General features: G+C 40.6%; 4 protein-coding genes and 1 non-coding gene across 5 annotated transcripts; 3 read left to right on the top strand and 2 right to left on the bottom strand.

Moving 5' to 3' along the window:
• Positions 1 to 14296: 14296 nt before the first annotated feature.
• Positions 14297 to 14402, top strand: LOC145626021 (small nucleolar RNA R71). The gene has a single exon (XR_014110905.1). It is a non-coding gene; the product is annotated as a small nucleolar RNA R71 (small nucleolar RNA).
• Positions 14403 to 47580: 33178 nt separating this feature from the next.
• Positions 47581 to 50025, bottom strand: LOC145625113 (uncharacterized). Its single transcript, XM_081678194.1, has 3 exons — positions 49225 to 50025; positions 48725 to 49146; positions 47581 to 48154 (listed from the first exon to the last, which is right to left on the bottom strand). Exons 1-3 carry the CDS (start codon positions 50023 to 50025, stop codon positions 47581 to 47583), a joined length of 1797 nt encoding a protein of 598 aa, XP_081534320.1.
• Positions 50026 to 50887: 862 nt separating this feature from the next.
• On the bottom strand, positions 50888 to 51367 carry LOC145625112 (uncharacterized). The gene has a single exon (XM_081678193.1). The coding sequence runs from the start codon at positions 51365 to 51367 to the stop codon at positions 50888 to 50890; it is 480 nt and encodes a 159-aa protein (XP_081534319.1).
• Positions 51368 to 53808: 2441 nt separating this feature from the next.
• Positions 53809 to 59454, top strand: LOC145623981 (protein transport protein SEC23 A-like). The gene is made up of 6 exons (XM_081676897.1): positions 53809 to 54208; positions 54287 to 54766; positions 55215 to 57035; positions 58111 to 58227; positions 58343 to 58414; positions 59043 to 59454. The coding sequence occupies exons 2-6, from the start codon at positions 54377 to 54379 to the stop codon at positions 59178 to 59180; spliced, it is 2538 nt and encodes an 845-aa protein (XP_081533023.1). The 5' UTR covers positions 53809 to 54208; positions 54287 to 54376; the 3' UTR covers positions 59181 to 59454.
• A 2998-nt stretch (positions 59455 to 62452) lies between these two features.
• On the top strand, positions 62453 to 64618 carry LOC145625111 (uncharacterized). Its single transcript, XM_081678192.1, has 3 exons — positions 62453 to 63521; positions 63899 to 63930; positions 64043 to 64618. Exons 1-3 carry the CDS (start codon positions 62453 to 62455, stop codon positions 64616 to 64618), a joined length of 1677 nt encoding a protein of 558 aa, XP_081534318.1.
• Positions 64619 to 71721: the final 7103 nt, after the last annotated feature.

The following is a 71721-nucleotide window of genomic DNA, read 5'->3' as shown; positions in this document are numbered from 1 at the left end:
CACTCAGCCGGTCTACCGGAACAGCTGAGTCTAGAACAAGGGGTGCCTTTCCTAGACTGTCGGAACTGCTGTGCTCATCCCCAAATTCCTCCCTCTTTGTATCAATGCAGGACACAATGGCTAGAGTCAAACAGACGGCCAGAAAGTCTAAGAGCCGACGCACTATGGAAGTGCCCGCCGACGAGGTTGTTCAGGATGGGGAACATGAGGGTTTGGAGGATAGCAGCAATTCTGATGAAGAGGCTCCCCCTTCATCCAGGAGCTCTAGCGTACGAGAGGTAGACGGTGAAGAGGCTGCCTTCTCTAATGGATCCGGGAAAGGATCAGGTGGCACTAAGGCCGCTGAAAGATCGGGTGCCGAGGCTTCTGGCTCCGATCAAGATAATTTCGCGGCTGACTATCAGCAAGCCGGTGAAAGTTGCTAACAACCTTGACCCTAAGAAAATTAGGATGCTTCAGGGTGACATAGCCCTGTTGAAGAGTGGCTTCAGGGATTTCAAGGTAAAGCACCCCTTTGGAAAGGGGTGGGATATTATCGTTCCTCCTGGGGTCGCAGTGATGGCTTGGGACGAAAAAATTGAAAATGCAAACAACTTTTTTGTCTGTTACGAGGTGGTAATGGAAGTCGGCCTCCGGTTCCCCCTCCACACTATGATTAGGAAAATCCTAAAGGGGTATGATCTAGGAGTCTTGCAGCTCACCCCAAACTCGTGTGTGAACATTTTAAGCTATATTGCCGCCTGCGAGCTCTAGAACTTTGCTCCCAGCTTCTCTGCCTTCGCTCATATGCACTACTTGAGCAAGGCCCCAGGCGGTCATAGGGCATGGGACACTCTTACCACCTTGCCCCAGTATTTGATGACCTTGGACAAGGTGTCCAAGTGGTCCGGGTGGAAGGACAAGTTTTATTTAATCTCCTCACCAACCCTGAGACACAACCGGACTCTACGCCGGTATAATCAGGAACCGGTTCTCCTTGGCAGGAAATGCCCTCTCCCGGGGCTCTCTACTAGAGCCCGGGAGCAAACAATGGAGCCAGGTTTCTTCGAGACCACTACTGAGCCCTTGGGGGATGGGACTCATATCATTGTTCCAAAAAACAGGATCCCCCACCCGGACTATTGATAGAGGAATAAACTAGTCGTTAATTGCCTATCCCAAAATCAAACACTATTTATAAAATTCTAAACCAACCTAAAACAAGTATAGGTAAGTATAGGGTCGAACCCAAAGGAGTTAGTTGGTGTTATTTTTAGCCTAAATCAAGCTATTTCGGAGATTGAAGTGAGAAAATGGTCAGTGTTTTGATAGCAAAATTAGACTAATCAAGTAATTCAATAAGCTAATTAATGCTAGGGATATAGGTTCCACATGCTAATTCAATAATCGTGCCAATCGACAATTTCTTCGTTTGATTCAAGCATTGCAAAGGACAAACAATAGTTGCAATCAAGAGAGTTCAAGAGCTATCTCCTAGAGACCAAACTAGGGGTCACTATGAATGGCTAATCAAGGAAATTCACAATCAAACTCAATCAATTAAAGCAATTCTCAAATTGATGGGTCATGTCATTAAGAAATGCAATGCAATCTAGATTAATATTATAGGTTTATCATTCCTAATCTAATTAATCACATGCAAAACTATGTCAACCAATTTAATTGCAACAATTCAATCAATCAAAGATCATCAACTAGCACAAATTATCAATCAAGCATGCTTCCCCTTCTCCCTAGCAACTAATCTACTCACTAATCATGGTGTAACTCAAGAACAAATCACTAGAATTAGCAATGATCATCATTCTAAATCAAAATCAAGCGAAAGCAATATCAACTAAAATATCCTATTCAAATCCAAGCAATACAAACAATCAAAGATGAAACTAAATCAATCAAGTAAGAGATGAACTAGAAGAAGAAAATCTTACTAACATTAATGATTGAAAATGAAGAAATCCAAGCACAATTGATCCAATGTTGAAATACAAATCCAATACCAAGAACTTCTCTCTAACTTCTCTCTCTAAAATTAAGCTAATGAGAATTATCTAAAAGTTATCTTCAAAAAAGGAATTACAAGTGTATTATTAGGCAAAGAAGAAAAACGGGATTCCCGCGCCCTCTCCAATAAACCCCGCGCCCGCGGAGAAATGGGTACGGAACCCATTAAAAATTCCGCGGGCTCCCTGGGCAACACCCGCGCTCGCGGGTTTTCTAGCCCGCACTCGCAGCCTTAAGCACCCGCGCCCGCGGCAGACTGGCAGGGCTTGATGCCCTCTCCATGCCCTCTCTAAGCCCTCTCCAAGCCGATTATTTCCTCCTTGCTTAGTCAATATAGCCCATCTTGATTCCCTTGCAAAGACAAATCCTAGGTACCTACAAAAACAAACAACGAAAAGGAATAAAAGGGAAAAAGAACCAAATAAAATGAAAACACAAAGAAAACACGAAAAACACAAGGAAAGAAAGAAAGGTTGATTGAAACATAAATATGATAAGCATAGGAACTAGTTGTCACACTCCATTTTCATCCCAAACGATCTTACCGCGTTCCCCCTACTAATCTCATATCTCCCCTTAGTGAGCGTCTCATAGATTCCACGAAGGAACCGGAAAAAGATCGAATTTTTGGCTTACTCGACATCGTGACTTCGCATCCTCTTTCCTTAGGCTATAACCTATGATTCCCTCCACCGATGAATGACTAAACCCCTAGGTCAAAAGGTCTTCCCAAAGGTTGTAACGTAAGGAAAAAAGGGTTAAGGTAGGCTAAATTTAAAATTTGGTGGTTAACCTAAATTGTGAAGCAAAGATTGCGCATTTCTTTACACCATAACCAAGTAATCACCAAACAAAAATACCAACACCCCCAAGCTTATTCAAAGCTAAGATCACAAACATATACACAAAAAGCGTGAGAACGCTTCCCCCCCCCCCCCAAGCTTAAATGGAGCATTGTCCTCAATGCTCAAAAAGGAAGAATACTCACAAAATAATATTTTTGCAATTTTCACTTTTTTTATTTTTTTTCTTTTTTTTCATATTTCATTATTAGTGCTTTATCCTCGCCTCTTTTAACTTTGGACGACTTTTTCAAATTTGCACTTGCTTTGTCCTTGCCTTTTTCACTTTGGACGGCCTTTTCATTTATTCACTTGCCATTATTCACAAAATATACACAACACAAACTTGCTTTCAAGAGAACCAAATATCCAAACTCCTCCACCACAAACTCCAACAATAATGAACAATTGCTTCACAATAACCAAGAATGGAAACGAAAATGAAACAAAAAGGCTCAAGATCTATAGATGTGGCTTGAAAAGAAGGGAAAAAGGCTCAAAGGGTTAGCAAGTAGGCAAATGTATCCCTAAACCCAAAAGTAAAAATAAGGAAACTATCCTAGAAAAAGGAAAAATACCTCCCCGAAAAGATGCCTTTGTCCTCCCTAGGTGGTTCGGTCTCAGTCTTAGGAATCATACGTTAAGATTCAAGATTAAGTTTGCAAAAGTCAAGGATCCATGTCGCTCATGCAAGAATATGATGAATGCTTGAAAAAGTATGAATCTCACATGGTTGTAGCAAAAACTCACTAAGGTTGTCAAATCGAAGATAGGGAGCAACTACTAACATGCCACAAACAAGTAGAATCCGGTTTCATGATCCCCCTAGTTCTGGACAAACGTATTCTCAAACCGTGCATACCATGACCACCTAGTAAGGTTATTATCCAAAAGAAAGAGTCCATTTGTAGGGAATAATTTCAAGCGTTAACCCCTAGCTTGAACCCCACTGTGATCATACACTAAAGTACGGTGGCGTTCAAAAGGGAAGAAGATAGAGCAAAAGAGTCGCCAACAAGTTTTAGGAACTTGTAAACCATTCACAGGGTGAAGGTTACACCCTTTAACGATCCAAGAGATCGTCAACTCCATAAGGTCTAGAACCAAATAAGGGTTCGGGGATGAAGGTACAAATCAAACCAAAAAGAGATTGAACCTGCCCTAATAATAGGCCTCTATTTTATTCTGATCGTATTCATGTGCGCTTTCTAATTAACATACAAGCAATAGGATTACCCTAAACCTGTTTATCTATGTTGGTTGAATTTAAATGCACAAACAAATCTATTATTGACGATCACTTGAAATTATAATCACATTAACCCTAAACAAGATTATTAATTATCTTATTATTAAGCGTGATTACAAGTACAAATTCCCTTTAAACATGAATAAAAGGGTGATCAAGCAATAACAATAAATAAGCAAGCAAGCAACATAATAATAATCAAAATAAAAAAAAATCATAATCAAAATAATAATAATCATAAATAAAATAATCATCATCAAAATAATAATAATAATAATAATAATATTCATAATCATCATAAATTATAACAATTATAATCATAATCGTGTTCATGTTAATATTAAAGCATAATAATAATAGCAAGATCCTAGGCATGATACTAACAAGATTAATAACAAATCCTAGCATGTCACTAAGCAATAAAAATCAAATATTTAACCCTAACATAATACTAACCATCATAAATATTAGGAAGAAAATAGGAAGCATCGTAACAATCATAATAAGCATATTTGATATTAAAGTTACCCTAGACATGATACTAGGAATATCATAATAACAATATAAACATGATTTCTACATCATAATATCAATTAAAAATCATTAAAGTACTTACTTTGATGCCTCGTACCTCTTTCTAATAACAAAATACACACGTTAGTAACTTCAAGGAAAATAATAAACCAACAATTAAATTAAATAATTGAAAGAGAGATTTGGGACCAAACCCTCAGAAATTAAACCTTTCACGTCTAGGGCGAAGGCAACTTCGAATATGGCTAGGTGTTTCTAGATCTTGTGAATGCGGAATTTTGTATAAAAAAATCAAGTTTAGAAAGAGAAAGATGGTGAATGACTAAAAGAGAATTCTTGATGAGAATTAGCGAATGATTAAAGAGAATGAGAGAATTAATGAAAACTGGTTGTAGGTGAATGAAAACGGAGTTTTTACGTCGTTATTTATAGAGAAAATCAACCAAAAAAATAAATTAACAAAACAGAGTCCTGGCGCAACTGAAACAGAGCTGGCGCCAACCCTGGCTAACTGGCGCCAGGCCTAGTTCCAGGCGCCAATGCCTGGAGTCAGGCGCCAGGCCTGTTTTTGACGCGTTTTTGAAAATCAGATAAATTTACCGTACAGGAGGATAAAATCGTATCTTTTCCTCGAAAATGCTTTTTGATTTTAATTAAAACTCTGAAAAGTCAACAAAAGTCAATTTATCAATGCTAATTGAATTAGGAATGAAAAGAACCTTCTAGATGAATCTAGAAGACTAAAACCATTCCTAATTGCATTAGGAATGATAAATCATATTAGGCCCTCCCCTAGATCATTGGGCTGTAAATAAGGCTTAAACCGGGCCTAGTTTAGTAAATTGGCCATAACTTCCTCAATATTCATCGGAAATGGGCTTATAATATATCGTTGGAAAGGTCTTGTCAAGCCCCATCCAACTACACTACTATTGGACCCATATCATGGACCAACCAAACTGGATTGGCTGTTTTCTTAAAATAACACGTATTTCCCAATCGACAAACAAGCGGTCAAATGGCCACGTCGCCAAAGACCCCAAACACACTAGGTGTTATAATCATACATCCTCAAACCGTTCAACTCTCCTAAAACTAATCCTAATCTAAGCAACCAAGAAAAGTAAAAGAAGAAAAGTAAAGTGATAAAACAAGAAAGGCCTCACCAAGCGTCCAAGCTATGCTGCAATAATAAAGGAGCAAGAACGACCTCCTCTAAGAAGCTTCGAAGACCAAAGCAGTGGCTATAAGCAAGGTGAGAAAAAGAAAAGAAAAGGACTATATACAAAATGAAATTGTTAGTAACTTCCAAACAAAAGCAAACAAAAGTAAATTTACGCGAAAACTATGTACAAAGAACCAGAGAAACCATCATCATCATCATCAATAAAAGGGACCACAAAACATCATCATCAAAAACTAAAACAACAAGATAGACAACATACCAACGAGACTACCAAGAGCAAAGCAAAAGAAATCCATCAAAGCCCTTTCAAACACATCCCCAAAAGTCCAAGGTACCTCCCCAAAAACCTACCCTAAAACATCCTATTTGATTCCCCCCGTACAAAATAAGGGCATCGACCGCGATGCATAAAAACATGCAAAGCTAAAAGGGAGGAAACAAAAAGGGAATCAAATAACCAATGGGGAAACTATTGGCCACTAGGGCCGGCACTACCGTCATCCACATTCCAACCTCCGGTATAACCGGGAGGGAACCCATAGCGACCCTTAAAAAGGTCAAGTTGAGATGTGGATAATTGGTAAAAAGGCTCCGGTTGCATACAGAGCTCGGGGTGAGTGGGGTGAACATAGAAGTAGTCGGGGTCACCCCGATAATCACTCCCCCCCCGAGACCCGGTAGTCATAATGACCGGACTCATCTGGGAAGTCACGCCTTGGCTCATCGGGGTTCGCAACACCGGGCCAATATGGGTACGTGGGGAGGTTGTTACCACCCCAAGATGGCACCTGCCCTTGTTGGGGCGTCACATAAGGATAGTTCACCGGAGGAGTGACCTCCCCCCTATGCACACTAGCGTCATATAGGGCGCTAGTTTGAAAAGACAAAGGTTGATGGTTCGAATACATACCTTGCATGCTCGATTGCATGCGCTCCATATGCTCACGCATAGCCTCCATCTCACGGACATATGCATCTCCTTGGTTGTCTTGTTGGTGATGTTGTTGTCTTCTTCTTCCTCTTTGTTGCGGTTGTTGTTGTTGTTGCTCTTCTTCATCTTCACCACCTTCTCCTTCTCCATCCTCACCATCATGTTCATCATCATCATCGTCGTCGTCATCACCATCATCCTCCTCCATAACATTCTCAACCCTCCCGTCATCCTCGGGAATCCTCCAAACAATCCTAGCCTCTCGAGTGATTGAGGTGGAAGCTGGGTTTGGGAGCATACAATGGTGCACATTTCGCACTAGCCAGGAGTACCCACCGTTTCCTTTAGACTTAGAAACGAAGCGCAAGGTGTTAAGTTGCTTCATATCCAAATACATGTCTTCACTCTTTCCTATCGGAATGAAAGACCTAAGGAAACACTCTTGCTTGAAATAATACACTAATCTAGTAATCATACCACCACAATGAATCTCACCCGTCTTCTTCCCAGTGGCGATCAACTTACAACAATTCATGAAAAGATACCCAAAATTCAACCTTGGCCCCAAATCTGGCCTTGTAGCCATCCAAAGCAGCAAGATCTCCATTCTCGAAAGCTTCCCAAGATCTTGCTTACTAAACACTGTATACCCAAGAATCCGGTGGAGAATACGAAGAGCCGGGTGAATGATCTCGTTAGCAAGCGATTCCTTAGAGTCAAACGACTTCTTCCTAGATATGGCTCTCCACCAAGCAACCTCGTTGTATTTGGTCCTGTGAAGGGCAACCAAGGGCTCAAAGATGTCGGTATTTGGGTCTAAACCAAGGGCTTTGTTGAATTCCGCAAGGTTCATTGTATGCTTGGAATTGAAAAGTTGAAAAGAGATGATGTAGTCGGTATCCCCCGTCATATTAAACTCAAAGGTGGAGAATTCAAGCATGGTTCCAAATAAGTTCGGGGGGATGACTTTACAAACTCAACCAAACCAAGATTACAGAGAAAAATGTGAAGGTCGGCATCAACACCCAATTTTTCCATATCCTCGGGAAAATAGTTGCGGGACGGTCTAAATTTTCCGTGATTTCATTTTATTATAGATAGGGGTGTGTTTAGCCCGGTTATGAAATTTGAGAGCGGGTAAAGGAGGAGGTGGGGCATTATCTTGAGTAGCTTGGGTTTGAGGGGGTTCGGTGTTTGAAGGTTGGTCACGAGAGGATTGGCCGGGGGATTGGTTTGAACTTCTCTTGCTACTCTTAACTCTCCTCCACAAATCCATATTTTCAAGCTCAACCAACACAATGAATCACAAAAAACACCCAAATTCAACACTACCACCAACGTGAACAAACCTCCATTCACAAGACCACCCAAAACCACTACAAACTACAAAGTACCTGTTACAAGCAACAAACAACAAAAAATCCAACAACAACCAACAATATTAACAATCTATCACAAAAAAGAAGCACAAAAACATCCAAAATAATTCCCAAACCACCATACAAACAACCAAAAACATCATACTCAAGCTTAATCAAGGCCACTCACAACCAATGCATAAAAATCAATTGAACTTGACAAAAATAAAACAAAGGTGAGAAGTATACCAAGATTGAAGACTCAAAGCAAGCACAAAACCGAGTAGACTCGAAATTCCCGAAGAAAACCACGAGAAAAAAGAGCAAACTTGAAGAAAAAGTAGTATGAAGGAAGTTTGGATGGAAATTTAAGAGAAAATAAGAGTGAATTTGAGTAAAATTGAGGGAAAGAGATGATTTGGGGGTTAGTGTTTGAGAGGAGGAAGAGAGAGAATGGAGAAAATTAAGAGTGAAAGGGAAAATAAGAGAGGAGAGAGAAAGAGAGAGGAACCGGGTTAATTAAAGCCTAGATCCCCGCGCTCTCTCTCGACAAAGCCGCGCCCGCTCCAAAACTTCCGCGCCCGCGGAGAGTTTCTTGAAAATCCGAAGAATTCATACCTGACCAAGGGTCGCGCCCTCTCTAATTTTCCTGCGCCCGCTCCAATACTGCCGCGCCCGCGGAGAGACTGTGGAGAGTTCCTGATCCAAATTTTAGAAAATGAGTCGCGCCCTCTTTAAATTTACCCCGCGCCCTCTCTATTGCACCCACGCCCGCGGAGAGCCCGCGGGGCAACCGCGGAGACCTACTGATCCGATTTCCACTATTGAAAGCAAGGGCACCCGAGGCCTCTCCAAGCCCGCGGGGTGCGCTCTCCCCTGCACTCTAAAACCTCTTATCACCCTCAACAAACACATTTAGTCCATATATAATGAATGAAGGCACCCTACAAAACAAACCAAAAACAAAAGGAAGGGTAAGAGCAAAAATCAACAAAAAACCAAAAATAAAAGAAAGAAAGGAAAAAAGAGTAAAGGTGAGAATCCGGGTTGCCTCCCGTAAGCGCTTTTGTTTAACGTCGTTAGCTCGACGTTTACCACCCCACTCAAGGTGGTTTGAAAAGAATCATTTTATGAATAAGACCAACAAACACTCCATCAAAATATTTCTTAAGCCGATGACCGTTAACCTTGAAAGAAGATGAGGAATCCAAAGGAGAAATCTCCACGGTGCCATTAGCAAAAACATCTTTCACCAAGAATGGACCACTCCATTTTGACATGAGCTTTCCGAGAAATAACTTCATTCTCGAGTGGTAGAGGAGGACTTTATCACCCACACAAAACTCCTTCTTCTCAATAACCTTATCATGAGCTTCTTTGGAACGAGCTTTGTAGGTTCTAGCACAGTCATAAGCATCAAGTCTAAGCTCCTCTAGCTCATGAAGATCAAACCACCTTTTCTCCCCCGCACTTTCTAAATCAAAGTTTATCTTTTTGATTGCCCATAAAGCACGGTGTTCAAGCTCCACCGGGAGATGGAAAGACTTGTCATAGACAAGGCGATATGGAGTGGTACCAATAGGCGTCTTGAAAGCCGTCCTATAAGCCAAAAGAGCATCATCTAACTTGTCCGACCAATCCTTTCTATTCCTTGCAACCGTCTTCTCAAGAATGAGCTTTATTTGACGATTGGAGACCTCGACTTGGCCACTCGATTGAGGATGATATGGGAGGCTGAACCGTTGATGCACTCCATGTTTCCTCAACATCTTTTGGAAGGCGTTGTGAACAAAATGAGATATGTTATCGCTTATCACAGCCTTAGGCACGCCAAACCTTGGGAAGATGATTTTGTTGAACAACTTCAACACTACTTTGTGGTCATTAGTAGGGGAGGCAATGGCCTCAACCCATTTAGAAACATAGTCCACAGCCACAAGTATGAATTGATTACCATACGAAGATGGGAATGGTCCCATGAAGTCAATCCCCCAAACATCGAACACCTCTAACTCAAGAATGAGCTATTGAGGCGTCTCATTCCTCTTGGAGATATTCCCAACCCTTTGACATCGGTCGCATGACTTTACAAAGCCCCATGAATCTTTGAAGAGATGCGGCCACCACAAACCACATTGAAGAACCTTAGTGGCCGTTTTTGAAACGCCCATATGACCGCCACTTGGATCCGAATGGCACATCTTTAGAACACTTGGAACCTCTTCATTCGGGACACAACGCCGAAGCAAGCCATCCACCCCGCGTTTATACAAGATTGGTTCATCCCACAAGTAATGTCTTGCCTCCCTCTTAAGCTTCTTCTTTTGGTTCTTGGAGAAAGAAGGTGGAAACTCCCCACATGCTAGAAAGTTCACCAAGTCGGTATACCATGGGAGATCCTTAACCTTAATGGCACACAAGACATCATCAAGCATTCTATCTTCAATTAGTAGACCATCATCATGAATTTGATCACCCTCAAGGCGAGAAAGATGGTCCGCCACAACTTTTTCCGCACCCTTCTTATCCCTAATCTATATTTCAAAAGTTTGTAATTCAAGAACCCAACGAATCAACCTTGGCTTGGACTCTTTCTTGGCAAAGAGATATTTGAGATCCGCATGATCCGTGAAGACAATGGTCTTGGAACCCAACAAATAACACCGGAATTTCTCGAAAGAGTGAACAATGGCCAAGAATTATTTTTCCGTTGTTGTGTAATTCTTTTGAGCCCCATTTAGTGTCTTGGACATATAGTAAATGACATAAAGCTTCTTGTCCACACATTGTCCTAAAACACCTCCAATTGCCCAATCACTAGCATCACACATCAATTCAAAGGGTAGATCCCATCATGGGGCTTGAACAATGGGGGTAGAGATTGGGGCCTTCTTCAATCTATCAAATGCTTCCAAGCATTTATCATCAAAAACGAACTCAACATCTTTTTGAAGAAGATCATTAAGGGGCTTGGCAATGAGTGAGAAATCCTTGATGAATCTTCTATAGAAACCCGCATGACCCAAAAATGATCTCACTCCCTTGACATTCACCGGAGGTGGAAGTTTCTCAATAACCTCAATTTTGGCCTTATCCACCTCTATTCCTTTATGAGAGATCTTATGCCCAAGCACTATCCCTTCCTCCACCATGAAATGGCATTTCTCCCAATTCAAGAAAAGATTAACCTTTACACACCGAGCCAAACATTTCTCAAGATTAGCTAGGCACTCTTCAAATGAAACCCCACCTACGGAGAAATCATCCATAAACACCTCCATTTCTTCCTCCAACATGTCTCCAAAAATGCTCATCATGCATCTTTGGAAAGTTGCGGGGGCATTACAAAGGCCAAGGGGCATTCTCCTATAGGCAAAGGTCCCATAGGGGCATGTAAATGTTGTCTTCTCTTGATCCTCGGGATGGATTGGAATTTGGAAAAATCCCGAATAGCCATCAAGGAAGCAATAGAACTTGTGCCTTGTTGGTCTCTTTAAAATTTGATCAATGAATGGAAGGGGAAAGTGATCCTTTTTGGTGGATGTATTTAGACGTCTATATTCTATACACATCCTCCAACCGGTGATCATCCTAGTTGGAATGAGCTCACCACTCTCATTCTTCACTACGGTCATACCCCCCTTCTTAGGAACGACATGAACAGGAGAAACCCACCTAGAAATTGAGATGGGGAATATGATTCCCGCATCCAAGAGCTTGGTGATCTCTTTTTTAACCACCTCTCCCATTTGAGGGTGTATCTTTCTTTGTCGTTCAATAGAAGGAAGGGTGCCTTCCTCAAGCGTTATGTGGTGCGTACACAAAGCGGGGCCTATACCTTTAAGATCATCGATAGTAAAGCCCAAAGCACCTTGGTGCTTTCTCAAGACATAACATAACGCTTGAGCTTGGCTCTCGCTCAATGATGCACTAACAATTACGGGGTAAGTGGAATTTGGGCCTAGGAATTCATACCTAAGGTGTGATGGTAGAGGTTTGAGCTCTACCATAGGCACACCTTTACCTTCTTTTGTTGCGGCCGCTTGCAAAGCTTCATGGCTTGAGATCTTCAAGCACAATTGTTCATCCACTTCCTCCATGCTTCCATTAAGCAATTCCTCATACAATGCTACCTCCTTGCATGGTACACCTAGCTTGTCTTTGTTCAACAAAACATTCTCAAGAGCGTCGTTAGAGGTGAGCAAGTGCTCATGCATGGAAGACACAACATGATCAAGAGAGTCAATCATCATGCAATTTTCAAGAGAAGAACTTGGATATTTCATGCTTTCATTCAAATCGAATTCTATTACCTCATCTCCTACCTTAAGAGAAATCTTTGCACACTTTACATCTATCATAGCACACGAGGTAGCAAGAAAGGGTCTACCTAGAATAATTGGAATGGTAGCATCTTCATCCACTTCTAATACAACAAAATCCACCGGGAACACAAACTTCCCAACCCTCAATGGAACATCTTCCACTTTACCTTTTGGAAACTTGATGGACCTATCGGCTAGTTGCAAGGTAATGTTAGAAGGTAAGAGTTCCCCTAGATCGAGTATTTGATAAACCGAATATGGAATTAAGCTTACACTAGCTCCTAAGTCACATAAGGCATTATCAAATTGCATCTTGTTAATAGCACAAGGGATGGAAAAGTTTCCGGGGTCTTTCAACTTAGGTGGCATTTTGTTCATGATGATCGCACTACAATTTTCAGTCAAATTGATTGTCTCCACAACATCACAAGTCCTCTTTCCGCTCAAAATGTCTTTGAGGAATTTGGCATAATTAGGCATTTGGTTGATCACATCGGTGAAAGGTAGAGAAAGGTGAAGTTGTTTGAGCATATCAATGAATCTCCCAAATTGCTCATCCAATTTGTGTCTCATGAATTTTTGGGGATAAGGGAGCTTGGGTTTCACAATCTCTTTCTCTACTCTCACCTCTCTTGGTGTCTCAACCACAACCTCATCTAAAGATGCTCTACTTCCCTCATTCTCAACCAAAACTTCCTTGGGGACCTCCTTGTTATCACTCCTCCTAGGCAATCTCTCCTCAAGAACCTTACCACTCCTTGTAACAATAGCATTCACGGGTTTCTTGGGATCTAGGCCTTGGGAAGGTAAAGAAGAAGGGCTTGCTTGGTCTTTCAAAGCACTAGCAAGTTGAGAAATTTAGTTTTCGAGCATTTTGTTGTGGGTCATCATTTCATTGAACTTCTTGTCACTAACGGCCATATATGTGTTCAACAACTTGGTTTGTTTTTCAATTATTTCCTCCAAATTGGTCCTAGAAGAAGAATATTGTGAATAGGAATTTTCACCTTGAGTCTTTGGAACAAATCCGGGTGGGGGACCTCTTTGAGAATTATTTTGAAAATTGCCCCTACCTTGATTGTTCCAATTACCCCTATTTTGATTTTGACCATAACCTTGATTATGGTTTCCACTACCTTGGTTATGATTTCCATAACTTTGGTTTTGATTACCATAATTTTGGTTTTGATTTTGACTACTATAACCTTGATTGTTATAGTTGCCACGAGAACTTTGGTTCCCTTGGTTCCTATAACCACCACGTTGGTTATAGTTGTCAAAATTACCGTGGTTTTGGTAATTCCTATTCCATTGACCTCTTTGATTATCAAACCTTTGCGCATTATTATTTGACACATAATTCACATGCTCACTCTCACTATTATCAAAATCATCACCACATTCCGGAGAAGCATGAGGGCAATTACAAGAGTCATGATCATAAGATCCACATGCATCACAAAACAAGCAACCACTAGGCATATTATTTGAAGAGGGAGGGGGTTGAGAGTTAGAAAAGGTACCTCTCCCCTTAAATTGGGAGGGAGAATTCGAAGCTTGAGAAGAAAAGGAACCTTCCAACTTGGCCTTGATTACGGTCATTTCTTTCCTCAAGTTTGTCATTTGTGAGGATAAGTTGTTGATCGCATTTAGATGGTCTATAGAGGACACCAAAGAACCACTCTTGGTAGTTGAATCCCTCTCACCATCTTGCCAATCTCTATAGTACTTAACCACGTCCTCTATAATGTCCACCACTTCCTCTTCCGTCCGATTCATTATGGGACCTCCGGCACCCCCATCGAGGCATGATTTTCCTTGAGGACTTAGGCCACCATAGAAAATTTGAATGACTTGATAAGTTGGAATTCTGTGGTGGGGACATTCCCTTTGATACTCTTTATACCTCTCCCATGCTTCGTAGAGGCTTTCATTAGGTCTTTTCTTGAACCCTTGAATCAAAGCTCTAGCCTCCGTCGTTTTCTTTTGTGGGTAGAATCGGGACAAGAATTCCTTGGTGACTTCGTCCCATGTTCGAAGGGAATTTGGCTTTACCTCCTTATCCAACCACTCCAAGGCTCGGCCTATGAGAGAAAATGGAAACAACTTTAGCCGGATGAATTCTTTAGAAACTCCATTCACTTTGATAGTGTTGCAATACTTTTCGAACTCCTTGAGATGGTTCAACGGACTCTCATTCTTAGCTCCGCTATATTGTCTCCTTTCGATCAAAGCGATCATAGCCGGTGTAATTTCGAAGTCATTCGTCGGTGTTGTAGGTGGAGCAATTCCACTCTCAAACTTGTACGCACCGGGAATTCCCAATTCTTTCAAAGCGACTCTTTGTTGATCTCCCATGCCTAGTTCCTCTTCAAATCCTTCTTCGCTTGAAGAACTAAATTCAAAGGATCGACTAGCAATTCTTCTCCTTGAAAGAGTCCTTTCGATTTCCGGGTCAAAAGGCACAATGGATCGATCACGAGCTCTATGCATGCAAAACTTCAATGAAAATATTAGTATCACGGCTACAAATGTAGCCTGAAGAAATAAAATCTTTTTGTATTTTTTTTTCAATTAAAATGAAATAGACTCAACAACTAAAGCTAAGCACCAATTTCACTCCCCGGCAACGGCGCCATTTTGATAGAGGAATAAACTAGTCGTTAATTGCCTATCCCAAAATCAAACACTATTTATAAAATCCTAAACCAACCTAAAACAAGTATAGGTAAGTATAGGGTCGAACCCAAAGGAGTTAGTTGGTGTTATCTTTAGCCTAAATCAAGCTATTTCGGAGATTGAAGTGAGAAAATGGTCGGTGTTATGATAGCAAAATTAGACTAATCAAGTAATTCGATAAGCTAAATGCTAGGGGTATTGGTTCCACATGCTAATTCAATAATCGTGCCAATCGACAATTTCTTCGTTTGATTCAAGCATTGCAAAGGACAAACAATAGTAGCAATCAAGATAGTTCAAGAGCTATCTCCTAGAGACCAAACTAGGGGTCACTATGAATGGCTAATCAAGGAAATTCACAATCAAACTCAATCAATTAAAGCAATTCTCAAATTGATGGGTCATGTCATTAAGAAATGCAATGCAATCTAGATTAATCTTATAGGTTGATCATTCCTAATCTAATTAATCACATGCAAAACTATGTCAACCAATTTAATTGCAACAATTCAATCAATCAAAGATCATCAACTAGCACAAATTATCAATCAAGCATGCTTCCCCTTCTCCCTAGCAACTAATCTACTCACTAATCATGGTGTAACTCAAGAACAAATCACTAGAATTAGCATTGATCATCATTCTAAATAAAAATCAAGAGAAAGCAATATCAACTACAATATCCAATTCAAATCCAAGCAATACAAACAATCAAAGATGAAACTAAATCAATCAAGTAAGAGATGAACTAGAAGAAGAAAATCTTACTAACATTAATGATTGAAAATGAAGAAATCCAAGCACAATTGATCCAATATTGAAATACAAATCCAATACCAAGAACTTCTCTCTAACTTCACTCTAACTTCTCTCTCTAAAATTAAGCTAATGAGAATTATCTAAAAGTTATCTTCAAAAAAGTTCTTCCTAAGAAAGGATTTGCAGTCCTCCAGAAAGAATTTGAAGATCCTTTTGCAAAATTGCAAGTTCTTCCTAAGAAAGGATTTCGAGTCCTCCAGAAAGAATTTGAAGATCCTTTTGCAAAATTGCTCCCATTTCGAGTCTAGAGAAAAAATTGCAAGTTCTTCCTAAGAAAGGATTTGCAGTCCTCCAGAAAGAATTTACAGTTCTTTCTCTAGAAAGAATTTTGAGTCCTTTTTTCTTTCGAGAAGGGGGCATTAGGGAAATCCTCTTGATTGAAGTTTTCTCCAGACCTCTGGGAAAGCATGAAAAAAGGCTCTAATGGTACGATCCTTCCGTCACCCCAGAATGAATGAAAGGGGTGATCTCGTAGTTCTTGGTCTGTGAAGATGCGTTGTTAGATGCTCCATTTCCATTGAGTCCAAACCTAACCCTGTGCTCGAGAGATAGCTGTCCATACACTGATAAGGGATGTATGGATTCTCGGAATTACAAGTGTATTTATAGGCAAAGAAGAAGAACGGGATTCCCGCGCCCTCTCCAATAAACCCCGCGCCCGCGGAAAAATGGGTGCGGAACCCATTAAAAATTCCGCGGGCTTCCTGGGCAACACCTGCGCCCGCGGGTCTTTTAGCCCGCGCCCGCGGGTCTTCTAGCCCGCGCCCGCGGGTCTTCTAGCCCGCGCCCGCGGCCTTAAGCACCCGCGCCCGCGGCAGACTGGCAGGGCTTGATGCCCTCTCCATGCCCTCTCTGAGCACTCTCTAAGCCGATTATTTCCTCCTTGCTTAGTCAATATAGACCATCTTGATTCCCTTGCAAAGACAAATCCTAGGTTCCTACAAAAACAAACAACGAAAAAGAATAAAAGGGAAAAAGAACCAAATAAAAGGAAAACAGGAGGAAAACACGAAAAACACAAGGAAAGAAAGAAAGAAAGGGATTAAAGGAAAAAGGACCAAAAATAAGATAAGAAAGCATAAAAAGGAAGATGAAATCATCCTAGAAGACTACCCTATGAGTGCCATAAATGACACTCATCAACTATTTCAAAGATGAATGCTTTCCGTCCGCCTGTGGGTTAAGCCCTATGTTTCCCAAGGGTAGATCCACTTGCATCCGGCTTTTCTGTAGTTTTTATTTTGTACTTTCATCTTTTTATGATTTCCTTTAACTTTTTGTTTTCTCCTTGCAGCCGAAGCCTTCAAAATGGTTGACTCGGCTAAGTCAGCAGCGCAATTGCGCGAGGAAAGTGTGCTCTCTAGGAGAGCAGCTGTTGAGGCCAAGGAGGCCAAGAAAGGCGGGGTAAGACCGCCTGACTTTAGTTTTATCTTTAAATTTCTTGCAATGGTTTTTGCCGGCTAATTACATTTGGTCCTTGATTTGCAGGATGCCACTAAACGTGTTCCACCCTTCATCTCCAAGCTTTTCAAAAGGCAAGGGGAGGAGCTGGACAAAAATCCGACTGCCAAGACCGCCAGGAAGAACCCTTCCCAGTCAATTTCTACTGCCAACCCGGATCGTCCCAAGACCGGAGGCAAATCTCCTTCCGCCATGAAAATTCTGAGTGAAAGCTCAAAACGATCGGGGAAGAAATTGTCGGATGCCTCTACGGCATCAAAGGGTGGCGAGCCACCTAATGTTGCAGCTAGTGCAGCAGTAACTGGGAGGAGAATACTCCCAAGCCCCATCCGGAAACCCAAGGTAAGAACAAGATTGAACTACCTTGGCCAATTGACTTTATGAGAGTCAAGACTAAGGTTGACCCTTTAGGGGGTTCAGTCAGCAGCCGGCAACGAATGAATGCCAACTATGCTGCATCCCTCTCACAAAGTACTTCTTTTGGTGTAGATCTTACATCTGACGAGCCAGATCTTCCTAGGTTTGCCAAACGATGGTGAGGACCCTCACCCGGTCTGAGAAGAATTCCATACATGATCTGCAAGTGGTGGACTTTGACTGGATAATGGGCCAACTGACTAAGGTAAAAGAATCATCAACTTAATTCTGATATTTTTCTTCATTCATTTTTACCAAGGATTTCATAATTCGGTTGCCCTTTTCTCAGGTAATGCTGAGGGTGGATGGGCTTCGGGGCCCCTTCAGGCGGAAACATGAAGAGGTAAATGGCGCCAAACGGAGGGCCCTTGAAAACCTCAACTCTGCTGAATATGCTAATTATATGTGTGATTTAGAGATTAAAGCAGTAGAGCTGAAACAGGAGGAGTTGATCCGGAGCTTGACGGCTGCGAACGATGAAGCTACCAGCCAGGCTAATGACCTTGATCAAAAATTGAAGGATGATAAGGCTGAAGTCAAGGCATTAGAAGACGCTGACAAGGAGAACACGAAGCTCCGGGCAGACGTCACCCGGTTGGTGCTGGAAATTATCAACTTGCGGAATCAGCATGTAGATGAAATTTCCAAGGAGCAGAAGCGACTGATGGAAGAGAATGAGCGGGACAATGCAGCCCGCCTGAAGATCACTTGGGATCTCCTCTATCCGGATATAGACTTTGAAGTCTATAAACTTAGGTATGATTACGCCACTGCGGCGTATGATGCCCAAGTGTTGGGAGAGGCAGCTCCGCCTCGCTTTAAGGAATGGGCTGCAGAGCTGGGATATGAAGTCTCAGATAATGAGGAGGAGCTGGTAGAGGATGAGAAGAATGAAGGTAGCCAGCCTGATAACCAATCAGAAAACCCTCCCAACTGGTCAGAACTAGCCGGATCAGTAGCCTCCACCTCAGCCTTAGGCCAGCCTCCCCAAATTCAGCGGTAGTATGCCAAGTTTCTTTCCTTTCCGACTTGTAAGCCGAGTATGTTGTATTTTTACCAACTGTGGAGTTGGGTTAACAATCATTTCTTTTCATCTTCACCAGATGTGATTCTGGTTAACAATTATTATGGCCTTAGTGCCATTTTTAATATTTATATGAAGTATTCCAACTCAGTCTGTTTTTATACATATTCGTGTTTGAATTTTTTTTCAATTTTAATTTTGCGTATATACTGCAATTCTTTAATATTTTGCCTAACTTAGAAAAGCATGCAGCAATTTGCAATCCGGTTGCTCTTGCCCCTGGACGGCTGTGTGGTTGGTTTCATTTCAAATTGATTGATTTGCTTGAAAACACTTGATACTTGGAGAAGTATGAGGTGTTTTAAGGCCAATCAGTCACTAATGGTGATTGCCCCAAACCAAGTGCACAGCCGGCCATCTAAACGGGTGCTTCGAGCCTCGCACCCAGGCGGTAATATTCCGTCTAGGATTATTACATAGCTATTGCACAAAACTCTTTTGCCCCAATTGGGAGAGAGTGTGCAATTTTGGAATAAATAATCTAAGTTAAAACTTCTGCCAGAAACCGAGTGATGCCTTAAGGCATCCGGTATTTGGAAACTTAATCCTTCTTGTAGACTATTCTGGTCAAACGGCTATGAGTTGACCAATTTGGTCGTTCAATCTTTGTCGTCTGCATAAGTACGTAGAGTTGACAAAGAGTCTGTTCTCTGCGACGATTGCACCCGGAGGGGTGTCGCCGCACGCCGTTATCTATGTCGGGACAGGCGGCTTTATAAAATTAGCAACCATCCGGCCATTGGCCTTTGGTCTTGTTTAAGACCGGTTGTATTGCTACTAAGCGTTTTTGTGCCTAGTTTTTTTTTTTATCTGGCCATTGGCCGCGTGTTATATTAAGATTGAATTTACAATAAGTATCGAACTTAGTTGATTAAGTAAATAGTCCGTTTGAGTATTACCCAGGCGAAAAAGTAATTATAAAGATAACAAAACAATTTTGAAAACAAAGCCTGATTTCTAATTAATAGAATCTTTGTTTACAAAAATTTACAATTCTCAGAAGTAGTGCTTTTTGAAATTAACTACATTCCAAGTTCTAGATAGGCATTTGCCGTCTGGGGTTTCCAGACAACAGGTTCCATCCTTGACCTCTTCATAGATCCGGTAGGGGCCTTCCCAATTGGGGGTTAGCTTTCTAAACTCATTGGCCCTACCGGTTGCCTCCATATTTCGTAACACAAAGTCGCCAGCTTTCAAAGGGAGCTTGTGTACTTTCTTGTTGTAGGCTCTCGTCATTCTCAGACGGTATATCTCATGACGCAAGGCAGCATTGCCCCTACGTTCCGGGAGGGATTCCAATGCAAGCCGCATGGCCCCCCCAATTTGCCTCTTCATCATAAAGCATGACTCTAAGAGTCGGATCATAATGCTCAATGGAAAAGACGGCTTTAGCACCGTACACCATGAGAAATAGGGTTTCACCGGTTGCCCATTTGGCAGTTGTCCGGATGGCCCATAGGACATGAATCAGCTCTTTTGCCCATAAACCACCAGCTCTTTCAATTTTCTTTTTACTGCCTCTAAGATAAGCTTGTTGAAGACTTCAACTTGGCAGTTTGCTTGGGGTCGGCCGACTGATGCAAAAAAATGTGAGATTCCCTGATCTCCCAACCAAGTCTTAAGGTGAGGCATTTCAAACCGAGGGCCATTATCGAACACCATAGACATAGGTACCCCAAACCGAGTGATGATGTTCTTCCAAATGAAAGAGATGACATCCTTTGTCTTGATGTTCTTGACCGGCTCAGCCTCTACCCATTTGGTGAAGTAACCCACAGCCACCAAAATATAACGTTTTCTGCCTGGGGCAAGTGTATAAGGACCCACGATATCCATGCCCCACTTAGCAAACAGGACTGGGATGTGGATCGCCGTCAAATCAGTAGCTGGGCGGTGTATAAGCTTGCCAAACCTCTGGCATTTGTCAAACCTCTTCACCAACTCTTTAGCATCTGCTTCAAGAGTAGGCCAAAAATAATGCCTCCTGGCTCTGACGGCTAGGGACCTGCCGTCTATATGAGAGGCGAAGTATCCCGCATGCAATTCTTCGAGAACTTCTTTACCCTTTTCTGGGGTTACACACTTCAATAGAGGTTCAAGGAAACCCGCCTTGAAGAGCTCTCCATTTTTCATCTCGAATTTGCTGCTTGTTTCTTCATGACGGCTACCTACTGTGGTGAATCAGGGAGCGTGTCGTCTGTTAATTATGCCCGGATGCCATCCATCCAGGTAGAGCTTCGGTCCAGGATTCCAATGGGTTCTTCATATATACTTCTTTTTTCCAAAACTTCCCAAAAGACTGACCAAGGCGTATCACAACAGGCGGAAGATGCCAGTTTGGATAATGCATCCGCCTGGTTGATATCTGACCTGGGCACTTGACTCAGACGGAATTCTTCAAGTGCCCCGGCCTCTTTTTTGACTGCTTGAAGATACTCGATCATAGCCGGATGAGTTTCCTCAAATTTTCCCTCATATTGGCTTACGACCAATTGTGAATCAGAGTAGGCGTCAATTTTTGTTGCTCCTGCTGCCTTACACATGCGGATTCCGGCTAGCAGGGCTTCATATTCCGCCTCGTTATTCGAGGCCTGGAACTTAAACCGCAGTGCATACTCAAATTTGTCCCCCTTAGGGGACTCATATATAATTCTTGCACCGCAGCCGTTCTTCGTCGAGCTCCCGTCTACATAAACTTTCCAAACCTGATCAATGTTAATCGGTCTTGCCGGTCATGTCATTTCAACAATGAACTCGGGAAACGCCTGACCCTTCACTACCTTTCTGGGTTCAAAAGTGATTTCAAGACTTTGCATTTCAATAGCCCATTTTAACAATTTGTCGGATGACTCCAAGGTAGACATTGGCCGCTTGAGGGGCTGATCGGTGTAAATTACAACCGGATGTGCCAGAAAGTACGGTTTCAATTTCTTGAATTCCATATATAGAGCAAGGCCAAATTTTTCAACCATGCGGTATCGGAGTTCAGCATTGTTTAGCACATGGCTAATGAAATAGACCGGGAGCTGGATGTCGTCTCTCTCAGCAAGGAGAACCGCACTGAGGGCATTGTCTGAGACGGCTAGGTACATGTATAACATCTCTTTGGGCAGAAGGATAACAAGCCTTGGCAAAGAGTGCAAGTGTTCTTTAAGCTTTTGAATGGTCGCCTCACCATCATCCCCCCATTCAAATCTGGTCTTCTTCCGGATTGCTTGGAAGAAGTAAAGGCATTTGTCACCTGACCGGCTGAGGAACCTCCCCAGTGCCGGCAGGCAACTGGTTAGTCTCTGTACTTCCTTAACAGTGCGGGGTGACTTCATGTCAATTACCAACTGTATCTTCTCAAGGTTACCCTCTATCCCCCTTAGATCAATCAGGAATCTAAGAAACTTCCCACACTCAACACCAAAGACGCATTTCTTAGGATTTAACATGACCTTATGCCGCCTGAATTTGGTGAAGGTTTCTCGGAGATCAGCAAGGTGATCCTCCTGCTGCTTGGATTTGACTATCATGTCATCAATGTACGCCTCCACATTCCTCCCGATTTGATTAATGAAGACCGTATTAATCATCCGTTAGAATGTAGCCAGCACATTTTTCAAGCCAAACGACATCCCCATGTAACAGAATAACCCCTGATTAGTGACGAAGGTCGTCTTCTCTTAATCTTTTTGTCCACAAGGGTATCTGATGGAACTCGGAGTAGGCATCCATAAAACTCATCAAGGCATGCCCGGCTGTAGAATCGACCAGACTGTCGATCCTTGGAAGCGGATAACTGTCCTTTGGACATACCTTGTTGAGGTCTGTGTAATCAACACACATACGCTAGGTACTATTCGGCTTCTTTACAAGCACAACATTCGCCACCCAATCTGGAAAATTACATGGCCGAATGAACCCATCATCCAGCAACTTTTTTACTTTGGCAGCTGCAGCCTGACTTCTTCCCTCGCCGTGATTTCTTTTCTTTTGCCAGATGGGATTCTTTTTAGGATCCATGGCAAGCTAGTGGACATCAAGATCCGGGCTGACGCCTGGCATCTCTTCCACTTCAACGGCAAAAATGTCTTTGAATTTTTTCAGCAATAGCTGCAGGTCTGCACCCAGCTTAGCATAAGCAGTTGTCCCAACCTTAACAGTACGCTCTGGACGGCTGTCGTTTAGAGGTATATTAATGTGTTCTCGAGCCGGTTGGGGGCGGAGCTCATCTGACCGTTCCCCGGTCAATGATTGCTATTTTTTCTCTTTCTTCACCTCCACCAGCTGAGGAGCCTTTCTTTTCTTCCCGGCTGCTGGTGGGGCTAGGGCGGCGTTCTTGACATTGTCAAGGTCTATTGGTTCCTGCCCTTGGCCATCTGGGGCCACAGTATCCTTGACGGCTAAGAGGTAGCACTCCCGGGCCGTCTTTTGATCCCCATTCAAGGAACCAAAAGAGCCATCATCCCTCTCAAACTTAATGAGCATGAGAGAAGGGATGATTACAGCCTTGGCTTTGTTGAGGGTTGGACGGCCTAGGATAATGTTATAGGCAGAAAGTTCCTCAACGACCAAGAATTTGACGACCAGGTGTCGTCTGAAAGGAATGGTGTCCTTCGAACAAGTGTACTATTCCGTTAGTAGGTTCAGAATTATTAGAAAGCTAATATATTCAGTGAGGTCAAGTGATCGGAATGCCTGGGTGGAGGCCGCTTCCGATCAGTAATATTAATGAATAATTAATATTTCAGCTTAATCTTGACTGAACCCTTCGGGTCACACCCAAGCATTCAACAAACCGAACCGACGAATTAATTCAGAAGAAATTAATGAGTCGACCGAGTAATATTTATTTAGACGTCGGAAATTCGAGCTTAGAACGTCGAAACCGAGCGTCGGAAGTCGAGTCGAAAAATAGTGAAAGACGAGACGAGAAATAGTAATAAATCAACAAAAGACCAAAATACCCCTATCATCGGAATGCCCAAGCAAACCGAGTGCTAAGGGCGTATGGCCTAGCATGGTGGCTAGCATGCGCACCAAGCCGAGTCTAGGCTCGCTGGTGCGTGCTAGCGCACCCATGCTAGCATCGCAAGGCTAGGCGCTGCCTAGTGCGTGCTAGCATGCTAGGCACAGCCTTGTGCGCGCAATGGCTAGCAAGCCATGCCGCAACAAGCTGCAGCAGCTAGCACGCTAGGCGCGCCAGCTCGCCACAGCTACCAGCAGCATGGCTAGGCCATTGCTTGCTGCCTAGCAGCGCTGGCCAAGGCCAGCAGCAGCCCACACAAGCATGCTGGGCTTGCTGGCCAGCAGCGCCTGGCAGCCCGCATGCGAGTGCTGGGCCTGCTGGGCTTGCTGGGCGTGGCTGCCACGGACAGCAGCACATGGCAGCCCACCTTGGCTGCCTTGGTGCCCAAGGGTGGGTGCCATGTGGCTAGTGGTCCTTGAGTGTGTGTGGAGTGAGGTGGCCGGTTATGGGAGAGGGAGTGGGGAGCAAGTTTGGTCCCCCCCCTTCTCCAAGTGGTCCTCACTTAACCACTCACATGAGCTTGCCACTTGTTGATTTATTACTAGCTTGATTATTAATTTTATTTTAGCTTTAAAATAAAATGGAAAAATCATACTATCCCACATTGATTGGAGAGTAAATGATACTCCCATCATTTCCTATAAATACCCAAGTATGGGCATTGGGAATGATGCTTGAGTAAGAGTTGGAAAAGGCATCACAATTAGTGAAAACCTTTGAACTCAATATAATTACTCGGGTTTTATTGGTCGGGTCTTGCTAACCCCAAGACATTGGACCTAGTCGGTTTTGTTGGTGCGGGTAGACTTCGTTGGAGGTCTCCGTGTGAGCGGGACTTGAAGCTTTCAAGTAAGAGCTCATTTTGGAGCGAAGCACGCGTCAAAGGTAATTAGCTTATCTTAATCTTGTGATTAATATAATTATGTTTATGGTTTTATTTATTGCGAGTGCGGTCTTGTTTTTGGGTTTGTTTCCGCGGTGAGTTGGACTCACCAAACCCCAACATCGTCCTTTTCCTTTTTCACCCATCCGGATAGGTAAATCAATCCTACCGACTAGGTAAACCATCCCACCCCCAAAACAAACCAAGGGGTGAGTAACTGGATCCATGCTGATGAGGTTGTATTTCAGCTTTTGCAGGCACCGGACACTGATAATGTCCGATGAGTTGCCAGTGTCAATAAGGATTCGACCAACCAACTGGTTGGCGACCATCCATTCAATGACGACCGGATTGTCATGCGGACGACGGACAGTGCCCCTGTCCTTCTCAATGATCAGAACGTCTTGGAAGGAGGAGCTAGCTGTCGCCTCCTCCTCATCAACATCATTATCCATCTTTGAAGATGGCTCTTGGTGCCACGGATGGTAGGGCCACCGCATGAGAACAAGCCTGCTATGGTGTAGACCGGCTCCTTATCGGTGTCCGAACTACTAGTAGGCTGGGGTGTCTTAGATGACTGCCTCGGTTTCTTCTTATTAATCCTTTTGGACTTAGAAATGTAGGACTTTAATATCCCCTTGTCAGCCAGAGAGTCCAACATCCGTTGAAGGCTGAAGCAGTCGTTGGTGTCATGGCCAACTTCCTCATGGTATTGGCAGAATTTATTTTTGTTCCTTGATTGAATGGAACTTTTCATTGGATTCGACTTCTCTAGAGACAGCCGGTCCTTGATCTCCATGAGGATGGAGTTGCAATCCTTGTTAAACTTGTACTTGGGGACGTACGGTTTAAATTCTTTCTTTTTCTTCTGGGACGGCTGGTCAGAATCACTCACCGCCCAGACTTCTTTTCTCTTTTTTCTCTCATCTTTTTTCTTGGCCGGCTGAGAAAGTCGGCTATCTTTTTGCCTGTCAGACTTCTTGGAATCCGACTGGCTACCAAGCGAGCAGAGGTCGGTTGCTTGAATATAGCTTTCCGCCTCCCTCAGGGCCGCCTGCAAAGTAAAAGCCCCTTTTTCTGACAAGGTCGAACTTAAAGGTCGACCCGTCTCTCAGACCCTTAAAGAAGTCTTTAAAAGCTACCTCGTCAGACAGTCCTTGAATCTGAATTCTGATCAGATTGAACCGCCTAACGTACGAGTGCAATCCTTCTCTCTCTCTCTGGTTAATGGTGCTCAAGTCAAGACTTGATTTCTTCGAAGGGATGTTCATTGAGAAGTTTGAAGCAAACAAGAAGGCAAGCTTCTTGAAACTATCGATGGAGCCGGCTGGCAAGTTGCCAAACGGTTGTTGGGCAATGCCCTTTAATGTAGCCGGAAAGCATCGACACCAAGTGGCATCATTCAACCCCTGTAAATACATGAGGTTGGTGTCAACCATGAGGTGATCTTCCGAGTTAGAGGTACCGTCATAGGTACCCACCAACACATTTTTAACCTTGGCCAGCTGTGCCGCCTCGGTTATTTCTCGGGTGAACGCAGATTGTTGTTTACCCAGGCGGAGCAGACGAAGCTGCCAGTCCAATGGCTGGACATTGCTGGATGCCGCCTGACCTCCGAAGAGGGCCGGCTGCATGAAATGAGGAGAATACGGACCGTACACCCGAGGTGGTACATACGGTGCATTCCCAATCATTTGAGCGCCTGAATAGACGGTATTACCGTCTGTATGGCTCTCATGCAAGGATTGCACATATCCTCCAAATGTATTCTTAAAGTTGTTTGGAAAGCTTGATGTAGAAGCTAACTCAGACAACTTTTGATTCCTCTTGCGGGTGATGATCTCCCGGGCATCAAGAGTTAATTTTTTGTTTCCCACCGGTTGTTCACTCCAACGGGTATTGTTGGTGTTCCTCTTAGGCAGAAGAATCTTGGACCAATCAATGGTCCCGGCTGCCTTCTCCTTTGGATGATGAGATGGCTGCCTATCTCTGAGTGATTCCTTGGAAGAAGTAAAGGCATTTGTCACCTGACCGGCTGAGAAACCTCCCTAGTGCCGCCAGGAAACCGGTTAGTCTCTGTACTTCCTTAACAGTGCGGGGTGACTTCATGTCCATTACCAACAGTATCTTCTCAAGGTTAGCCTCTATCCCCCTTTGATCAATCAGGAATCCGAGAAACTTCCCACAATCAATACTAAAGACGCATTTCTTAGGATTTAACATGACCTTATGTCGCCTGAGTGTGGTGAAGGTTTCTTGAAGATCAGCAACGTGATCCGCCTGCTGCTTAGATTTAACTATCATGTCATCAATGTACGCCTCCACATTCCTCCCAATTTGATTAATGAAAACCGTATTAATCATCCGTTGGAATGTAGCCGGCACATTTTTCAAGCCAAACGACATCCTCGTGTAACAGAATAACCCCTGATCAGTGACGAAGGCCGTCTTCTCTTGATCTTTTTGTCCATAGGGGTATCTGATGGAACTCGGAGTAGGCATTCATAAAACTCATCAAGGCATTCCCGGCTGTAGAATCGCCAGACTGTCGATCTTTGGAAGCGGATAACTGTCCTTTGGACATATCTTGTTGAGGTCTGTGTAATCAACACACATACGCTAGGTACCATTCGGCTTCTTTACAAGCACAACATTCGCCACCCAGTCTGGGAAATTACATGGCCGAATGAACCCATCATCCAGCAACTTTTTTACTTTGGCATCTGCAACCTGACTTTTTCCCTCGCCGTGATTTCTTTTCTTTTTCCAGATGGGATTCTTTTTGAGATCCACAGCAAGCTTGTGGAAAGCAAGATCCGGGCTGACGCCTGGCATCTCTTCCACTTCAAAGGCAAATATGTTTTTGAATTTTTTCATCAATAGCTGCACGTTTGCACCCAGCTTAGCATAAGCAGCTGTCCCAACCTTAACAGTACGCTCTGGACGGCTATCGTTTAGAGGTATATAAATGTGTTCTTCAGCCGGTTGGGGGCGGAGCTCATTTGACCGTTCCCCGGTCAATTATTGCTATTTTTTCTCTTTCTTCACCTCCACCAGCTGAGGAGCCTTTCTTTTCTTCCCGGCTGCTGGTAGGGCTGGGGCGGCGTCCTTGACATTGTCAAGGTCTATTGGTTCCTGCCCTTGGCCGTTTGGGGCCACAGTATCCTTGACGGCTAAGAGGTAACACTCCCGGGCCGTCTTTTGATCCCTATTCAAGGAACCAACAGAGCCGTCATCCCTCTCATACTTAATGAGCATGAGAGAAGGGATGATTACAGCCTTGGCTTCGTTGAGGGTTGGACGGCCAAGGATAATGTTATAGGCAGAAAGTTCCTCAACGACCAGGAATTTGACGACCAGGTGTCGTCCTTTTCCTTTTTCACCCAGCCGAATAGGTAAGTCAATTCTACCGACTAGGTAAACCATCCCACCCCCAAAACAAACCAAGGGCTGAGTAACCGGATCCATGCTGCTGAAGTTGTATTTCAGCTTTTGCAGGCACCGGAGACTGATAATGTCCGATTAGCTGTCGGTGTCAATAAGGATTCGACCAACCAGCTGGTTGGCGACCATACATTCAATGACGACCGGATTGCCATGCGGACGACGGACAGTGCCCCTGTCCTTCTCAATGATCAGAACGTCTGGGAAGGAGGAGCTAGCTGCCGCCTTCTCATCATCATCATCATCATTTTCCATCTTTGAAGATGGCTCTTGGTGCCCCGGATGGTAGGGCCACCGCATGAGAACCCGCCTGCTATGGTGTAGACCGGCTCCTTATCGGTGTTCGAACTACTAGTAGGCTGGGGTTTCTTAGATGACTTCTTCAGGTTCTTCTTATTAGTCCTTTTGGACTTAGAAATGTAGGACTATAATATTCCCTTGTCAGCCAGACAGTCCTACATCCGTTGAAGGCAGAAGCATTCGTTGGTGTCACGGCCAACTTCCTCATGGTATTGGCAGAATTTATTTTTGTTCCTTGATTGAATGGAACTTTTCATTGGATTCGACTTCTCTAGAGACAACCGGTCCTTGATCTCCATGAGGATGGAGTTACAGTCCTTGTTAAACTCGTACCTGGGGACGTACGGTTTCAATTCTTTCTTTTTCTTCTGGGATGGCTGGTCAGAATCACTCACCGCCCAGACTTCTTTTCTCTTTTTGCTCTCATCTTTTTTCTTGGCCGGCTGAGCAAGCCGACTGTATTTTTGCCTGTCAGACTTCTTGGAATCCGACTGGCTACCAGGCGAGCAGAGGTCGGTTGCTTGAATTTAGCTTTCCGCCACCCTCAAGGCCGCCTGCAAAGTAAAAGCCCCTTTTCTGACAATGTCGAACTTAAAGGTCGACCCGTCTCTCAGACCCTTAAAGAAGTCTATAAAAGCTACCTCGTTGGACAGTCCTTGAATCTAAATTTTGATCAGATTGAACCGCCTAACGTAGGAGTGCAATCCTTCTCTCTCTCCCTGGTTAATAGTGCTCAAGTCAAGACTTGTTTTCTTCGAAGGGATGTTCATTGAGAAGTTTGAAGCAAACAAGAAGGCAAGCTTCTTGAAACTATTGATGGAGCCGGCTGGCAAGTTGCCAAACCATTGTTGGGTAATGCCCTTCAATGTAGCCGGAAAGCATCGACACCAAGTGGCATCATCCAACCCCTGTAAATACATGAGGTTGGTGTAAGTCATGAGGTGATCTTCCGAGATAGAGGTACCGTCATAGGTACCCACCAACACATTTTTAACCTTGGCCGGCTGTGCCACCTCGGTTATTTCACGGGTGAACGCAGAAGGTTGTTCTCCCAAGCGAAGCAGACGAAGCTACCAGTCCAGTGGTTGGACATTTCTATATGCCGCCTGACCTCTGAAGAGGGCCGGCTGCATGAAATAAGGAGAATACAGACCGTACACCAGAGGTGGTACATACGGTGCATTTTTAATCATTTGAGGGCCAGAATTGACGGTATTACCGCCTGTATGGCTCTCATGCAAGGATTGCACATATCCTACAGATGTATTCTTAAAGTTGTCTGGAAAGCTTGATGTAGAAGCTGACTCAGACAACTGTTGATTCCTCTTGCGGGTGATGATCTCCCGGGCATCAAGAGTTGATTTTTTGTTTCCCACTAACTGTTCACTCCGGCGGGTATTGTTGGTGTTCCTCTTAGGCAAAAGAATCTTGGACCAATCAATGGTCCCGGCTGCCTTTTCCTTTGGATGCGGAGATGGCTGCCTATCTCTGAGTGATTCCTTGGAAGAAGTAAAGTCATTTGTCACCTGACCAGATGAGGAACCTCCCCAGTGCCGCCAGGCAACCAGTTAGTCTCTGTACTTCTTTAATTGTGCGGGGTGACTTCATGTCAACTACCAACATTATCTTCTCAGGGTTAGCCTCTATTCCCCTTTGATCAATCAGGAATCCGAGAAACTTCCCACACTCAACACCAAAGACGCATTTCTTAGGATTTAACATGACCTTATGCCGCCTGAGTGTGGTGAAGGTTTCTCGGAGATCAGCAAGGTGATCCGCCTGCTGCTTGGATTTGACTATCATGTCATCAATGTATGCCTCCACATTCCTCCTAATTTGATTGATGAAGACTGTATTAATCATCCGTTGGAATGTAGTCGGCACATTTTTCAAGCTAAACGACATCACCCTGTAACAGAATAACCCCTGATCAGTGACAAAAGCCGTCTTCTCTTGATCCTGATGGAAGCCGGAGTAGGCATCCGTAAAACTCATCAAGGCATGCCCGGCTGTAGAATCGACCAGACTGTCGATCTTTGGAAGCGGATAACTGTCCTTTGAACATACCTTGTTGAGGTCTTTGTAATCAACACACATACTCCAGGTACCATTCGGCTTCTTTACAAGCACAACATTCGCCACCTAGTCTGGGAAATTACATGGCCGAATGAACCCATCATCCAGCAACTTTTTTACTTTGGCAGCTCAACCTGACTTCTTCCCTCGCCGTGATTTCTTTTCTTTTTCCAGATGGGCTTCTTTTTAGGATCCACGACAAGCTTGTGGACAGTTAGATCCGGGCTGACGCCTGGCATCTCTTCCACTTCAAAGGCAAAAATGTCTTTGAATTCTTTCAGCAATAGCTAAAGGTCTGCACCCAGCTTAGCATAAGCAGTTGTCCCAACCTTAACAGTATGCTCTGGACGGCTATCGTTTAGAGGTATATAAATGTGTTCTCCATCCGTTTGGGGGCAGAGCTTATCTGACCGTTCCCCGGTCAATGATTGTTATTTTTTCTCTTTCTTCACCTCCACCAGCTGAGGAGCCATTCTTTGATTCCCGGCTGCTGGTGGGGCTGGGGCGGCGTCCTTGACATTGTCAAGGTCTATTGGTTCCTGCCCTTGGCCGGCTAGGGCCACAGTATCCTTGAAGGCTAAGAGGTAGCACTCCCAGGCCGTCTTTTTATCCCCATTCAAGGAACCAACAGAGCCATCATCCCTCTCATACAGAGGTGCCTAGCTGATTCTGACGTTCTTCAAAAGAAGTGGTCACCTTGACCACCGAGCACGCACTACTATCAATAGTAGTGGTCGTACTTATGTTTTTGTTTGAGGTTGTGGTCTACATGTCCGTGCTATTTGGATCATAGGAGTCCAAGGGTTAGACTAAGCTATCATTTGGATTTTTTACAGCAAGAAGGTCGTGCATTTGCCTCGTACGCGCCATGTTCGGCTGCACGGACATAGAAGAATAGGTGGGGGTGAGTTGGTATGCACTAGAAATGGCTGGACCCACTCCATAAAGACGAGGACTCGTCCCCGTCTACTCTAGACTCCTAAGTCCCTGGAGAACAGACGGCCTCATGAGGAGAAACGGACGAGGCTGAGTGTTAATCCAGGATGTTCGAAAAAATTAAGCAAAATATAAAAATGAAAATTAAATATGAAGGGAAGAGCATTCGGTTACCTTCGTTCGAGTAGAAGGTTGAAAATTTTAGATGTTCTTGGATGAAATGTTGACTAGAAAACTCAACTACTTGCCAAAAAACTCAACTGCTTTGTTGGAAAACTTGAAGTGCACGGTGGAGCTCTTGAAGATTCAAAGAAAAGATAACTTTCTCTCTCTAGAAGCTCTAACTTCTCTCTAGAAAGTTAGAAATGCAAAGTAAAAATATGAGGTCAAACCATTGCTATTTATAGGCAAAACTTAGGGGGGGGAAATGGTAAAAATGTTATTCCCGCCTAAAAAATGTAAAACGATTAACATTCAAAGAATCTTAACCTAGAAGTCAAATGGTTAAAAATCACCTTTGACGGAATCCGTGTAAATGCCAAATTAGTTATGGCGGAATTTGAACGGGCGTCATAATTACCCGTCAAACTCAGTATCTGCCTCAAAAGTTGAATCGTTCCCCTTAGAAAGTGGAGAACAGATGGATGCCAAATTCTGGTCATTCGGCGCATTCCGTCCGATTGATGATCAGGCTAGCTCCTTAAAGACATCAGAAGGATCGGACATGGCGTTCAGCACAATCATACGGACGGACAGCTAAGGCTGACCCCTTCAAAAAAAATAAAATATAAAAAAAACCCTTGCAAATGATCAGCCGCCTAATGAACTCGTACGAGTGAAGTCGTAGGAGGCGGCCTATTGGGACGAGCCACCCCCTCTAAGGGTCAAATGTTTAGGGTAAAATTACCCCCAAAATACGTGGTCCGATCCCACGATGACACGTGGCCCTATTAAAGGGAAAAACGTGTCATCATAGGAGGATGACACGTATCAAGAGTAAGAAAGAGAACCTGAAAATAGAGGGAATAAAGGCCTCCTTACATCAGAGGCCCAACTGCTTTTGAAAGCCGCAAAAATGACACCCTAAAGGGACATGTGCCCTATACTGATTGCGCAACCAATTAGAGTGCACATTCCTAGGTCATTTACCCTATGGGGCACAGATTCCTACCCCTATAAATACCTCAATCATTGATGATGGGAGGGGTGGATTATGACATAAAATTAAATAGAGCACTAAATAGCTCTAACTTCTCTCTACTTTCTCTCTCTAGATTTACTTTGTTTTCCGATCACTAACTTGATCGTTGGAGGTGGACCTCCGATCACCGGAGTTTCGTAGTTTAGCAGGTGTCCGAGTCTCTTTTCCAGCGAAGCATGACCACTATCCTAAGGGATTTCAAAATACCCTGAAATAATAATATTTTGGGATTTTTTAGATTTGTCTTGATTTTTAGAATTCAAATATCAAAATTTTAACAATTTTTTGGGATCGTACTTTGAAATATCGTCATTACAATAACATTGAAAATTGTGCTACATTATAAATAAGAAAACACATGGGAATGAAAAGGAAGAAGTATATTCATTAAAGTTATTGTTTAAATTTTTATAATAAAAAAAATTCATTTTATGTCATGTTAGACATTTTTCCACTATTCATACACATTTATATTCATATGTGACGTTAAGAAAATCATAGTCATGTTAATTTTGTGAAACCACCTCAATCCTTAGTTTCAAAATATCAATTAGCGTTTTATGATATGTAAATATGGTTGTTTTTTTTTATTTTACAATTATAAATAAAGTTCTAGTGACAAGCGAGCGTGAAGCATCTAATATTGCAATTAAATGATGACGGTAGGAGTATAAGGTTGCAAAAACTGTCTACTCTCTCCGTGTTTTGTTAATTAATAAATGGTTATACTTATCTAATGCGGTCATGTTTGTTTTAAGTGTTAGATTTCCTTTTATGACAAAAGCTTCATTTTAATATAATACCCGGCCCCTCTCCTCTCATGGTCCCCACCCACACAAACTATCACTTTTTTATTATAATTTCGTTCTTCTCACATTCATTATATACTTTTCAATAAACTATTAAGTCCACATTTTTCAATTTTTTAATATTCCAAGTACCCCACTTACCTTTAAATTTATTTAAGTCAATAAATTACCTAAAACTATGTGTCGTTTAGAGTGTGACACTTACAAAACACAAACAGAGAGAGTAATTAAAAAAATTAACAAAACATATATGCTAGGATTTAGTATGAAAAACAGAGAGAATTCAAGCTAATCAAAGAGAAGAGAATAGCAAACCCAGATATTTGTATTGCAATCAGATTAATCACAATATAATGGCCTTCTTTCAAGAGGAAGGTTCTCTCCCAAGCAACTTAGCAATAATTTTCTAGATACCTTCCCCCTATCCCCTTAACAGTATCTATAATCTTAATTATCCATAACAAACCCAATTATTACAACTAAACAAAATAACAAACTTATTTCCAAAATGACACTCCTGCCCTCAAGCATAACAAACTGTTTCCAGCTCATCCTCAAGCATCAACAACCTGCTTTGCCTTGGGCCTTCTCCTTGCATAAGTAAAACGGACCTCGGGCCTAGGGTAATCTCTTGCAATGCCTCCCACCCAAAGTTTCACCTTGTCCTCAAGGTGGAAGCAAGGGAACCTCAAGTTTACTTCATCAAAGAATTCCCAGGTGGCCTCAAACTCTTGCAGCCCCTTCCAGTGGATAAGCACTTCCACGGCAGACTGGGCATGCCTCACACCCAAGACAGCCTCAGGCTCCACCTCCAGAATCAAATCAGCAAACAAGTGTGTAGGCAGCTGTGTAGGTGTGTGATGAGCTCCTAGAGATTTCTTCAGCTGAGATATGTGGAACACAGGATGAATCTTGTTATGAGGAGGTAACTGCAGCTTGTAAGCGACACTCCCAATGCGTTGAACCACATGATAAGGCCCATAAAATCTTGGTGACAGCTTGTCATTTGTCCTACGCACCAAAGACTTTTTCCTGTAAGGCTTCAACTTCAAGTAAACCAAGTCCCCGACACTGAAAGAGCCCTCCCTCCTTCCCTTATTCTCATGAGTTCTCATATAGACCTGAGCTTGTACCAAATGGTACTTAAGATCATCGAGCAGAGCATCCCTCTCCTGCAACCGTTCTTCCACTGAAGACACTGAGGTACTCCCACCAGTGAATCGAACCAAATGGGGAGGGTCGCGCCTATAAAGGGCCTTGAAGGGGGTGCAGATTGTGGCAGAACGGAATGAGGTATTGTACCAATGCTCTTCCAACGGTAGCCATTTAGCCCAGCTATGCGGCTTGCCATTCACAAAACACCTCAAATACGCCTCAACCCCCTTGTTCACCACCTCCGTTTGACCATCCGTTTGAGGGTGGTAAATCGTACTACGCAAAAGCTAAGTTCCATGGATCTGGACCAATTCTTTCCAAAAGATGCTCAAGAAAACCTTGTCCCTATCCGAAACAATAGAACTAGGGATGCTATGAAGTTTGACCACCTCATTGACAAAGGTTTGAGCCGTCCCTTGAGTGTTGTACGGGTGTTTAAGAGGAAAAAAGTGGCCATACTTAGTCAACTTGTCGACCACGACTAGTATAGTATCCCACCCCAAAGATTTGGGAAGTCCTTCCACAAAATCCATAAAAATGTCCTCCCAAACCCGGTCTAGAATCGGCAAGGGCTGAAGGAGACCCAAAGGAGTAAGCGTGGATGTCTTGTTTTGCTGACAAACCGAACAATGTTGCACATAAACCCGAACATCCTTCCTCATACCAAACTAGAACCATTCACCAGCCAGCCTTTGATATGTCTTCAGCTCACCCGCATGCCCACCAATGGAAGAATCATGGTACTCCCTGAGAAGTTTGGTGGTTAATTCACAAATCTTTGGAATTACTATACAACCTTTATACTTCAAAACCCCATTATCCAGGGCAAACCATTTTGGAACAGAGTCACCTGACTGAATTTGAGAAATTAATCGCTGAAGGACCAAATCTTTTTTGACAAAGAACTAAGCATACTCCCACCTTAGGCCATATGAAGTCACCATGTTTACACACTCAATTTCAGAAGAAAATTGACGAGACAAAGCGTCCGCTACCTTATTTGTAGGTCCAGGCTTCTAATGAACTTCAAAAGAATATCCCATAATTTTGCTCACCCACTTATGGTAAGCTTGGCCGACCTCTCTTTGTTCAAGGAGGAATTTCAGACTCCGTTGATCAGTTCGTACCACAAAGTGGCGGCCTAGCAAGTAGTGCCTCCATTTTTCAATGGCAAGAACTATAGCCATCAGCTCCTTTTCGTAAATGGGCTTATTCCTGCTTCTAACACCCAAATCTTGCTAAAATAGGCCACCGGATGGTCTGCCAGAAGGAGCACCGCCCCCAACCTAAGCCTAGAGGCATTCATTTCCAACACAAATGGAAGAAAGAAATTAGGGGCAGCAAGTATAGGAGCATTTACCATAGCAGTCTTGAGAGTTTCGAAGGCGACAGTAGCTTCCCTTGTCCAACAAAAGTTATCTTTACCAAGATGATCAGTGAGAGGCCTAGCTATGAGAGCATAGCCCTTGATGAATTTGCGGTAATATCCCGTGAGACCAAGAAAACCTCTCAACTCCCTCAAATTCAAAGGAGGAGGCTAATCTACCATGGCTTGTATTTTTGTGGCATCCACCTTAACCCCAGCTGCAGAAATCACATGCCCGAGATATGCCACTCGAGTTTTGCTTATCTCACACTTCTTGTAATTAGCATACAATTCGTGTGTAGCTAGAGTTTCTGTCGGAGATGATGCAAAAGGGACTCCTTAGAAGTGTTGTACACGAGAATGTCATCAAAAAATACCAGGACGAATTTTCGGAGAAATGGTCAGAAGACCTCATTCATCAAGGACTGGAAAGTGGTTGGCGCGTTGGTTAGCCCAAAGGGCATAACCAAGAATTTATAGTCACCCTCGAGGGTCCTAAAGGCAATCTTTTGCATATCCTCAGCCTTCACCCTAATCTGGTGATATCCCGATTTTAGGTCGAGTTTTGTAAAGATGGACGTGCCTCTCAACTCATCCAATAGCTCTTTGATGATGGGAATAGAAAATTTATCCGAGATTGTCTCTTTATTCAAAGCCTTGTAATCCACACAGAAATGCCATGAGCCATCTTTTTTCTTAACTAAAAGTACCGGAATCGAATAGGCGCTTATAGAGGATCGTATGATGCCAGCACTTAACATATCTGTCACCAACTTTTCAATCTCATCTTTCTGAGACTGAGGGTACCTGTAGGGCCTGACGCTGATCGGGTCAGCACCACTACGAAGTACAATAGCATGTTCTATTTGTCGTTGCGGTGGCAACCCCTGAGGCATATCAAAAACCCGATGAAATTCCTGCACCAAAGGCTGGAAAGCTACTAGAACCAAGGGTGCTTCAACTTTCTCCACTTGCTCCATTCAATTGAATTCAAGCAAGTACCCATGTCCCTCTTTCTGCAAATTCTTTAACATAGCTTTAAGCGAGATTCCCGTCCTTCCCAACTGTGGGTCCCCTTTTAAGGTCACGGTTTCACCTCCCACTTGGAACTTAAGCGTCTGAGTTTTCCAATTAGTGGTTGTATTACCCAATTTTTCTAACCACTGAATGCTAAGGATGATGTCTGAGTTGCCTAGGAGTAATATGAGGAAATCCTCAACAATTGTCACCCCTTGGAGGTCCAGCACTACCCCCTTACACTCCCCCTCTCCTTGAACAATTTCTCCCGTACCAAAAGTAACTCCAAAATTCTTAGGGTAGATCGGTGTTACCTGCAATTTTTACGCGGCGGTGGAAGAAATGAAGTTATGAGTCGCTCCTGGGTCAACCATCGCCACCACAGAGCTTCCATTAATTACTCCAGCCAAACGCATGGTCGTCGGGCTGGTGAGACCCATTACTGAGCTCAGTGAGACCTGGGTATCCATAAGGGGCGGCGAATCCGTGAGGGTAGACGGGGTGATAGGTGGTTCCAGGGTGGTTATAGCCACGGAAAGCTCAGCTCGCCAATGTCTTCTCCATCCTCATCATCCACCGTCAGCAACACACTCAAGCCGCGGTGCTGACAGCGGTGGTTCAGTTCCCGTTCCCCGTCGCAACAGAAATAGAGACCCTACTCTCGTTTCTGTTGCGGCTCCTTTTCGGTCAACCGGCGCAATTCTCCGGTGGGTCTTGGGTTAGGAAAGCGGTTGGTGTAAGGCTTGGTTGGGTTGATTTGGCTATGATGTTGCCTTGTGGTTTGGGAAGCGTTTGGGTTCAAGGTTAGGGAGGTATTGGGGTTGGATCATGTATTTTGGTACTAGGTTCTCCAACTGGGAAAGGGTGTAATATGGGCTTTGGGCTTTGGTCTTAGTTTAATCTTCTCCTCGATCCGCTTAGAGAGGTCCATGGCCAGATCCGGCGTGGGCAGGTTTTGGATTCGGACCTTGACCCGAATATCCTCCTTCAGGATATTTATATATTGCCCCTTCGAGATTTCTTCTGGAACTCCATCAATGTGGGCCAAAAGTTCGATAAACCGGCGACAATACTCAGCCACCTTGCCGGTTTGCTGATGAGCGAGCCACTACTCATGGACCGACCCCGTCGCGGTGGATCTGAATTGGCGGAGAAGGAGCTTCTTCAAGGTTTCCCAACTTGCCACGGTATGTATCCTATTCTCCCACTGATACCAAAGCAGAGCATCTTCGTCAAGAGTGACAATCGCCGCCTCCAGATGGTCTTCCTCCGACAACCAATAGAAATGGAAGAACCGTTTAGCTCTAAGAATCCATCCATCAAGGTTCACTCTATCAAAACTTGGCAAGTCAAGCATTCTTAACTTCCAATTAGACTGACCCGCCTGGAATCCACCATCACCATGATCCAAGTGAGGTTGCGAAGAAAATGGGTTATCCCATTGGTAACCGCCGGGTTCCACCGATTGCGGCCTAGTTGCCAGAGTGGAGCGCGCCTCCGATCGGATTTTCTCCTATCCAGCAATTATCTGGTCGGATAAATCCCTTTTGAAGGCTGCCATGGCTGTGGAAATTTCTCGAGTAACGCGCGAGGGCAGCCCAACAATTTCCTGTTCCAGCAAATCCAGCCTCTGTCCATGGTTCGGGCGAGCCATTGTCTTCTCCGGCAAGAATCGTCACTGCTCTGATACCAAATTTGCTAGGATTTAGTATGAAAACAGAGAGAATTCAAGCTAATCAAAGATAAGAGAATAGCAAACCCAAGTATTTGTATTGCAATCAGATCAATCACAATACAATGGCCTTCTTTCGAGAGGAAGGTTCTCTCCCAAGCAACTCAGCAATAATTTCCTAGATACCTTCCCCTTATCCCCTTAACAGTATATATAATCGTAATTATCCATAACAAACCCAATTATTACAGCTAAACAAAATAACAAACTTATTTCCAAAATGACACTCCTGCCCTCAAGCATACAAAACTTTGTCCAACTCATCCTCAAGCATCAACAACCTGCTTTGCCTTGGGCCTTCTCCTTGCATAAATAAAATGGACCTCAGGCCTAGGGTAATCTCTTGCAATATATTAGACTAAATTCAAAAAAAAATTTACTACATAATTTATATCATAATACAAATATATTTAGTTACTCTATTATACCGATCTATTCCTCCAATTTTACTTGTAACATTAAGGTTTTGACATTATACATACTCTTTCTTATGACATTATATAGTACTTTATACGGAAAGAAAAAAAATAGGTTTATATGTAGGATTTGTTAAATTCGTCTAAATTTGTACTCCCTCCGTTTTGTATTAATCGTAACACTTTTTTAATATGTTCGTTTCATAATAATTGCAATAATTCTTTTTTTTTTTTTGTAAGAACTCAATACTGTAATATTAATTCTGTCTCCGACCAACTCTAATTATACTACTTTTTTTTATTATTTAATATCTCATGCTAACAATTACATATATCTACATTAACTACTTTATATTACTTAGTACTTCGTAGTACATAATATTCTCCGTTAATTAGGCTCCCACCCTATAAATTTTCCTAAAATTTGTGCAACACTATTATGTACAAAATGGATTTGTTTTACATTTTATTTATCTATTTATTTTTAATAATCTAATTGGTATTATAATTTTGAGAGTGATTGGGATATGCATAATGGAAATCAACTTAATTTATGTAACTAAGAGTCAAAGTGATTAAAAACATGGATGAGGAAACAATTATAACATTTAATTCCAACCATTGATTTTCTTTTTGTACTTTAGTGTAGAATTCTAGGCAAACCTCACATGAGTATATATTTTTTATAACGTGTGTATAAAATACAAATTACAGTCAAAGGAATGTGTATAAATAATTCGGAATATAAAATCTCAAAAATTTGTTTTAAAAAATATTCTCAAACGTTGTAATTTAAAAAGAACGAAGGATATAGTATGTTTATATATCCGATTAAAAACCAAAAAAAGCCAACGCATTGAGTTTCCAGTTTATGCTATACCTATAGCTATCTGTAAACAGGCACTCTTTGTTATTTTTCACATACTTGACCTAGTTTAACTTTTGCACTATTCACATATTTACATTTGATGATCTTCTAAAATTCATACTTAACAAAAAACATAATTATATGAGATCTTGTTTGAACCGTCTCAATAAGTTCTATTATAAAATTAATTATTTTATGATTTTTACTTATTACGAATTTATAATTTAGGTGATTGAATTGATGTATTGTGTTGACAAACGTAATAAATTTACCATGTTAAATGGACATGAACAAAGAAAGTGATACTTATCTACAAATCAAATGAAAATACTTCCACATATACTACCAAAAAAAATAATAATAAAGGACTCAAATGGAATTAAGTGAAAAGATGTTATTATAGAACTACAAACCAAACCATGAATTTTCATTTTAGAATTTTATAGATATATTACAAACATGATCATCTTTAGGAAAAATTGTAAATAATAATACAACCATTGGCCGGTTCTTTTTTAATAGTACAACATTTGGATTATACCTTAATAATTAATATTACAACCTTTGGAGGTGTCCACTTTTAACAAGCATAAAAACTTATAACTTGTTAAACAAGTTACCCATGACACGCGTTGTCATGTAATTGGTCTTAATATTTTTGATTTTATATTGTCAAAGTTATTTAATTTTAATTAAATTCTAATTAAGTTTTAAATTATCTTATATTAAACAAATAAATTATTTTTTTTTCAATAATCAACCATCGACAACTCCCCTTCCCCACCCTGGCGGTCAGCCGCCAGTGATCAAACTTCCCTATCGTCGGCTGACCCTATAAATAACACCCATTCTCGCACCTCATAAACTTGTTTAACCTAGAAAAGTCGATTAACCCAGAGCCCATTTTCTAAGGTTTTGGGATTTCTGGTTAAAACGGATTTTGGTGGTTTTGGGTAGGGAATAGGGTTTATGGGGGTTGAAAAATTGGGGAGGGGTTCGTTTCTAGGTTATGGTGGTCTGGGAAGGCAAAGGTTGCTTGCGGTTTCGTTTGGATGAGGAGAGGGGAGAGGGGGGCTGCGGTGGTTGGAAAGAGGTGGATCGTGGCTGCGGTGGTCGGCCGATCGGTTTTTGGGCTGGGGGAGAGGGAATTTATGTAGGGGGGGGGGAACGGTAGCAGGATCATGGATGCTGGGGAAGATGGTGATAGGGGTGGTGGTTTTTTTGTTTAATTTTTATTATTTTTATATTGATTATAATAATAAAAGTAATTTTTTATTATTTTTATATTTTAAAAATGAACAAAATTAAATAAATTCAAAAAAATCAAATCTATAACTATACTAAAACATAGGGCACTCAAGTTACACCTTGTCATGTGTCACTCTATGCTTAAAAATTTTCCCGCTCATTTTTCCACCTCTAAATATATCAAGTAAAATTGTGATATCGCAATATACTATAAATATGTATATTCATATAACTAAAAAAAATAATTCTTGAAGGAAAAATATAGTGTAATATATTCATTATATTTACATAATAACTTTACAAAATAATCTAATATAATATATTCATATAGAAAAATATGTAAAAATAGATATTAGACTATTTTATAAAATATATACTTACGAAATCAGTTCCTCGAATATAACCCAGCTTGTAGTCATAATTATAGTTCGTTCTTTACTATATTTATTTATAACTATATTTGTTAGATTATGACTACATAATTATAGTCCGAATACAATATATAGTCATAATTATAAATAAGATAATACTCTTTATATTTCAATTTGTTAGTCCCATATACAAAATACACACGTTAGTAAGTTCAAGGAAAATATAAAATTAAACAATTAAATTAAATAATTGAAATAGGGATTTGGGACCAAACCCTCAGAAATACCAAACCTTTCACGTCTAGGGCGAAGGCAACTTCGAATTATGCTAGGTGTGTGATCTTGTGAATGCGGAATTTTGTTTGTAAAAAGGTTTAGAAAAAGAGAGAGAGAAAATCAAGAAATTCTTGATGAGAGTTGGTGATTAAAAATGGATGTCTAAGGACGCTATTTATAATGAAAATAGTCCGGATTAGAAAAAAAAGAATCGGAGTTTGAAAAGGAATAAAACACGTCGCTGTCGGCGCGACAGGGTCTGTCGCTAGGCGACAGCCTTGCGTTCGGCGTTGTAGGAGATTTTCCCACAAGTTTTCTATTTTTTAACAAAATTAAATCGCAAAAGTCCGTACGAGGGATAAAATCATATTTTCATTTAAAACACTTCTTTTATTCCAAATAAAACTCATAAAATTTAATTATCAATCTTAATCACATTAGGATTCAAAAGAACCTTCTAGAAGATTATAATCAATCCTAATTGCATTAGGAATGATAATTCATATAGGCCCTCCTCTAGATCATTGGGCCGTATATAAAGACCAAATCGGGCCCAACTTAGTAATTTGGCCATAACTTCCTCATTATTCATCGGAATTGGGCTTATAATATATCGTTGGAAAACACTTTTCGATCCCTATCCAACTACACTATTATTGGACCCTTGTCATGTACCAAAATAAACTGGATTGGCTATTTTCATAAAATAGAATAGATTTTCGAAAACAGAAATAAGAGAATTTTAATAAAAATTAATCGCAACACTAGACTTTCCACACTTTCACTTTATTCGTTATGATTCGACGCGAAAGGTATTCATCACCGGGTTTGGTTTTGGAGAGACACATTTGGGTGTCTACAACCCCTAACCGAGTAACTCAAGTAATCCCTGCCGCATGGTACATCAGACCGCATACAAAAATTTGTGATGTATAGTTTGGACGTTTGTATTTTGGATTTTTTAAAAAAAATATGACAACTTGATGGGACAAAGAGAGTATGTTTTACTAGTTTGATTTAAATATATATACACATAATGGGTAATACATAGGGATGGCAACGGGTCGAATCTGGACCGGGTCCAGATGGACCCGATCTAAATCCGTTTTTGGAACAAGGATCCAGATCCGACTCGGATCCGTCGGGTCTTGAAAATGGAGACCCGGATCCATATCCGACGGGTCCAATGGATCCGGGTCTGGATTCAGGTCCAAAACGATTCCAATATATCTTGCCTAGTTTTTGCAATAAATGTAATGTTTGGGTAAAAAAATACATTTCAAACTTTTGTCGGGTTATTAAGTTCAACCTAAATTAAAGTTATACAACTAATCTATAAACACAAAATAAATAACCAACTTATATACTTATATTTTAAAATTAAAATTAAAATTTTAAACAACAAAAAAGTACGATGTTACAAATGAGCAAGTGAAAAAACAACAATGATGTATCCGATATGAGCATCTAAAATTTGTTTTTTAAAAGGGCCGATTTTTATCACTACTAACATCATCAACATTTTTAATAAAGAAACAAAAAGTTTTAGAGATTTTTTAATAGGAAAATTAAAAAAACGGGTAAACGGTTTTGGGTCTAGGTCTAGGGGTCCGACAGGTCCAGATCCTTTTTTAAGCAGGTCTTGGATTCGACACGGATCCGACGGGTCCAAAAGTTTGAAATCGGATCTGGATCCACGGATCCAGGTCGGATCCAGATCCACTGCCATCCCTAGTAATATATTATGAGACATGTAAATAAACATATATAAATCATTCTGATTAAAAGGTATAATATAACCTAAATATATAAAGCCCATAAACCATTCATATCTTTAGTATGTCTTTATTTTTGTAAAACATTAAATTGAAAATATCAAGTAATTATTGTGATTAATGGTTGCATTTATTGCGATCTATAATGCTGTATAAGTTTTCAATATTGTGAATTAATTTAACTACTATTTAAATTTTATAAAATTTAGTATTTCAACTTTTAAAATAGTGCAATTGCATGGGTTTCATACAATTTAAATGGACTAAATCAATAAAACACGACACATGACATGGTAAAAATAGAGTACCAACCGATTTTTGCCTGTTAAAAGTGGACACCCCTGTTTAGGCAAATCTCAATAAGGACATACGAGAATCTGCTAGGTTTGAGGGGTAATAACAATCATACTACCAAAATCATATAAATTAACTAAGAACAATTAATAAAGCAATAAATAAGCAACAAGTGAGCAATAAATATTCAATGATATAAAGAAGGTGAGTTCAGAGACACAATATTGAGTAAGGACAAGCCTCCTTCTTCAGTAGGGATGTCGCTCCGTAGATAAAAGTAGAATAATTTGATTATATTTAAGTGTATGCGTGTGTACATGATTGTTCAAATGTCTAATTCTTCTTATTTATATCTAGGGATCTCCAGGGTTTACAAATATATTCAGAATATCTTTGAAATGCCTAAGATCCTCTTAATTTATCTTGTTTCCTGCTCTGTAGGTGTATCTTTGGCAAGTATTTCCTCGATTGATATGCTTGATGCTGTTTTTCTTGTTTATTTCAATCAAGCCGCTTTGCATATTCTTGCTGACTTATTGGCCTTGGATTAATGCCCTAGATGTAATGGGTCGTGTGATAATATGGGCCCAACAATTGCCCCTAATTTTTATTTTCAAGTATTTGGAAGTGAAAATTATTTAAAAAGCCGTTGGAAGGATTTTGAATTTTTCAGAAGTTATTTCAACGGTTGGCAAAATAGGAAATGTGATGGCAGCTTTAAGGCAACTTCCTCGATAACCGTTTGTGGCGGTTTATTTCTTTTTTGGTATTTATTGAGTGTGCAGGCTCTTGTCTAATCATTTCATTGCTTTGCCCCAATTTCGGTTTTCACCAGGTATTCTCTCTTTCTTCTCTGTTTCCTCTATTTCTTTTCTTCGTTGTTTTTTTTCTTTTATCTTGCGATGGGTGGTCATGTAAAAGTGGTGTTTGCTGGGGTGGATGAGGGTGTAACAAAGTCGTCCTTAGTGGCGTAGAATGTATTCCCTGCTAAGGATGTTTACCCTTCCACCATAACGAAAGAAGAGGTTCAGGGCATCGCTGCTGTTGCGCGATTTCCTGATGGGGTTGTGGTGAAAATTCCATCTTCTAGGGAGAGGGCTGACTGGACTGCTCCTGGTTGGGTGTGTTTCTTTGAGTATCCCTTTGTAATTGGGCATGTCTTCCCTTTTTCTCCTCTTGTTCGTCAATTTCTCTCTAGGGTTAGGGTTTCACCTTGTCAGTTATTGCCCCAAACTTGGAGGGTTTTGAGAATTTTGGATTTGCTGAGTGCGAAATTGGGTTTAGAACTTGATGTGAGGGATTTGTGTTATCCTTATACTATTAGGACCAGTGGTAAGGGTCGGGTTGGTCTTCGTTTGAAGGATGGTGTTGGTCCTTTGGTGACCGATTTGGAGAAGGCTTTTGACAAAAAGTGGTATCACAAATTCTTCTTTGTGAGGATTGACTCGTTGGGTGGTGATTGTGACTTTTTGATTGACACTGTTGAGGCTGAAGGTATTTTGTTTTCTCATTTTCTTGTGTTTTGCTCTCCTTCTTTGTTGATTTGGGCTTATTTGCTTGATGGTTGCAGTGAGTAAATTGAAGCAGCGTTCTCAGTCTCCGTCCCTGATAGACAAGTTGTACGAGTTGAGTGTGGACGAGAGATCTTTCATCAAGTTGACGCAATCAGAGGCGGTTGTCCAGATCAAGTCTTTGGACGATTCTGATTCTGAGCAGAAGGTTGCCCCAACTATGTCTCAGGGTATGTTCTTCTTTTTACTAATATGTTTGTGATTTTTGTTGTGTTGTTCCTTGTGGATGTGTCCTGTTGTGAATTTGTTCTGCTTTTGTTAAAGATTTACTTAGCTCTTAATTTGTTTATCCTTTCTGAGGCGGTTATGTGTTTTGCTGAGTATATTTGTCGTGTTCCTTGTTGCATGCGTTTGTCATGCTCGTTGCTGTATTCCCTTTTGAATTCTGCCATGTTCCTTGCAGATACTTCCAGGTCACTAAGGTCTCGTGATCTTCTTAGCTCATCTTCCCTTTTGGGACGCCTTAAGCATCGCTCTTCTCCTCAAACCACTGAAGTTGTTCCTCTCAACACGGTGGCTCCAAAGAGTGGTGCTCCTCCGCCTCCACCTCGTACTGGCCTAAAGAGGAAGCTGGGGGCACCTATTGATGTTGATGTTGCTGATTTCTCTTTTGATTCTTTGGCTCCGCATGTGGACACCTTACTGTTTCCGTCCTTCAAGGATCGCCAGTCCTCGCAAACTTTCGCTGACCTTTCTCAAGAGGCTGCTGTGCAGTCTTTCCAAGTATGGTATACTCCGAAAAAAAATAAAAATTTTATAAACATGGTTAAAACCGGATTGCGCATTCTTTACTTGATTCCGTGTTCTGCAGAGCCTGCAGTCTTGCTTGGGCGTACTGGGCAAAGTGTCTGAGTTTACTCGAGTGTATGAGGCTGTGAAGAAGGAGCGTGATTCTCTTTCTGATAAGTACAAGGCTGCTACTGAGGCTCTGAAGGCTGAACGAGCTAGGCACAGGGAATGCATTGCTGAACGTGATGGGCTGAAGAGGACCTTGAAGGAGGCTGGGAACGAGGCTGTTGATGCTGCAGCGTATTACTTTGGGAAAGCTCGTCTTGAAATGATGGAGGAATTTCAGCAGGGAAAACATGAGGCATGGGATTATGATGCTGACAAGGCTGCTTTTGAGGTTGCATTTCCTGCAGGGATTGCTGCTCCTGGCACATTGCTGCTGAGCTATGCTGATGAGGAAGTGAATTCTCCTCACAACACCGAGGTCAGGGATGTCCCATAAAGTACGAAGCCTGTTGCCGAGGAAGTGGTCCCTGCTGACAACATGGATGAGAATTAGCTTCAATGGTGCTGTGTCACCTTTTAAAAATTTGTTAACTTTGGAGGATGTTTGTTTTTACTGCCTTGGTGCAGTTGGATAATTTTTATCTTGTCTTTGTGCTACACTTTTGTAGCTGGATAATTTGTCTATTTTGCTGCTTTGCAACTAAGTAATTCTGCCTTTTTTTGCTATGTTGATCTGTATTTATGTTTCTTATTGTATCATTGTTGTCTTATAATCGTATTGCAATCGTATTGCAGTTGTATTACAGTTGTATTACAGTTGTATTATGAGTGTAGTGTTGCTTACATGTGTTTGCTTGCTCTGCGGGGATAGTTGGTTTGTTCCTTGCAGGGATGATTAGCCTTTGCTTTGTGATGGTCTGTTGTGCTCTTGCCTAGTAGTGTAGGTAATGTTCCTTGCAAAACAAAATAAGGTGAGGGGTGGCCGTGGGTTTCCCCAACGGCCCTTCGATGCCAAAGTCAGTACTCGTAATGATCATAAATCAAATTAACAAAGAGTGAGTAGAGAGGAGTACCTTTCGTGCTGATTTTGGATGTTGGAGATTTTTGTGTTTTGTGTTTTTCTTGTTCTTTTTTTTTTTTTTTTTTTTTTTGTTTTTGGTAAAAAAAAGACAAAATTGAAATGATAACTATGTACCTTCGATCCTTAGAAATGATATAGCTTTAAGTGTGCTGCGTTCCAGCTTCGTTGTACCTCTTTTCCTTCTACATTTCTGAGTCTGTAAGCTCCATTACCTACTACCTTAGTGATCTCGTAGGGTCCTTCCCAGTTGGGTGCTAGCTTCCCTGCGTTTACTTCCCTGGTGTTTTCGTATACCTTTCTGAGAACCCAATCTCCTAGGTTGAAGACTTTTGTTCTGACATTCTTATTAAAAGATCTTGCTACTTCTTGCTGGTATGCTGCCATCCTTATTTGTGCATCTTCTCTAAGTTCTTCCACTGTGTCTAGGCTGTGAATTAATTCTGCTTGGTTCCTTTCTTCTGTCATTAACCCATACCTTGCTGTGGGGACTTCTACCTCTGTTGGGATCACCGCTTCACATCCGTACACCAACGAGAATGGAGTGTGGCCTGTAGCGCCTTTTGGAGTTGTTCTATCTGCCCACAGTATGTTGGGTAGTTCGTCTGCCCATTTCCCTTTGGCTCCTTCTAGCCTTTTCTTCATGTTGCCTATAAGGACTTTGTTGCTTGATTCTGCCTGTCCATTTTCTTGTGGGTACCTAGGTGTAGATGTGATAAGGGAGATGTTCCATTCTTTACAGAACTTGGTGGTCTTATTGCTGATGAACTAGGATCCATTGTATGTAATGATCTCTGCTGGTACCCCGAATCTACTCAGAATGTTTCTTTTTATAAACGAGATTACATGCTTATCCTTGATTTCCTTGTATGCTTCTGCTTCGATCCATTTCGAAAAGTAGTCTGTCATTGCTAAGAAGTATACTCTCCGTCCTGATGATGGAGGTAGCTTTACTATATCCATTCCTCATTTCATGAATGGCCAAGGTCTCAATGTTGGATGTAGCTCTTCTGATGGCCTGTGTGTTAAGGGTGCGTGCTTTTGGCATGCTAGGCATTTCTTGGCGAACTTTGTTGCATCCTTTCTCATGCCGGGCTAGTAGTATCCCATTCTGAGTGCTCTGTTGGCTAGGTTCCTTCCTCCGGAATGATTTCCACATTCTCCGCTGTGTTAGGATTGTAAGACCTGCTGAGCTTCTTTTTCTTCTAGGCATCGTAAGAAAGGTCCTGCTGCAGATTTCTTGAAGAGTACATTGCTGATCAGACAGTACTTGGAGGCTTTCTGAGCAAACGCTTGAGCCGCTACCTTCCCTGTTGGTTTTGTCTTGCCCAAGAGGTATTCTTTCAGTGGCGTTGTCCAGCTGTTGTCTTCCTCTTCTGTAAGGTCTGTTTGAACTTCGTAGACATTCATTGTTGATTCTTTCTCTATGGCTGGAGAGAGTACGTGCACTAGAGGGATAGTTTCAAATTCCTCTAGGTTGATGTTTGATCCCAAGTTTGCTAGGGCGTCTGCTTCGGTGTTCAAGTTTCTGGTTACTTGTTCTATTTTGAATTCCTTGAACTCTTTAATGAGCTTTTTTGCGACTTCCAGGTAGGCTATCATTCTGGCGTCCTTTGCTGCATATTCTCCGTTGATTTGGTTTACCATGAGCAAGGAGTCTGAAATTACCTCTAGATGTTGTATCTTCATGTCCTTTGCAACGGTTAATCCTGTGATTAGTGCTTCATATTCAGCTTCATTATTGGTAGCCTTGAAATTGCACCTTATTGCCTGTGCTATCTTGTCTCCTTTGGGTGATGTCAGTACTACTCCCAAGCCTACTCCACGTATGTTTGCTGCGCCATCTGTATGGAGTATCCATTTCTTTGTAGCTTTTGGTTCCTGTAGCGCCAGTACTTCCTTCTGTGCTTCTTCTTCAAGGGTAGGGCTGAAGTCTGCTACGAAGTCTGCCAAGGCTTGTGATTTGACTGCCGTCCTGGGTTCGTACTGTATATCGTATCTGCTCAAGTGTAAGGCCCATTTCTCCATCCTTCCTGACATCTCTGGCTTTCTCATGATAGCTCTGATGGGATAGTTGGTACGTACTCGTATGGAGTGGCTTTCAAAGTATGGGCGTAGCTTTACTGAAGCAATGAATAAGGCTAAAATGATTTTCTCTAATGATGCGTACCTCGTTTCTGCACTGAGTAAGGTTTTGCTTACGTAGTAGATTGAGAACTGTTCTTTGTCTTCCTCTCTTGTGAGAACTGCGCTGATTGTCCCTTCAGACACTGCGAGGTACAACTGGAGTGGCTCCCCTTCTTTGGGTTTGGAGAGAATCAACGGGTTGGCTAAATATTCTTTCAGCTTCTGGAATGCTTCGTCGTGCTCTTGTTCCCACTTGAATTCCTTATTCTTCTTCAGTACTTCGTAAAAGGCTCTGTTCTTGTCTGAAGATTTTGAGATGAACCTGTTCAATGCTGCAATTTTCCTTGTTAAGCTTTGTACATCCTTCTTGGATTTTGGTCGCTCTAGGTCTAGGATGGCTTTGACTTGATCTGGGCTGGCTTCTATTCCTCTTTGTGTGACCATTTATCCTAGGAACTTTCCTGACTGTACTCCAAATGTGCACTTTGTGGGGTTTAACTTCATGACGTACTGCTTTAAGATGGCAAATGCTTCTCTAAGGTCTTTGACGTGATCTTCTGCCTTATTGGACTTAACTACCATGTCATCTATGTAGACTTCCATTGTATTCCCAATCTGTTCTTCGAACATCTTGTTCACCAACCTCTGGTATGTTGCTCCTGCGTTCTTCAATCCAAAAGGCATTACCTTGTAGTAGTATATTCCTTGACTGGTAATGAAGGCGGTTTTCTCCCTGGTCGTCCTTGTGCATGAGGATCTGGTTGTAACCACTGTAGGGGTCCATGAAGGATAGCAGCTCGTGCCCTGCTGTGGCGTCTACCATGGCATCAATATGAGGTAAAGGGAACGGATCTTTTGGGCACGCCTTGTTGATGTCTGTAAAGTCTATGCAGATTCGCCATTTTCCGTTCTTCTTTCTGACTACCACTACATTGGCGAGCCATTCTGGGTACTTTACCTATCTAATCTTCCCAGTCTTTAGTAGGTTTTGAATTTCCTCATTGATAATATTGTTCCTTTCTGGCGCAAATTTCCTTCTCTTCTGTTTTAATGGTGTATGCATTGGATCCACGTTCAACTTGTGAGTAATTACGTCTGGAGAGATGCCTTTCATGTCTTCATGGGTCCAAGCGAATAAATCTTTCTCTTCGTCTAGAAAGTTGTAAACTTGTTGTCTGAGTTCTGCCTTCAACTCTGATCCTATTCTAACTTTTTTATCTGGATGTTTGGGGTTCAACTGGACTTCTGTAGCTTCTTGCTCTTCTGCAAAGCTCAACTTTTCTTGGCCTAGTTGACCCTCTGATTGCTATGCTGAACTCTTTTCTGCCGACGTTGCTTTCAGTGCTATCTTGTAACATTCTTTAGCTTCCTTAGGATCTCCTCTGATTTCTTGAATACCCCACCTAGTAGGGAACTTAATGACTTGATGGTACGTAGAAGGGATGGCTTTCATCTCATGTATCCAGGGTCTGCCTAGAATCATATTGTACGAAGATAGAGTATCAATCACTAGGAACTTGACCTGTAGGTTGATCCCTTTTGCATATGTTGCCAATGTAATTTCTCCACTTGTCTTTTTGGTTTCCCCACTGAATCCCACTAACATTGTTGACTTGTTGACGATGTTCTTCTCATCTATGTTCATGTGTTTCAGGGTGTCGAGCATGATGATATTTGCAGAGCTTCCATTGTCAACTAGGATTCGTTTGATCATGCAGTTTCCCACTGGGAGTGAAATCACTAGACCGTCATGATGGCCTTCTACTGCGTCGCTTTCTTCAAACATGATGGGGATGTCTATCTTGGATTTCTCCCTCTTGTCTGGTTGATCCTTGTTACTTTCCTTTGCATGTCGCTTTGCTGCTGAATATGTTAAATCGCATACTTCTGACCCTCCTGATATGAAACAGATGGTTTTGACAATTGGAGGCGGAGGAGGAGGACCTCCTTACTTAGACTCTCTCTCCTTCCCTGAAGCTTTAGATCTATCTGACAGGAGCTCTTTAAGGTAGCCTTTCTTCAGCAAGTATGCGACTTCCTTTCTGAGCGCGACACATTCGTCAGTAGTGTGATCGATATCTGAATGGAAATCACACCATCTGGATGGATCTTTCTTCTCTCCAAACCTATCACTCCTTCTGGGCCATTGCACAGTATCTCCCATCTTATTTAGGGTCCTAATTACTCCTGCAGGGTTAACGTTAAAGCAATACTCATGTAACTTAGGTGGGAGTTCAGGATCCTCCCTCCAATCAGAAAATTCTTCTTCGACAGCATTGACTGTTCCCTCGTCAAAGCGAGAACGCTGATACGGCTTGAATCGATGGTCCCTTCTGGGAAAATTGTTGTTCCTTCTTAATTGGCGATCTGGCTCGGGAGTCTTTCTTGCATACGCATCTTCCTCAAATCTAACTTGAGCCATAGCTTTGGCTTGCACATCTTCAAAGGTTGTACAGGGATATTTAGTCAACTCCTTGTAGAGCTCACTATGATCTAGCAATCCTCTTCTGAACGCTTCGATTGTTGTGGGAGCATCACACTTATGTATTCCAATATTCTCCCTGTTGAACCTGTTAAGATAATCTCTCAAGGATTCACCATGTCTCTGCATAACGTGGTACAGATCTGAAGATTGTTTTTCGATTTTCCTGCTGCTGGCAAATTGGACCTTGAATAGGTTCACCATTCTTGCAAAAGATCGAATAGTCCCATTATCTAAATTAATGAACCAGGTTAGAGCTGGACCTGATAATGTGGCTCCAAAGCCTTTGCACATGATAGCCTCTCTGATGTCTCTAGGGATTGAGCTTGTCATCATCTTCTATTTGTAGAGGGACACATGCTCATCAAGGTATGTTGTTCCATCGTACATAGTCATATTGGGCGTGCTGAACCTCTTTGGGACTTCTACCATGGCGATCTCTTCTGAGAATGGGGATTCTATATAGCCATCTGCTGCTTCCTCTTCCATGGGTTTCGGCATTCCAGGGATTTTGGCTATTTTGGCCTCGATTGTCTTGAGGTATTCCTTGACCATCTTTTCTACTTTTCCCTCTTCGGCTCTTTCCTGACTGTCCTTCTTGGGGGTTCCTGCATCCAAAGAGTCTAGATCCAGGGTATCATCCCTGTTGTTAGATCCTTTTTCCCCGTTAGGGGTGTGAAAGGTTCCAGACAAGTCAAGCTGCATGGCTATGGCTTTGGTGTTCTTTCTAGTGTTAATGGTTTTGGATGCAACTGATTGTATTTAGCTACGAAGGGCTTCATTTTGTTTGGTAAGGCTGGTGAGTTTGGCTTCAGTTTGGATCTTTTGAGCCAGGCTTTTCTGCTGGTCTAAAGTTTGGCGGAATGCGTTCATTCCTTCATTAATTTCGGCAATGGTAAAAGGTACTGGTTGCCCAGTCATGGTGTTTGTCTTGGTTTTTTTTTTTTTTTTGGCGAATTGGTAGGTTAATTGATTATTAGCCCCACGGTGGGCGCCAAATTGTTTAGGCAAATCTCAATAAGGACATACGAGAATCTGCTAGGTTTGAGGGGTAATAACAATCATACTACCAAAAGCATATAAATTAACTAAGAACAATTAATAAAGCAATAAATAAGCAACAAGTGAGCAATAAATATTCAATGATATAAAGAAGGTGAGTTCAGAGACACAATACTGAGTAAGGACAAGCCTCCTTCTTCAGTAGGGATGCCGCTCCGTAGATAAAAGTAGAATAATTTGATTATATTTAAGTGTATGCGTGTGTACATGATTGCTCAAATGTCTAATTCTTCTTATTTATATCTAGGGATCTCTAGGGTTTACAAATATATTCAGAATATCTTTGAAATGCCTAAGATCCTCTTAATTTATCTTGTTTCTTGCTCTGTAGGTGTATCTTTGGCAAGTATTTCCTCGATTGATATGCTTGATGCTGCTTTCCTTGTTTATTTCAATCAAGCCGCTTTGCATATTCTTGCTGACTTATTGGCCTTGGATTAATGCCCTAGATGTAATGGGTCGTGTGATAACACGGGCCCAACAACCCCCAAAATTTGTAATATTAAAATATAATTCAAAGATTGTATTATTTAAAAAGAAACCGCTAAATGTTGTATTATTATTTGTAATTTTTCCTAATATTTATATCAATTGTGGTCAATTGACCTCCAACTAGGCAATTAGCCACAGTATATAGTTTCTAGAAATCAGGGTATTACACCATGACCCAGCCCATAAAGCCCCACGCCCAACTAGCAAATCACTCCTCAAGAGTCAAGACATCAACTATAGACAGACAAGGTTTTGATCCACTTCACAAACTTGTGAGTTTATGTCTTTCACCATTTTTAAGTTCCCTTGACTTTCTTTACACCACTTGGCTGACTTCTCCTTCCATAGTTTCCCGGTTCTCACTACAGAGCTTCACAAGCAGCCCTTCAATTCAATTCTTCCCAAGTTTCCATTATTATCATGATTATTACAATTTTCCCATTTTATTCAAAGTTACACTCAATTTCGGTTTGATCGCCCAACATTTACTTCAATTGAGATCGGATTTTCCCAATTAAGCATCTGATCTCCAATACAACAAGATCTTGGATGATTATCATAATTTCACCCATCAATTTTTGAAAAATTAAGGTTCTTCCTGATCCAAAATTCAGAATACTCCGATCTAATTCGAACAAACTGCTTAATGCTTAACCTTTTTCGATTCAGAATAAAGGGGCGAATGCGAAATCTCCTCCAAAAGGGGTTCACTTCTTGTTAATAATTTTGGCTGTAATTGCTGAAATTAAGCATCCAACAATGGCGACTTTACCAGAATCAACTCCCAAATCAGAGAAATTATTAGCTACACCACCAAGATTTCCTCCCACATTAATGGTGCAGCAGCATCAGGCAGGGACTGCGTCGTCTTCGTCTGCGAATTCGCCGCAATTGAGTACACCGCCCGGGCCGCCCGTGTTCACCTCGCCGCTGAGACCGGCTGCAGTGCCGTTCCGAACATCCCCTGCTTCGCCGCAACCGGTTGCGGTTGCTTTCCCACCTCCAATTGCAACAACCCCGTCTTTTCCTTCTTCTACTTTACCCCCTTCTTCTCCTCCAAGTTATTCTTCTCAAAATGTTTCTTTTGATCATTCTTCTCTTTCACCCTTTGAATCCATTGCTCCCCTTGTTCACTTTTCTGCTCACAAGGTAATTTCTTTCTTCCCTCTTTTTCTTTCTTGATTGATTTCTGTTTTCTTGTATTGGTGCATTGTAATTGAATTGGTATTTGTTTTGATCTGTTTGATTTTTTTTTTTTCCTGAAATTTTCAAGCTTTATTACTACTTTTGTTTGTTTTTGATTGTTTCGAGGTTTGGGTGCTATTTGATCTGTCATTGTACGTGTAATGGTAGTCTATCTCGAGTCCTCGAATGACTTTAACAGGCTAATTTAATACAAGTACAACTTCTTGTTGTTTTAGTTTGTTTCGAGGTTTGGGTGCTTTCATTGTGCATATTATAGCAGTCTATATCGGGTCCTCGAATGTCTTTAACAAACTAATCTAATTGCCATCTATACTTTGGTCTTGACTGTTGGTCGAGGTATAGCATTTGGTTGTTTTCTTGATGTTAGTGTTGTCATTTTGGTTTATGGCAGATATTGAAGCAGAAAAAGCAAGCAAATGTCCCAAGTTTGGGGTTTGGAGTAGTGGTTTCGCCTGGAAGAGAGGTTCCCCAAGGTCCTCAAGTAATTCAGCGTGATTCTCATCGTTGCCAAAGTTGTGGTGCTTATCCAAATCCGTATTGTAATGTTATACCGACTTCAGGGCAGTGGCAATGTATTGTTTGTCGTAACTTGAATGGGAGTGACGGTGAATATGTAGCATCGAGCAAGGCAGAGTTGCGTAGCTTTCCTGAATTATCCTCTTTTGTGGTTGATTATGTCCAAACTGGAAACCGATTATCAGGTTTTGTTCCTGTTTCGGATTCGAGAACCTCTGCTCCCATTATCCTTGTCATTGATGAATGTTTAGATGAACCACACCTTCAGCATTTGCAAAGTTCTCTTCATGCTTTTGTTGACTCACTCCCGCCAACAACTAGAATAGGTATTGTTTCATATGGTCGAACAGTATCTGTATATGATTTTTCTGAGGATTCTACTGCATCTGCTGATGTGCTATCAGGGGATAAGTCACCTAGTGAGGAAAGTTTAAGAGCACTAATTTATGGGACTGGTGTATACTTGTCTCCTGTGCATGCTTCGCTTCCTGTAGCACACACCATATTTTCCTCATTCAGGCCCTTCAAGGCCAACATTGCTGAGACTGCTAGAGACCGCTGCTTGTGTACCGCAGTGGAAGTTGCTCTGGCAATTATACAAGGGCCATCTGCTGATTTGTCCCGAGGAGTGGTGAAAAGGCCAGGGGGTAAGAGTAGGTTATTAGTTTGTGCTGGTGGACCTAATACATTTGGTCCTGGAGCTCTTCCACATTCATTTAGCCACCCAAACTATCCTTATCTTGAAAAAACTGCAATGAAGTGGATGGAACACTTGGGTCAGGAGGCTCATAGACAGCAAACTGTTGTAGATATTTTCTGTGCTGGAACGTGCCCTGTCAGAGTTCCTGTTCTGCAGCCGCTCTCAAGAGCCTCTGGTGGTGTTCTTATCCTTCATGACGACTTTGGGGAGGTTTTTGGTGTTAATTTGCAGAGGGCATCTAGTAGGGCAGCAGGTTCCCATGGTTTGCTTGAGATACGTGTTCCCGAGGACTTTCTTGTCACTCAAGTTGTTGGTCCAGGTGAGGAAGCTCACTTGGATTCACATGAAAATTTTAAAAATAATGCTTCTGTCTCGGTTCAGATGCTAAGTGTGGAAGAAACACAAAGCTTTTCAGTTTTCATGGACACCAAAAGAGACATAAAACACGAACATGTATACTTTCAATTTTCTATGCAATATTCAAATGTTTACGCAGCTGATATTACTAGGGTTATCACAATAAGATTGCCTACTGTTGATAGTGTGTCAGCCTATCTTGACAGTGTTCAAGATGACGTCGCTGCAGTTCTTATTGCCAAGAAGACTCTTTTGCGAGCTAAATCTGCGCCTGAGGCAGTTAGCTTGCGTTCTACAATAGATGAAAGAGTGAAAGATATAGCTTTGAAGTTTGTTTCACAAGTTCCAAAATCTAAGCTCTATAAGTTCCCAAAAGAGCTTTCTTCATTGCCAGAGCACTTGTTCCATCTTAGAAGAGGTCCGCTGCTGGGAAGCATCGTTGGTCATGAAGATGAGAGATCTGTGTTGAGAAATCTATTTCTAAATGCATCTTTTGATCTTTCTTTGCGAATGGTGGCGCCTCGATGTTTAATGAATAGGGAAGGAGGCACCTTTGAGGAGCTGCCAGCTTATGATCTATCCATGCAGTCAGATACCGCTGTTGTTCTAGATCATGGAACAGATATCTTCATTTGGTTGGTAAGTTTTTCACTTTCTTCACTGGTGCTTTACTGTAAGATAAGCCCTTGAGAGGTATGTTTAGCATAATTTTAGCCTTCACATGTTCGTGCTGTATACTAGAGAATTTTGTTCGAGGAGTATGGCTAAAAATGAAAGCATTTTATTGTTAGCTAGAGAGCACAAATGTGAATCTCGTAATATTTACTACCAAATAAACAGGTCATACTTATCAAAAATTAATTCTAGTTAGAATTCCTTTTTTTTTTTTTTTTTTTTTTATTGTAGGGTAGCTACTAGCTATTAATATATTATTGAGATTAATAAAATGACATAGTTGTATTTTGGTTGGCAAATAATTGATTTTCCTAGGTAATAGATGTATTGTACACTTGTTTTGTTACAAATTACAATAAAATAGGGAGTTCTACTTCCCACAAAATGGAAGATTTTACTTACCTAGATCCCTTACCCCATGGCAGTGGAATCTCTCATGGGAAATCAAAAGTCCTACGTCCAAACAAACATATTTTGGCATTTCCTAGGAAACAACATTGCATGGACATTGAAACTTCATTTGAATTACCACTTTAATACTTCCTTCATTTAACTGAACATGTAGAATTTTGTATTGATATAGTAAAATTGGATTTTATATTGCTGTAGTAATGTTGAATGGCTTAAATTTTGGATAAAAAGGTATTGACCTAAACAACTTTTATTTTGGATTGGGTACAATGAGAATTTTTTTGTATTCTTTTTCCATTTGAGGTGTCTTATTTTACTTTGTTTTGGAAGATGAGGGAGGAGTGGTGGGTATGTTTTGGGTTATATTCAATTTCCCTCGTGCAATTCATTCATTTTTGTTGAATGTACCTACTTGCTTATGACCTTTGCAGACTGTGGCACAGGCATCTCTCTCTCTCTCTCTCTTGGTGACTTTTGTTCATGTCCTGCTGAATGCTACTGCCTGCTTTTATAATATATTATCCCTCTCCCCCCTCCCCCCTCCCCCGGATAATTCATAATTTACATAACACACATCCTTGTCAGTAGCTTCCTAATAAATATTGTCCTGTTTAATTTTTATTTCCAGGGTGCTGAGCTTTCTGCTCAAGAGATAAATTGTGCTGCAGCCTTAGCAGCTTGTAGAACACTGGCAGAGGAGCTTAGTGAATCAAGGTTTCCAGCTCCACGTATCCTTGCATTTAAGGTTACATTTTCTCTTCTGCTTCTGATCTTCACTTCTTTTCAGTTTTTACTCTTCTAGATCTCCTTCCCACCTATAGAGATATGGTGAAATGCTAACATATATTTATCCTCCACAGGAAGGAACTTCTCAAGCTCGTTATTTTGTTTCCCGATTAATACCTGCTCACAAGGATCCAGCTTATGAACAGGTAGGCACTCCCCACTTCATTCTGTTTAATTTTTTAGGTTTTTCTCACTCCCTTCTGTTGCTCATGCTTCTTCAAAACTACTACTCATCAACAATATTCACTTCGTCCCAAAATTATAATATGCTAAATAAGTTCATACCAAGTTACTTTCTAAATCTAGCAAGTTAAAATTTGAACTTTTCCAACTTTACTCACCCTCCTGCAATCATGAGGGTGAGCCACTTTGAAAGACTTTCAAAGGTCTACCCTTAATGACGGCATCTTCAAGTAAGAATTCCTAATTAAAGCATATTTGTATAAAGATGGAGAATGTGAACGATTAATGATAGTTATGGAATTTTGAGTGAGTTAATGTGGCAAAAAATGAAGTCTGAAGGATCCAAAAGGCCTTTTGAAAAACGAATATCTGTGATGCGTGTCACATTCTAAAGTACGTGATGTGTGTGCCTTCACCTTGTCTTTCTTACCTTAGCATCCTTGAAGTGATTTATACTGTTAAAGATTAACCGTGTGACACGCTTCAATAATTATACTCCTGAATAGATTTACATTGTACTATTGTAGTTATGACCGTTTACCTTTACCCTCTTATGTTCATAAATTTGTGATTCTTGAACACTGGATGCAGGAAGCAAGATTCCCACAGCTTCGAACGTTGAACTCAGACCAAAGAGCTAACTTGAAAAGCAGTTTTATTCACTTCGATGATCCAAGCTTCTGCGAGTGGATGCGTAGTCTGAAACTTGTTCCACCCGAGCCCAGCTAAGGAGTGTTCTGTGTTGAATTGATTGATAAAAACGGAGGAAGAGGCAGGAGCTGAGGGTTGCTGATTTGACTTAGCTTTTTTCTTTTTTCTTTTGAATACTGCATCGCACTTTTTGTTGTTTGGATACAAAGCAGAGTCCTGCAATTTAGGAGCCATTCTTTTAAATTTTTGCAAGGTAAAATTTGTTAAAACTTTGTGGAGAGTAGAGACCTTCCAAAGGGAGGTTTGTGATGTATGAATAAATACATAAGGAGGGGTGTTTGGGGTTATTTCACGTAAATGCATTTCTGAATTTAGAATAATACCATTGGGTTATCAATTGTATCACCGGATGATCAAGTAGTATCATTGAACATTCAGTGGTATTATGTATATATGTAGTGGTATTATATATTTATTCAGCAATACTCACTACGTGTAGAAATAATATCACTACATAGTCAATGATATTATTTAAGCTTTCAATGGTACATTTAAAAATGATCCCCACTTATCCATCTCTCTCCTCCTTTCTCTCACCCCCATGTGCTAGATTTAGAGTGTACCACTGGGTGATTTATAGTATCTCTAGATGATCAAATAGTATCATTGAACATTCAGAGGTACTATATATTCATTTAATGGTATTGTATATTCATTTAGTGGTACTAACTACGTGTAGAAATAGTATTACTACATATTCAATGATATTATACAAGCTTTTAGTGGTACATTTAAAACTGGTCCTATGTGCCCATCTCTCTTTTCCTTTTTCTTACCCCCATGTTCTTTACAATATTTTTCAATATTTTAAAGTTTGATATGTATTTGCAAATACAAAAAAAATCTCCACTCTCCTCTCTTCTCCTTCCTCTCTCCAAAATCCTAGCCTTCATTGTTGAATTTTGAAGGGGCTTTTATCAGTTTTGGTGGAAACCTTCAATTCTTGTTTCTTTAAAGTTTGTTTAGGTTTATAATAATGCTTTCTCCTTTTAGGAGGAACTTTTCTCCCTCGAAAGAAAGGGTTTTCGATCTTCTTTGAAAGACAAGAGTTTTTCGACCTCCTTCGAAAGACTAGGTTTATCTCCTCTTTTCGCGGGAGAAATTTCTTAGTTTTGAATCCATGTTATTAGATCTAATGGATTGTCGTGAAATTATTTCGTTGGTGAAAAACTTATCAAGTTTTTGAATACAGACAGATGAATTAGAAGGAAAACATCCCGACGACTACTCCCTCCGTTTTTAAATACTTGCTCCAATTCTCTTGGACACGCATGCCGATGCTAATCTTTGATCACTAATATCTTTAATTATCAATAGGTATAACTTCTAACAATTGAAAAATTAATAATCTATTTATTGAGATGATTCCAACAAGTACCCACACAACTATATTTTTTCTTATGTATAAATCATAAACATTAGTCAAAGTAGGATAAATGAATAATGCAAAAATAGAAATGGAGTAAGTATTTAAAAACGGAGGAGTACAAAGAATCGTTAGATTGTCTCTCCAACAAGGTTGTATTTTTCAACGATATAAGCGGGAGATGCTCCACAGTGCAAGATATACTCGACCATCGTAGTTTTTATGAAGGAAAATTTTATTTGATTCAATATCTTATGTATTTGTTAACGTCGAATATTTATTATAGGTGTCATATGACTTTTAATAAATGAAATATTTTTACTATTTATATAAAAAAAATATATTTGCAAATATACTTTTAGGGGATCTAAACGAGGTAACTAAGCAGTCCAAAAAATCAGGTGGTCGCCCTTTTAGACAAAGTCAGTGCAGGGACTTCAATGAATTCACCAACAAAGCTGGTGTGGTTGATCTTGGGTTTAATGGTGCTCCGTTCACTTGGACGAATGCAAGGCAGGAAGGAGCTTCGATTAGGCAGCGGTTGGATAGGGCTCTTGGAAGTTTATCTTGGCTCGATATGTTTCCTCATACAAAGGTATTTCATCTTACCCATACTAATTACTCCGATCATTGCCCTCTTTTAATTGATACTTCCAATCCTACTGTCAAAGGCCCCTTCCCTTTAAGGTGTAAGGAAGTGTGGATTGAGCATCCGGATTTTGCTCCTTTTTTTATCAACAACTGAAAATCGGCTAATAATAATTTCTTAATTGGGTTAGATAATTTTAGAAAAAATATTCATTCGTGGAATAATAATATTTTTGGTAGTATTAAAAAAGAAAAAAAGAGAATCATAGCTCGGTTAGATGGTATTCAGCTTTATTTAGGGTATAATAGTTCTGTTTTTTTGGAAAGTTTGGAAAGATCACTCTTGAAGGATTTGGAGGATATTCATAAAAAAGAGAGAATTATTTGGGCCCAAAAGGCCGGTATTAATTGGAGGAAATATGCTGATCATAATACGAAATACTTCCATATTTTAGCTAAGATTAAAAAGAGTCAGGGTAAAATTTTGGCATTAAAAGATAATAATGATGAATGGATTAAGTATAATGTCAAATTAAGGATTTTAGCTACTGAATATTTTAAAAATATTTTTGAGTCGAAATTGACCTCTGTTGTTACTCAGGATAATTACGTTCCTAATTTTTGCCTAACTGACTCAAATCGTGAGGCCATGTCTTGTATTCCTTGCTTTGATGAGGTTAAGGAATGTCTTTTTAGGATGAATCCTATGAAGGTTCCTGGTCCGGATGGAGTGCAACCACGTTTTTATCAGAATTTTTGGTCTGAATTAGGAAATTCTATCTATGAGTTTGTGTATAATTGCTTTCAATCTTGTGAGGTGCCTGCCATTGTTAATCACTCTTATATAGCTTTAATTCCCAAGATTGAAAATCCTTCAAAACTCTCTGAATTTCGTCCTATAGGTCTTTGCAATACTAGTTACAAATCAATCACTAAATTAATTTCGGATAGAATCAAGCCTTTCTTGTCTAAAATCATCAACCCCTTACAATCAAGTTTTATTCCGGGTAGGGGTATTGAGGATAATATTATAGTGGTTAAGGAGATTTCTCATGTGTTTAAAAAGGCAAAAAAAGGTAAAAACATTTGTGCTCTTAAGTTGGATCTTACTAAGGCTTATGATAGTTTGGAATGAGACTTTATCAAGGACACTTTGGATTTTTTTAAATTCCCATCTTCCCTTACTAAGCTGATTTTGAATTGTGTTTGTTCTCCTAAAATTGCTGTTTTGTGGAATGGTGAGATTTGTGAGTTTTTTAGTCCCTCTCGTGGCATTAGACAAGGGGATCCTTTATCCTCGTATATCTTTGTTTTATGCCTTGAATGACTTTCAATCATGATTGAGCAGCATGTGCAGCAAGGTTTATGGAAACCAATTAAACTTACACCTTCAATTTTCATGTCTCATATTTTTTATGCTGATGATGTTTTTCTTGTTGGGAATTCCTCAAAAGAAAATGTTACGGAGATGATGAGGGTTATTAATTATTTTGGTGACATCTCAGGGTTGAGAATCAATCAAGGTAAATCTTCCATGATTTTTCCGGCTAAAATGAATCATTTGATTAGGACTAGCACTGCCCAATTTTTTTGTTTCAGATGTACTACATCCTTTGGAAAATATTTGGGTATTGAAATAAGTCCTAATAAGCTGAAAATTGCTCACTACTTGGGAATTTTGGATAAGACTATGGATAAAATCAAAGGGTGGCAAGCTAAGCTCTTGAATTTGGCAGGAAGATGCACCTTGATTAAATCAGTTTTGAGTTCTTACCCGGTCTATCATATGCAAACCAATCTCATTCCCTTTTCTGTTTTGGATAAAATTGAGCAAAGATGTCGTAAGTTTCTTTGGAACAAGGTAGACAATGTGCATTATAGCCCTAGATTAGGATGGAAATATGTTACGATGCCCCTAGCTGCTGGTGGTCTTGGTATTAGGAGGTTAAGAGAGTGGAATTTGTGTTTTATGGCAAAATTGGGTTGGGTGATGCTTAACAATCCTTCAAAACTTTGGGTAAGAATTTTTAATGAAAAATACTTAAAAAACTCGGCTTTGTTTGATTGTTCTCCCAAGGATTCCCAATCTCAATTATGGAAAGACATTCTTAAAGGTAGGTTGATTTTGGCCTCCGGTCTTAGAGTTGGTATAGGTAATGGTGCTACCACCTCTTTGTGGTATCACCATTGGGTGGGTGAAGGCCCTATTTATCTTCATATGCTTTCTGCTGGTCCCCCATCTAAAGCTCATTGGATGGTTCGACACATCATTAAGGATGGAAGTTGGGATTTGGATAGCATTGCACACTTGCTTCCTCCTGCTATTATTTCTCAAATTCTGGCAACCCCAATCTCTTCTATTTCAAATTCTGAAGATTTCATTCACTGGTCCCTCTCAAAGTCTGGTGAGTTCACCATTAAATCTTCTTATTTTTCCCTTATTTCATCCTCTTACTCTGATTTTTCCTTCTTTTCTGCGTGGAAGTTGCTATGGAAAATAACGTTGCCCTTGAAATATAGAATGCTCCTTTGGAATATAGTGCATAGTATTCTTCCTGTAGCCGAGAAATTATTTATCATTCTCCCCAATATTTCCCCCATACGTGCTCGTTGTGGTATGTACAATGAATCTCACTTGCATTTGTTTAGGGATTGCTTTTCTTCCTCCATCCTTTGGAAGGATATTTTCGCTAAACTTCCCCTTCCTACTGGATTTAATTTTCACTCCTTCTTTGATTTGGATTGGTATGGTTGTCTTAATTGTAATCTTGAACTTGATTAGCATTGGAAAATGATTTTCTCTATTGCCCTTTGGCATATTTGGAGACAACGAAACACCACTGTTTTTTATCTCAAAATGCTTAATTCTCGTGTGGTTTTTAGTAGGTTCATTATTGATTATCAATGCACTAATCATATCCTGCAGGGTAAGGCCATAGCTTCTAATGCTTCGAGTAGCTCAGGAGTGCATAACTCTTGGAATCCACCCCCAAAGGGGTGGGTAAAGCTAAGCACGGATGGCTCCTGGGTGCGTATAAATGTGGCTGCTGGAGGGGGTGTTGTTAGGAGGGATGATGGCACTTGGATAATGGGTTTTTCGAGCAAGTACAATGTTGTTTCAGCTTTTGCAGCTGAACTATATGCTGTGAGGGAGGGTCTTGCTATGGTAAAACGCCTTGAAATGAAGGAAGTTGAATTGGAGGTGGATGCCTTGTCTGTCAGAGTGATGCTCAGAGCTGCTGGAAATAATCTACATCATGAAATGGCAGCCGTTGTCAAGGATATTGAGGAGATTATAAGCTACTTTGATGTTTTCGAAATTATCCATGTTCAGAGAAACAATAATGTTGTTGCTCATGAGCTTGCTGTTATTGGGTTGGAGATGGGCGTTGGACACCGTATTCACATGGCATGCCCTGATGTTGTCAAGCCTTACTATAATGCTGATCTTGTTGCTATTGTTGCAGCAGCACAGGAGAACCAGGAGGAGCAGGAAGAGTGAAGAGTCTCCTGCCACACCAACTCTCAGACTAACTGGTTTAGTACCTCTGTTTTTTTAATGTTTTTAGGAGGGGCACTGATGTTTGTTCTAGGATTTTGATCTCTATTTTTCAGCTTATTAAGAGTTCAATCCTAGGTTGTTATGTATTAGCCTCGAATTTTGCAATCGGGCTGAGGCTATTTGTTGTTAAGTTTCTTAGTATGTGGTTTGTAAAACTCTATAATTAAGTTATAAATCGTCTTTTATGTGTTAAAAAAAAAAAAATAGATTTCGGCTATACAGGGAAATCTATTGGGCTTTTGCTTTAGTATTGATGAAGTGTGTCAGCTTCAAATACTAAAATAATCACAACCTTAATTCCAAAAATGGGGTTGACTACGTAAAACAAATTTTATTAGATTGCTAACCATGTTCCTCATCTTGCGTTTCATTTGGGTACCACACTTGCTATATTCTCTCTGTTTCTATATGTTCTTTACGTTTTCATTTAGGGATTTATTTATTTATTTATTATTATTTTTTTAAATAGAGTATTTTGTTTTTATTCATTAATTTTGAACAAAGTTAGGTCATGTTCTCTTCACCTTACAAAAATAATATTAAGTAAAAATAATTCAAGTTCAATAGAAATAAGTTAAGTAAAAATAAGTTCAGTTCAGTAAAATTCAGTTTTTTTAAAAGAAGAATTATAATAGAAAATCAGTAAAAATATTTTCGGTTCAGCAAAAATAATTTTAGTTCACTAAAAATAATTTAAATCCAGCAAATATAATTTTTTTTCAGTAAAAATAATGTCAGTTAGCAAAAATAAGGTGAAGAGAACATGACCTTACTCTTCCTTACTCTTGCTTTAGAATTTAAATACTCAATTGCTCTTCACTTTTCATGTACAATTACTACGTATTACTTTCTCTCTCATCTCTCTTCTACTTTCTTCCTTCTTTATTTACCTCACATGTATAATATTCATTTTTTTAATTAAATTTGTAATTATCGCGCATAATTCCAAATGTCAAAGCAAAAGGGAACGGAGAAAGTACCTCTTTTAGTTTTTAGATGCAATAAATGGGTATTATTGTGCAACCCGTCTTGTTTGTGATTGACCTTATTGTGTGGCTACTTATAAAATAACAAAGTAACTCTTATAACAATGACCAAATAACGCTTGTAATACTGACCGAATAACCCCTATAACACTGACGAAGAAACTCCTTTAACATTGATAATATAATTATCTTTTTGTGAGTCATATTTTGAATGATATAGTCGTATTTTAAACAGTTTAGTTAAATGATAGATATAATTATCTTACGAATGATATAATTACTGTTTGATACTTTTTTTTAGTGAGAAATTCACTTTTTGAATAATACATTTATACAATCAGTTTCTGGATGATGCAATTACTTTTCAAATGATATAATCATATTTCGTATGATATAATCACATTTCAAATGACATATTAGATGGTTGGGTGCACAATAACTGGGCTATTCTAGAATTTCTAAAAACTCTATATTAGATGGCCGGTTGGGTGCACAATAACTGGTCTATTCTAGAATTTCTAAAAACTCTATATGGCTAACAATAATTAGTCGTTGTGTTTAGCATGGTTGAGCTATATATTAGCTGACTAGCAATCACTTTGCCAACTGTTGAATTATTCATAGTGTAACTTGAATTAACAACAAGATTGCACAATACTACATGTAGTAGTAATTCATTAGGTGTTGGTTTTGTCCTAGTCAGAGTCATTAGGCATTGGTTTAGCCCCGAGTTTTATCATTCATTAGCCGTTGGTTTCGTCCTAGTCAGAGTCACAAATCAAAAGTTATGGCTGAAATACTACAGCCTATCCAGTTTAGTGTATATGCATGAGGTCTTAACTTAATCTTTGTCCGAGTCGAGTCACATAGTCTACTCACATGGTCATGACACGAGTCTTAAACTTATCACTTTCAATCAAAAGTCTTAGCACACACTTTGTACACACCTTTTCTTTTCAAACCATGACCATGTCTTAGGTCCATGCATGCATGAGTCGTCTTTTTCGTCATTTGAGTTGGAGGTCCACTCTATTTCTAATTTCCTCCATGTCTCCCCATATACATAATCTTCCCACTCTCCACATGCTTTCTCCATATATATCATTCCCCTTATAATCCATGATCCTTCCTCATATATGCATGTTGAATCGAGTTTGAGTCAAACAATTAACAATATGTATCCATGACTTCCCTTTCCACAACACTTAGTCAAGGAGAGAAGGGCGCTTATTTAAGGACAACACATTCGTTTAAGTTCTACTCTTCGATAAAACCATCAGACACAGGAAAAAGTTTGTACTAATGGGTTCCCAACAAGAAGTTGATGAGTTGAGGAAAAACAAGAACAATCTGACTGAGATGTTGAAGACTCTCGTTCTTCAAGTCAACAATCCTAGTAAGCAACAAGCGCTCGAGCGCATGGAAGAAAGCCTTAAAAAAATTTCCAACGATTATAAGTGTCAAGGAATTAGCTCACAATGGGTTTTAGTGGACAAGGAACTTCTTTTGCAGAAGTTTAATGCCAACGACATCCCTAAGTTCAAACCAACTGATAAACCTTACTTTCTCTTTAGAGATTTCGAGACAATAATGAAGATTAAGGCAATTGATAAGAAGGTCTTCCCTTCATTGTTCTCACTATCTCTTGAAACCATTTGTCAACAATGGTTTTTTTCCCCAAGACAAGGAGAAGATTTTTCTTGGGAAACCATTACAAACACTTTTATAGAAAGGTACAAGTGCAATATCCAAGTAGAAACTGACCATAGAGAACTCAAGATGTTGAAGCAAAAAGAAAACGAAGGGTTCACCTTTATTTTTATTAAGTGGAGGGAAACTTTCGCTAAAATGGTCGAGGTCCCCACTGAAAAAGAATATGTGAGGATGTTCATTAAGAATCTCCAAGACAAATACCAAAAGCACTTGAAATATCAATGTAATTTAAACACCTTCAAAGATGTTTACAACATAGGCATTGATATTGATGACGACCTTTTAAAAGTTGATAATGCGAAAGAAAAGAAAAACGACCATCCTTTTTCTTCCTCTCCCATTAATAAAGTACATGCTACAAACACCTCTAAACAACAAATGCAAAGGTCAAAAAGGGTGTTAACTCCACTTGGTATGTGTTACGAGACAACCTTTGAAAAGCTACACCACAAAATCCTAGTCATGCCCATAGGAATCAAAGACCTAGTTCCAAAAGCAAGACCGCCTAAGTGGGATCCTAATAAACACTGCAAATAATACTAGGGAAGGGGTCCCAATGCTAAGGAGTGCTGGAAACTCAAAGAATCTATTCAAGACCTGATCAATGACAATAAAACAGTTGAGATTCTAGCCATCGCGAAAGATCAAATATCCTTTGATCCTTCTCTCCTTATTACACCTGTAGGTGAGCTAATGATCGAGGCAGTCTATATAACCTCTATCGATGAAGTGACCATGATTGAGGAGGATGAAGGAGTTTTTTGTGATGATACCAAGGAAAACTCAACTAGTCTAAAAGAAGACGTTCACAAACTGCAGGATGTCATTGCCATGCTCTTGAATATGGTGGAAGGCCTAACAAATCGGATGTCAGCATCAAACAACGATATCATCACCAGGACTGGAAGAATGAAAATATCGACCACCTTTCTTCTTCTTTTTCTCGTCAAGAACACAAAGAAAAACTCAATGCTCCTAAGCCACGGGAAAAATAGACCATTGACGAATACACACATACCAATAGGAATGACTTATAATGAAGCTTTCGACTATTTTCATGGTCGAGGTCTCATTTATCCCATTGGTCCAATCCAAAATCCAGTACATGAGAAACGATCTCCCAATTGGGATCCAAGCTCCTATTACAAATATCATAGAGGCCATGGTTACACCACTTAAATTTGCTTCACCCTCAAAGATTGAATTCAATACCTTATTAATTCAAATTGCCTTCTTGTTCCTCCGAGCGTCAAAAAGATCAAAATCAATAACAATGATGGCAAGAGCAGGAAGAAAGACAATCCTTCTTCCGCTTCTTCATGTCAAAATGGAAGTTTCATTGACAAGGGAATAAACGCGTCGTCAATTGTCTATCCCTAGATCAAATACAATTTATACAACCTAAACAAACCTAATACGAGTATAAGGCAAGCATAGGGGTCGAACCACAGAGAACGGATAAACACCACCAAATGTTATCGACAATTAAGCTAGTCCGGAATAGGAGATAAATAAACTAAAGTCTAAAGATGCTAAAACAAGAAATAAAACATTAAGGGAAATGGTTAGGTGAAGTTGACGCTTGATCATGCAACAACAAAGTAGCAAATCAATGGTAAACTAAACATGCATGAATACCGAAGTAAAGGGGTCCAATCTAACCGCCTTTTGGGGTCAATTGGCTTCTCCTAACATAGCCTCTATGTTTCCACATTAGAACCATATACTAGGAGGAGCCAATTGACCCCGGAAGGCGGTTAGATTGGACCCCTTTACTTTGGTATTCATGCATGTTTAGTTTACCATTGATTTGCTACTTTGTTGTTGCATGATCAAGCGTCAACTTCACCTAACCATTTCCCTTAATGTTTTATTTCTTGTTTTAGCATCTTTAGACTTTAGTTTATTTATCTCCTATTCCGGACTAGCTTAATTGTCGATAACATTTGGTGGTGTTTATCCGTTCTCTGTGGTTCGACCCCTATGCTTGCCTTATACTCGTATTAGGTTTGTTTAGGTTGTATAAATTGTATTTGATATAGGGATAGACAATTGACGACGCGTTTATTCCCTTGTCAAATTGGCGCCGTTGCCGGGGAACGGCTTCCATTACCATTGTGTTATCTTATTGAGACTAGTCCATTGTTTATAATTTTCTTTTAATTTGTTGGTTTTTATTTGTGTTGCTTTATTTGAAAAAAAATGGTTTATATTTCTATTCCTCAATTTGATAATGAACCGTTTTGGGTGTATTTCAATAGACTTGAGGATTTCCTAGATGGTGTTAAAGGTTTAACCAAGGGTGATTATTGTGAAATCATCAATTTGGGATTAAATGAGAATTTTAGAGGAGTAGTTGATAATATGTTAAATGGTAAATTTCAAGACATGTCTTCGGATGAAGCTTGGGATTTCTATTCATGGTTAGCTAGGGATAATTATGATTAGAGAGGGCCAATCATGAGACTTATGTTCGGGATTCTCATGCTTTTAATATTGATGCTAATTTTCATGAGTTGTCTAATATGAATTCCCATGATGTGCTAGATGCTCCCCATAGTGACCATGTAATGCATGATTTCAACTCCCCTCCCTCTATAGCTCAATGTAATGAGGTACATTCTAATGATGATGAAGTGCATGTTCTTTCTTATATTGCATCCGATTTTTGCATGAATTCTAAAGGTGTGCCCCATAGTCCCCTAGATGATTCCAATGAGCAAGCTTTTGACTAGTCTATCCATGATGATTTGGACTCATTTGAGATTATGGCCCAAATATTTCTTGAGTTTCAAACGGTAGACCATAACCTTATGAGTGAGTTCATTGATAAGGCTTCATTAGAAAGAGATGAGTTTGAGAGAAGTATGCCCCCATTCACTCTTGATTTTGAGATGGTAGGCCTTGAGAAATTTAAGGGAGATGTTGTTCAAGGTTGTGAAGAGGAGGTTGAGATTGAATCATTTGGAGTTTTTGAGCTTGAGGGAGATGTAGAACATGAGGGTTCTTCATTTGAGGATTCCATGATTGATTTTCATTCCCTCATTAGTGATGTGAGATCTTGTGATGAGGGATTAGCTACCCCTTTTTCCCTTTCTCATACACCTTTTTCCCAAAGGTTTAACCATATCTCCTACTATCCTATGTTCCTCCCTTCTTTTCTCAAAGAACCTCTTAGGGATCGTCTTCCTATTCATGCTTCCGAAGCCCCCAACTCTTTCATTGTTGATGAGGAAAAGAGTTATAATGCCAACCAAAAAGATTTTTGTGAGGATTTTTCATTTTCTTCTTCTACTTTTCTTCTTATTTTCTTGTTTTTTCTTTTGATTCTTTTACTTTTTCTTTTCTCCCTTCTCTCAAGCATAAAGTCTCCTTGTACTTTATGTTTGCTTGTCATATGAGCATCGCATATGCTCTATTTCTTGATATGTTTGCCGGTGCATATGACAAGCTTTTGCGTTCTTTGTCGGGTTATTTACTAGATTGGTCATGCTTGGACGTTAAGCAAGCCTTTCTCGGGAAGTAACCCGTGTTTTATTGCTTTCTTTTTCTTTCTTTTGTGTTTCTCATTTTTGTTTACTCTCTTGTCTATGTGTATAGGTACTCGATGCATATACTCATGTGCAAGGATTTTGGATTGAGCTCCTTGAGAAGAAGCACACCGACGATTGCTTGCATTTGGAAAAGCAACAAAGACGAGGAATTAGATGAAATTGTGGACAATGTGCTCAATTGCGGGTTTCAACACCCACCTCACATTTGGTTTACTCTTTCCTTCTTCCCTCATCTTGGATTTGCTTTCTTATTTGCATTTGGATTGAATGAATTATGAATTGTTGTGTGAATGTATTTTCTTTCTTCCCCTCCCACCCACCCTTTGTGCCTTTATTTTGAGCATTGAGGACAATGCTCCATTCTAGCTTGGGGGAGTAGCTATTCGCTAGCTTGGGGGGTTATCTATTTCTCTTGGTGGTTTCTTAATCCATAGTCTCATGATTTCTTGATTTATTTCTCTCATACTTGCCAAAGTCTATTATTGAGATTGGTTTTCTATGTTTGGATGGCCATGAGAGCCTTATTGAGTTGACTTTTGGTATTTGTAGCTTTGATTGATCATGATTTCATCTTGCACAATTGTATATGCATTCTTGAGTATTGTTGGTTTTGTGAATATTTGTGTGTATAGTGTCTTTCCATGGCATCCAAGGCAAAGTTTCAAAATGTTTTGTTTTAAACTTGGACATAATAGGGCTTTAGCACCTAGAATACCCTCTTTGCTAGTTGTTAGAGGTTTTCATGCACTTGAATGTCGAGGTTGGTTCACACATATAGCGTTGCCAAGGT

This window comes from Chenopodium album, chromosome 3, assembly GCF_948465745.1.
Source record: "Chenopodium album chromosome 3, dcCheAlbu1.1, whole genome shotgun sequence".
NCBI lineage: Eukaryota > Viridiplantae > Streptophyta > Magnoliopsida > Caryophyllales > Amaranthaceae > Chenopodium > Chenopodium album.
Note: the sequence above shows the minus strand (reverse complement) of the source record. Positions and strands in the feature narration are given on the sequence as shown.

Excerpts from the sequence above, each read along its gene's own strand:
- LOC145623981 (XM_081676897.1), top strand. The coding sequence starts at position 54,377 with ATGGCGACTTTACCAGAATCAACTCCCAAATCAGAGAAATTATTAGCT. Across the intron at positions 57,036-58,110 it reads CAGATATCTTCATTTGGTTG|GGTGCTGAGCTTTCTGCTCA; the intron begins GTAAGTTTTTCA and ends TTTTATTTCCAG. Across the intron at positions 58,415-59,042 it reads AGGATCCAGCTTATGAACAG|GAAGCAAGATTCCCACAGCT; the intron begins GTAGGCACTCCC and ends CACTGGATGCAG.
- LOC145625113 (XM_081678194.1), bottom strand. The coding sequence starts at position 50,025 with ATGGTCACACAAAGAGGAATAGAAGCCAGCCCAGATCAAGTCAAAGCC. Across the intron at positions 49,147-49,224 it reads AAGGAGACAAGATAGCACAG|GACATGAAGATACAACATCT; the intron begins GCAATAAGGTGC and ends ACCGTTGCAAAG. Across the intron at positions 48,155-48,724 it reads TTTGCTCAGAAAGCCTCCAA|GTACCCACAAGAAAATGGAC; the intron begins GTACTGTCTGAT and ends ATCTACACCTAG.
- LOC145625112 (XM_081678193.1), bottom strand. The coding sequence starts at position 51,367 with ATGTTTGAAGAAAGCGACGCAGTAGAAGGCCATCATGACGGTCTAGTG.
- LOC145625111 (XM_081678192.1), top strand. The coding sequence starts at position 62,453 with ATGATTGAGCAGCATGTGCAGCAAGGTTTATGGAAACCAATTAAACTT. Across the intron at positions 63,522-63,898 it reads CTGGTCCCTCTCAAAGTCTG|CATTGGAAAATGATTTTCTC; the intron begins GTGAGTTCACCA and ends GAACTTGATTAG. Across the intron at positions 63,931-64,042 it reads ATTTTCTCTATTGCCCTTTG|GGTAAGGCCATAGCTTCTAA; the intron begins GCATATTTGGAG and ends CATATCCTGCAG.